This window comes from Lathyrus oleraceus, chromosome 5 (assembly GCF_024323335.1).
Source record: "Lathyrus oleraceus cultivar Zhongwan6 chromosome 5, CAAS_Psat_ZW6_1.0, whole genome shotgun sequence".
Lineage (NCBI taxonomy): Eukaryota > Viridiplantae > Streptophyta > Magnoliopsida > Fabales > Fabaceae > Lathyrus > Lathyrus oleraceus.
Window position 1 is genome coordinate 236,449,455 of NC_066583.1, and position 72,089 is coordinate 236,521,543.

At 39.6% G+C, this 72,089-nt stretch overlaps 1 long non-coding RNA gene and 1 other non-coding gene across 2 annotated transcripts; one reads left to right on the top strand and one right to left on the bottom strand.

The window, feature by feature from the left end:
* Positions 1–21,712: 21,712 nt before the first annotated feature.
* On the bottom strand, positions 21,713–21,819 carry LOC127088510 (small nucleolar RNA R71). Its single transcript, XR_007790343.1, has one exon. It is a non-coding gene; the product is annotated as a small nucleolar RNA R71 (small nucleolar RNA).
* A 21,836-nt stretch (positions 21,820–43,655) lies between these two features.
* LOC127083325 (uncharacterized) lies at positions 43,656–45,619 on the top strand. The gene is made up of 4 exons (XR_007788389.1): positions 43,656–44,145; positions 44,707–44,915; positions 45,081–45,159; positions 45,312–45,619. It is a non-coding gene; the product is annotated as an uncharacterized LOC127083325 (long non-coding RNA).
* The last annotated feature ends 26,470 nt before the right edge of the window (positions 45,620–72,089 follow it).

The window sequence follows — 72,089 nt, forward strand, 5'->3', positions numbered from 1 at the left end:
AAAGCAATGATATACACATGCAAAACACGCTTGGTGATCAAGAAATCACTCTCAAAAGACAACCCACCCACAGGGAAGGAAGCAAGGTGCACAATGATCCTTGAGGCAATGATATGATATGATATGATGCCATGAGGGATCTTAGGGACAAAATTGGGGTCTTACAGATGCCCCTATTTAAGGTCATTCTAGCCGGAGAAGTGAAGTTTAAAAATCTTCATCTCGACGCGGTAGAATGGGCTTAAATAACAGTAATGAGACAAATTTTGGTCCCTAAGAGACCTCATGATGCAGATGTATGCATGCAAAAGACACAAAACTCTGTGGGGATATGGTCCACACAGAAGAAAAAGCGCATCCATCGGAGTAATACACTCACCAGGAACAGAGACTCTAACAAGACTCTTGTGGGGACTCCTATTGGGGATAGAAAAGAAAAGAATGCGTGAGCAGGACACGACTTTGAATTGGGGAAAGAAAAAACTGACACAGCGTGAGCAAGACACAACTGGACTGGAGACCTCACTAGGAAGCAGAGACTCACACCGGGGATCAGAAGAATTCCAAAGGAAAACACATCCATTGGAAAGACTCAAACTATCCACGAAGGATACCTCGGATAAAAACTCCGGACTCGGACCGGGAAAAGATTCACAAAGAACCTTCCTGCCAGGGAAAAATGCATATACTGGAAAAACACCAATATAGCAAAGGGTAAAATCACAACAAGATTTCCACCGAGAAATGTCTAACAAAGAGACTCTCCTGGGGAAAAGCAACAAGGATGAGGTGTTACCGGTATAAGGGTAACAAGCTCAGGAAGAATGAATACCTAAGACCGGTATAAGGGTGAGATATATCAATCAACCAAACATCTGAGAAAGACCTGAAAAAAGTACATAAACTCAGGAAAATCTGACTCCACAGGGGACCAAGGTCATAATAGGGAGTAGAAAGGAAGGAACACCAGGGATACTGAGGTATATAATAGGTGACCGACCAAAGCGTGAATTGGTATATATGCCAAAACACTCATCATCCGAAAGGAGGGCTTGAAAAAGCAAATCGAGTTACAGGATGAACATTCGTATCCACAACGGGAAAACGAATCTTACTCAGCTGGGGACACAAACCCAAAGAGTGCATGAGATATAATATCCATTACCGTCAGAACGTGGATAGAATACTCGCATGAGATATATTATCTATTACCGTTAGAACGTAGATAATATACTCGCATGGAAGGAAACACCAAGGATACCGAGGTATATAATAGGTGACCTACCGAAAATGTGGATTGGTATATATGCCAAAACACACGTCATCCAAAACACAAACTGGTTAAAGGATGGATATTCGATTCTACAAAGAAAACGAATCTTACTCTACTGGGGAAAATCAACAAAGGACTCCAACCAAAGAGCGCATGAGACATATTATTCATTACCGTCAGAACGTGAATAATATACTCGAAAGGAAGAGACACCAGAGATACCGAAGTATATAATAGGTGACTAACCAAAAAGAGAGACAATCGATACCACGCATATGGGTAAACGAAAGACATCTCAAAGGATAAATTGCAAGCATCCGGCAATTATCCAACAACAAAGAATATTCGATTCCACGAAGGAAATAACGAATCTTACTCGACTGGGGAAACACAACAGGCTTCGACTGAAGAGTGCATGAGATATATTATCCATTACGGTCAGAACGTGAATAATATACTCGCATGGAAGATTATCCACAACCGGTTACTGGGCTAACAAAGGATAAATCGACCGCAAAGAAAGGCATCGGGATACCAAAACTAGGTATATAATGATGACCAATCAAAAGGGAGCAACAACCATCACCAACCAAAGGGTAAATGAAAGAAGACTCACTGGGGATGCATTGATACAAAATCAATGACCCAGGGATGAATTGCATAAACAGCAATTATCCACAAGGACTTGTGGGCGACTTCAAAAGGGATAACATTGCGAGCATCCGGCAATGATCCAGAAGACTTGCTGGGGATAAAATTGCTAGCAACCGGCAATTATCCAGAAGCAAGGAGGAATATCAACATCGAATATTGAATGAAGATAACCACAAAAAGTAACCATCATCGGTTAGGATGAACAACAAGGTTAACTCTGCAAAAGGGGAGCAATTAGGGTTTACAACTACCGAATACGGGGTAGAAAACCAAAAAATCTGGCTGAGGAAACAAGAGGTTTAACACTACCGACTACTAGGTAGAACCAAAGACTCAGCTGAGGATAAAATTGCTAGCAAACGGCAATTATCCACCTGTACCACAAGGTACAAACTCCGTTGGGGAGAAAAACACAGCAACATAGGATTTACAACTATCAAATACGGGGTAGAAGACCACAAACTCCACTGGGGATAGGGTGAATGAAGGCCAAATACTGAGCACTTATTCAACTTATTCCACAGGAAGACACATGCTCTTTTGGGGATAAAACCACAACAGCACAAAATCCACCATCAACCAGAACGAACCATAAAGGTTACCTCTGCTAGGGGAAGAGAGATAGGGCTTACAACTACCGAATACGGGGTAGTAGCCAAAAACTCTGATGAGGATAAAAAGGATTAGGGTTTACCTCCACCGAATACCGGGTAGCAAACCACAGACTCCACGTGGGGAATGAAAGGAATCACAAATCGCACGGGAAACAAAATAGGGTTTATAACAAACCACTAACTCTTGCCGAGGAATAAAAGGTATATAACCACCAATTCCGTCAAAAGGGCAAGGAAAATAGGACTTACAACTACCGGTATAAGGGTAGAGGCCCAAAACTCCGTTGGGGGATAAAAAGAATTATTGCCGGTTACTGGGCAATTCATTCATTTATTCCACAGGGAAACACAAGAAACAGTTGACAAATAGTCAAATCAGGATTGATCCGAAAAGACGGACTAAATCAAGACTCGTCCTATGGGGACATAACCCAATAAGAAACTCCATCCCAATATATGTGTTGGGAAGAAACGGAAGAAACCGTCATCCACGAGGATATATCTCAGTGGGGAACTGCAGAAGGAAAGACAGACACTTTCTGCTTATAGGGCTGACTCTATATGGAGAGATTAAACACCCGACATCTGCTTGGGAAGATCTATAAAGAGATCTATATCACCATAGCAGGAACAACAAACAAAAGGACATATGGCAAAAAATGCAATCATGAATATCTGAATGTTTATGAGTATGTATGAATATGCGTGATTTATGTTTGATGAATGCTGACAAAACAGACATATCTAACACAAACAGGTCCAGGAATCAAACGCCCGGTACTATACTTCCAGAGGAAACCAACTGGAAAGCCAATCTGCTGGAGATCCACATGCTAGAAAGCAAAGATCTGCGGGGAGGCAAAAGATCAACGATATCAGGAAACACAAAATCTCTGAGTGATGAATCATCAAACATCCCGACTAGGGCACAGAAAGTCACAACAGGCAAGAACAACCACAAAGACAAATCTGTTAGGGAAAAGGAGAAATCTCGAAGTTTCGGCAGGGGATCCCAGTATCAACTGGGAAACAAAAGTTCAACCACACCAGCGAGAACCGCTACGAGAACAGAACACCCACGTAGAATATGGTTGTACAAACAACTTCACTGGGGGACATTGCCAACCACTCTGTTGGGGATAAATCCACCGAGGGAGAAGATAGATCACACAAGTAGATTCTGCCACACAAGCCACTCTACTAGGGATCCAAAGCATCAGGATATCAAATCCCTGGATCATAGATCACCAACGAACTTACTGGGGAGAAACAGAGACTTCCACAGGCAGAAACTGCCACGACAACAACTCTGTCAAGGATACCTACTCAGGCGGGGACTCTGTAGGGAACTCATACAGATACAATCCACCATACCACACATCTACTGACGAATCCACTAGGGATTCCTCATGGAGGAAGAGGAAGACTGGGGACCAACCACCAAAAACTGGGTCTTCCAATAAGGCAACCAACAACCGCTGAGTAGGAAAATAAACACTGCTCTGCTGAAGAGAATAAGCACTCTGATGGAGAGAAAACAACTACTCCGCTGGCAACTGCACTGGGGAGAGTGACGAGGTACCGGGATGTCAACCCACCAACCACTGAATCTTCCAAAAAGGAAAGTATCCATGCTGAGGAGAGCCTACTGTTGGAGAAACTAAGTCTTCAATAAACACTCTGCTCCGGGAATCAAAATCTCAACAGAAGCTCTGCTTAGGGAACAACCCTAACAACAATCTCTGCTTGGGGAACAACCCCAACAGCAAAATGGAGAAAAGAATACAACCATGCCAGGAGTATGAACAAATGTCTTACCTGTTGGAAGTCATGCCACCCTTGGGAGAGCACTGAGAAGTTCTTAGGTATCCTTTCATCATTGTGAATGTTCACTTTGTTTAAAACAACCATTTTGAAATTCTTTGTTTTAAAACAATGACATTTTATCAATTAAAACATGCAAAACATTTGTTGAATTGAAACAAATAAGAGTGCAAATAATTGGATAAAAGCGCAAATTTATTTGATGGAATGGTAGCCTGCAAATGGCAAGACTCCATAGATCTGTACAAATTTGAAATCAGTGATATATATTGGAAGAGGGCTAAATTGAACATAATGATCCTTTCTCTACCAATTTGAATCTCAATGTATTCGAAGCTTCAGTTGACGATGAATCGAGAATCTCCGACAAACAGACAGCTATGGAACAGAAAGTCTTGTCAGGATGCAGTTACTTGCCAAATCCCTAATTTTCGCCTAGATTGCCGAAGGGTGAGGTACTCAATCTAGCGGGATATATATATTCTTTTTTTTTCAAGTCTCTAATTTTTGCCTGGATCACCCTTGCGAGTTCTCCACCGAGACGCTCATTTTTGCCTAAGCCGCCCTTTCGGGTTTTCAACTTAGCGAGCTATTCTGTTTTTCTATACTCTTTTTTTAGGCAAAGTATTTCTTGACTGCATCTGAATTCACAGGACGAGTGAAATCCTCCCCATCCATTGTTGTAAGCATCAAAGCACCGCCTGAAAAGGCTCTCTTAACAACATATGGACCCTCATAGTTTGGAGTCCACTTGCCCCTGGAATCGGGCACGAAAGACAAGACTTTCTTGAGCACGAGGTCACCTTCTCGGAACACACGAGGCTTGACCTTCTTATCGAATGCTTTCTTCATTCTCTGCTGATATAACTGACAATGGCACATGGCAGTTAATCGCTTTTCTTCTATCAAATTCAGCTGGTCATAACGACTCTGAACCCATTCAGCATTAGTAAACTTGGCTTCCATCAAGACTCGCATTGATGGGATCTCCACCTCTACTGGGAGAACAACCTCCATGCCGTAAACAAGAGAGAAAGGGGTTGCCCCTGTTGAAGTGCGTACAGATGTACGATATCCATGCAAAGCAAATGGCAGCATCTCATGCCAATCTTTGTACGTGACTGTCATCTTCTGGATAATCTTCTTGATGTTCTTATTAGTAGCTTCAACAGCCCCATTCATCTTAGGTCTGTAAGGAGAAGAATTATGGTGTGCAATCTTGAACTCAACGCACAACTCATCCATCATCTTATTATTCAGATTAGATCCATTATCAGTAATGATCTTATCTGGCACACCATAACGGCAAATCAGCTGGTTCTTGATAAACTTCACAACCACCTGTCTGGTCACATTTGCATACGATGCGGCTTCAACCCATATGGTGAAGTAATCAATTGCTACGAGAATAAACCTGTTCGTTGGACGCTTTCGGCTCAATCATGCCGATCATGTCAATTCCCCACATAGAGAAAGGCCATGGTGATGAAATCACATTCAGAAGTGTCAGAGGAATATGAATCTTATCCGCATAAATCTGACACTTGTGACATTTCTTCACATATTTGCAGCAGTCAGACTCCATTGTCAGTCAATAGTAGCTTGCTCTCAACATCTTCTTAGCTATGGCATGTCCATTGGAATGAGTACCAAATGAACCCTCATGGACCTCAGCCATCAACAGGTTTGCTTCGTGTCTATCCACGCATCTGAGCAAAACCATGTCAAAATTTCTCTTATACAACACTTCACCACTGAGGTAGAAACTGCCTGACAACCTTCTCAAAGTTTTCCTATCTTTCACAGATGCCCCAGGCGGGTAGACCTGGTTCTGGAGGAAATTCTTGATATCAAAATACCAAGGCTTGTCATCTTTTACTTCTTCAACTGCAAATACGTGAGCTGGTCTATCCAAGCGCATCACGGTAATATTGGGGACATCATTCCACCTTCTGACTACAATCATGGAAGCGAGCGTAGCAAGCGCATCTGCCATCCGATTATCCTCTCTAGGAATATGATGAAATTCAACTTCTGTAAAGAACGTTGAAATCCTTCTTGCATAATCTTTGTACGGAATGAGACCAGGCTGATTCGTCTCCCACTCACCCTTGATCTGATTAACAACGAGGGCCGAATCACTATACACATCAAGATGCTTGATTATCAAATCAATGCATTCTTCAAGTCCCATAATACAAGCCTCATACTCAGCCATATTATTCGTGCATTTGAAAGTTAGCCTTGCTGTAAATGGAATATGAGAACCTTGAGGAGTAATAATCACTGCCCCAATTCCATTTCCATACTGATTAACAGCGCCATCAAACACCATCGTCCATCTGGAACCAGGTTCCGGACCTTCATCAAGTGTAGGCTCATCACAATCTTTCATTTTCAAATACAGAATCTCCTCATCAGGGAAGTCATACTGAACAGACTGATGATCTTCAATCGGCTGGTGCGCTAAATGGTCAGCCAAGATACTACCTTTGATAGCTTTCTGAGCTCGATACTCGATATCATACTTAGACAACAACATCTGCCAACGGGCAATCCTCCCGGTTAAAGTAGGCTTCTCGAATATATACTTAATTGGATCCATTCTAGATATCAACCAAGTGGTATGATTTATCATGTACTGGCGCAAACGCTTAGCAGCCCAAGCCAAAGCACAGCACGTCTTCTCAAGCATAGAGTACCGAGACTCACAATCAGTAAATTTCTTACTGAGGTAGTAGATAGCAGATTCTTTCTTCCCTGATTCATCTTGTTGACCGAGTACACAACCCATAGAGTCTTCAAGAACAGTCAAATACATAATCAGAGGTCTTCCTTCTACAGGTGGAGACAAAATCGGAGGTTCGGACAGATACTCTTTGACACTGTCGAAAGCTTTCTGGCAATCCTCGGTCCAATCATGAGACTGATCTTTTCGAAGGAGCTTGAATATCGGCGCACATGTGGCAGTCATGTGGGATATAAATCTGGAAATGTAGTTCAAGCGGCCAAGAAAACCTCAGACTTGCTTCTCAGTTTTGGGTGCAGGCATCTCTTGTATTGCTTTGACCTTTGTAGGATCAACCTCAATACCTTTCTCGCTGACAACGAAACCCAACAACTTGCCAGAACGGACTCCAAAAGTACATTTGTTCGGATTCAGGCGAAGTCTAAACTTCCTCAGACGTTGAAAAAGCTTCAACAAATGCTCGATATGCTCAACTTCCGTTCGGGACTTAGCAATCATATCATCAACGTAGACCTCTATCTCCTTGTGCATCATATCATGAAACAAGGTACTCATAGCTCGTTGATACATGGCTCCGGCGTTCTTCAGACCAAAGGGCATCACTCGATAACAGAATGTTCCCCAAGGTGTGATGAATGTTGTCTTCTCCATATCTTCGGGTGCCATCTTGATTTGATTATATCCGGAAAATCCGTCCATAAAGGAAAAGACTTTGAATTTGGCTGTATTGTCTACCAACATATCAATGTGTGGTAGAGGAAAATCATCTTTCGGACTAGCTTTATTCAAATCTCTATAATCAACACACATACGGACTTTTCCGTCCTTCTTAGGCACAGGCACAATATTGGCCACCCATTGAGGATATGTAGAAGTCACCAGAAACCCCACATCAATTTGCTTCTGAACTTCCTCTTTGATCTTCACTGCCATATCAGGATGAGTTCTTCTGAGCTTCTGCTTCACAGGCACGCACCCAGGCTTCAAAGGCAGGAAATGTTGCACAATATCTGTATCTAGACCCGACATGTCTTCATACGACCAAGCGAAGATATCAGAATATTCTCGCAGCAAACTGATCAACTCCTTCTTGACAGACTCTTCAAGGAGTGCCCCAATCTTCACCATACGAACACAATCTTCAGACCCCAAGTTGACTGCTTCCAGATCTTCAAGATGCGGCTGAATGATCTTCTTTTCGTGCTCAAGAAGACGGGTAATCTCATCAGGAATCTCTTCAACATCGTCTTCCTCTGCCTCGAATACAGGGAATTCAAAATTGGGAGATGGCGTTGGATCATTATGTTCAATGGGTTTTAGAATCAACCTGCATAATGATTTTGGTTAATGAAAAACTTTAGAATTTAAACAAGCAAACCATTATGCAGATGAAAAAGGATTGCTTTTATTCTTGTTTTTATGGTTTTTTTTTGTGATCACTGATTTCATGCAAAAGCAAAAAGTGAAAACAAATGGAAAAACAAATGTTTAACAATGCATTAATTGAATGAAAACATCATTGTATATATGCTGCCAACAATGTCATCACTTCTCCTTTTGGCATGGGAGAAGGGTTTTAAACAAAATGAATCATTACTCTGATCTATGGATGACTGTAGGAACATCTACAGCGACCCAATTGTGGCAGACCCCACCAGGTATGATGAAGTTGCTCAGATCCTCTGCATCCTCTTCCAAGATAGCAGCAGCTTCTTCAGATTGCTCAGCATGGATGAATCCTCCACTCTTGAACAAACCTTGCTCGTTGAATGCCCCAGAACAATAGCCAATGCCAGCCCGGGATCTATTGTCTTCAAGCTCAATCATCTTCCCTAAACCAGCAACTGCACCACATTCAATGGCCAGTTTTGCATCACGATAGGAAGCAAATGAAGGAGGCTTCTTCTCGATTGGTTCATCAATAGATAAAGCTTGGAACGACGTTCCAACTTCATCCTCAGCGTCAATATACGAGAAAGAAGACAAGTGGCTAACCAGGAGAGCCTTTTCTCCCCCTACCACAACCAGTTTCTTATTCTTCACAAATTTCAGCTTCTGGTGTAGGGTGGATGTCACGGCGCCAGCCTCGTGAATCCATGGTCTACCAAGGAGACAGCTGTAAGATGGGTGGATATCCATAACCTGGAAGGTAACTTGGAAATCACTTGGTCCAATTTTGATTGGGAGATCAACTTCCCCAATCACGGTCTTACGCGACCCATCGAAAGCTTTCACAACAACACCACTCTGCCTCATGGGAGGCCCCTGATACGACAATCTGGAGAGAGTGGTCTTGGGCAATACATTTAATGATGATCCAGTGTCCAACAGCACGTTGGACATGGCATCAGACTTGCAATTCATAGATATATGTAAAGCCATGTTGTGGTCTCTTCCCTCCTCAGGGAGATCAGCGTCACTGAAACTCAAAGCGTTGCAAGCAGTGATGTTTACAACTATACTATCAAACTGTTCAATGGTGACGTCATGATCAACATAAGCCAGATCCAAAACTTTCTGTAGAGCCTCCCTATGGGGTTCTGAATTCAGCAGCAAAGATAGAACGGAAATCTTGGATGGCGTTTGTAGAAGCTGGTCTACAACATTGTACTCACTCTTTTTGATGAGCCTCAGCATCTCATCAGATTCTTCATTCACAGTGCCACTCGGGCCAACAGAAGAAGCAGGAATCTTTTGTACAGAGGAGGGTTTGGCAACAGCAAGTGCCGGATTCTGAACATTAACAGCCGTCCCAACCGGACGCCAAGCAGAATTAGAAGCAATATGAGCCTTCTGTGGTGGAGAAAACACACGACCACTACGGGTCAACCCGCTCACATCAGCAATATTAGTAACAGAAGTGGAAGGCAACGACACTTCTTTCCCATCTTGCACAGCAACTGGATTACATCTGAACAGAACAGCTTTGTCAGAAGAATAAGGCACAGGGCCTGCAGGCTTGATTACTAATGAAGGAGAGACCTTCGGCTTGCTACCATCATAACGGATGACAACAGGCTCAGGTAGCTTGAACACGGGTGAAATAACGTTCACTTCTGGTTCATCTTCATCGACATTACGGTTCTGAAGAATCTCAATGGTTCCTTCATCTAGCAATTCTTGAAGTTCTCTGTGCACTTGATTGCACCCCAGACGATTAACAGAACAGATGCGACATTTGTCATGGTCATGCTCCATATAGCTGTATTGACACAGCAAACGATGTAATTCGACCAATGACCATCTAATATGACTGACATATTTGACTTTGTACTGCCCAGGGCACCTCTGGACCATGTTAACTGACTTCCCATGCGCGGGCAACGGGTTCTTTGTAACATTCGGGCCTGAGTCCTCGAAGCTCAGAATACCACATCTCATAAGGTCTTGCACCTTAGTCTTCAGTGGATAGTAGTTCTCTATATTGTGTCCCGGAGCACCGGAATGATAGACACAATGCTGATCTGGCTTATACCACCACTGAGGATTCGCAGGCACAGCTGGAGGATCTTTGGGAGTAACCAGCTTCCTTTCCAACAAGGAAGGATACAATTCAGCGTATGACATAGGAATTGGATCGAAACTGATCTTCTTCCTATCATAATTCAAATTAGCCTGGTTGGTGGTACTGCCACGAGGCTGGTAAGCCTGTTGCTGTGGACGCTGTTGTTGCTGATACTGAGGTTATTGTTGCTGATGTTGATGATGCGGTTGCTGATATTGCTGAGCATTATCTCTGAAGACAGGTGCTATATGAGCCACCTGGTGCTGATTGCCGGTATGACGTACTGGCTTCCTCTGAACAGAGGGTCTTCTTGTTTTAGCATGGGACTGCACAGCATGTGCCTCCCCATCTTTCTTCTTAAACGCCCCATATCGTTTAGAAGAGCTCTCATCTTTAGCCAATCGTCCTTCACGGACTCCTTCCTCCAGTCGCATCCCCATGTTCACCATCTCGGTGAAATCAGAGGGAGCACTTGCTACCATCCGCTCATAATAGAATGAGCTAAGAGTCTTCAAAAAGATCTTAGTCATTTCTTTCTCTTCCAGCGGAGGAGTAATCTGAGTAGCCAACTCTCGCCACCTTTGGGCGTACTCCTTAAATGTCTCTTTATCCTTCTGAGACATAGCCCTGAGTTGATCACGGTCAGGCGCCATATCAACATTGTATTTATATTGCTTGACGAAGGCTTCGCCAAGATCATTGAAGGACCGAATGTTTGCACTATCAAGGCTCATATACCAGCGGAGAGCCGCACCAGACAAACTATCCTGGAAATAATGGATCAGCAGCTGATCATTATCTGTTTGCGTAGACATTTTCCTGGCATACATGACCAGGTGAGCAAGAGGGCAGGTGTTCCCCTTATACTTTTCAAAGTCAGGCACTTTGAATTTGATCGGAATCTTAACACCGGGAACAAGGCAAAGTTCAGCAGCAGACTTACCAAACAGGTCTTTCCCTCTGAGAGTTTTCAATTCCTTTCGCAGCTCGAGGAATTGATCATTCATTACCTCCATCTTCTCATTGACATCTGGGCCCTCAGACGGCTCAGAATGATAGATGATTTCGTCTACCCTAGGCATGGTATGCACGACAGGAGGAGCAGCAAGGACCGGGCTAGATGCCGGCATAGGCGCAAAGGTTGGAGCAGGAATATCTGGCATGAAACCCAGAGGCATACCCCAAGGAAACCCGGCTGGCATGGCATTGGGCATAAAATGGGCACTGGCAGCTGGCACAGTCGGAGCGACGACCTCTGAGATGACAGTCCTCTGGGGAGGAGTTGCAGGAGGTGGAGAAGGTTGATTCTGAGCAGACAGAAACTGCTCCATCAGAGCACTCAGGCGAGCGACCTCTTCCTTCAATTCTCTATTCTCTTGTTCCAACTGATCCATCACTCTTGCAGAATTGGCTCTGGTATAATACCGGTGAGTCAGCTTGTCTTCAAAATAAATGAAGAGCACAGAGTTAGGCCACAGACAAGAAGACCAGAACAAGATACCTGCTTATGCAAAATGATGCATGAAATGTTTGTGCAGATGCTTTATTTTTATTTCCAAGGAACATTTTAGGGTATTATTTGCAAATTTTGAATATTTAAGCATTTTTAATTTCATATGGAAAATATCTCATCAAATATATTCAAGCAAGGAAGTACAGCATTTTTGATCATTACAAAGAGAAAAGGAAAATAAACATCCTATGGATCCCTAGAAGCTCGGGATGCTGGAAGACGAGATGCACAAAGCTTCTTGATCTCTCTCTCATAGGCTGCTTCTATGTCTGCCTTCTCCTTTGCAAGTCGATCATACTTCCTCTTCCAGAACTTGGAAGACTGAGGAAGCAGAGAAGTCCAAGTATCATTCGGATCGTCGATCACCTGATGCTCGAGAAACTCAATCAGAGCGTCCTTCTCCTTAAGCTGCTGAAGCAACTCCTCTCTCTCACGGATCCAAGCACGTGAAAGGTCTTCTTCTCTCAACTCCTCTGCATCTTGGATAGGGAGGGTTGAAGGCCCAGCCACATCCAAAGGTGTAGGTCTCGGATGATCATATGGCATAAGGTACACGACAACTATCTGTCTGACCCAAGAGGTATATGGCTCCAAAGCAATGCAGTTCTTCGGACCCAATTCATTCCTACCCTTCTTATGAATACTGCACCAAGCGCGGACAAATCTGGCTTTCAAGCCTTGGGGATCTTTACCCTCCTGAAAGAACACACCTTTTAACAGAATGTTATGAGGTTTATCCTTTAGGGGGAACCCAAGCTGACGACGTGCTAGAATAGGGTTGTAGCTGATCCCACCACATGTACCAAGAAGAGGCACATTAGGGAATTCACCACAATAATCAACAATTTGCACAGTATCATACACGCGATCATACCAAGAGATATCATCATTAGTGAGAGACATGAGTCTCTGAGACCACCGTAGACATCCCTTGTTCTCCTTGAAAGCAACCGTTTGCAGCAAGTGAGAAATAAACCACTTATACAGCAAAGGTAAACAGCACACAATGACTCCTCCACCCTTTGCATTCCTCAGATGCAAAGAGACATAGGCATCACCCAACAGAGTCGGAACGGGATTAAGAACTGAGAAGATCCTAATGGCGTTCACGTCCACAAATTTGTCAAAGTTGGGAAATAATACCAATCCATAGATGAGCAGCACAAATAAAGCTTCAAAGGCATCCTCACTCCTGGCCTTTCCATAAAAGGTAGCTTGAGCAATGAGGAACTCGGAAGGAAAACCCTGAATTCCACCTTTGGTAGTCAGATTAGCTTTAATAAAGTCTTCATCTATGTGCAACAAGTTTGCAATCTCTCGAGCGGTCGGGATACTCTCTAAGCCACTGAACGACACCTGATCCAGAATAGGAATACCTAACAGATGAGAATATTCTTCCAAAGTAGGCAACAACTGGAAATCCGGAAAAGAGAAGCAGTGATACAGAGGATCATAGAACTGCGCCAGAGTACTCATCAGTCCCTCATCAACCTGAGTAGTCAACAGAGGTAGAAGCTTCCCATACCGAGATTTGAAACCCAAGGGATCTAATACATAAGATGTCAGATTCCTTAACTCCTTCACATCGGGTTGTCTAAAGCTGTACTTCTTTGTATGCCTTTTTGGTCTTTCCATGTCTGAAAATTTTGCAAATAAACCCTTTTAAGTTCCTTGAAAATTTTCTTTTTCTGATGACATGAATGCGGATGAATGCATGAATGCATGAATGCAACAATCACACTCAAGGATCAAGCAAAGCACACCAGACAAAGGTCATGGGAAAGCTCATAGTATCCCTAATATCAATCACCATTTTGGTGGATTTAGGTTTTCACCTTATCGACACCCAAGTTCCATTGATATTAACGGTACATGAACCGGCTCAATCATCCTTAATATCAACCATCCGTTTTGGTGGATTTAGGTTTTCACCTTATCAACACCCAGGTTCCATTGATATTAAGGTTGGCTGAACGACTCAACCATGAATCACGGGTTTGCTGAGAGTCACGAGCATGGAGTCTCGGTTAAGAACCACCCAAAGGGAGTGTACTAGGGTTTAAACCTGCCAGACATGTTCTACCAGAGGTTCCCATAATCATCGTCCCATCTTTCAGATATTATCGGAGGAACGAATACTCGTATTCCAAAAATATTCTAAAGAGAGACTCTTATGAACGAATACATCTGAACGACCTCCGCACTACGTCCTAAAAAATAGGCCAGGATGGGCTTGGTAAACTAAGGTCCTTGGCTTCTACGGCACATGATTGAAAGAATAATGCCTAACCACAAATAACTTGCGTGACATTATTAATCCAACATGACCTCCACCAAGTGAATGGACTCGCAAGTTAACTGGATAAGGAATACTCCACACCAGTCAACAAGACTATGCCATTCTCCAATCCTAAGGTGCACTCGAGTTCGGGTATAGAACTCATCTCACAGAGATCACCAAGCCAACAACAATTGTATATCAAGCAATTCAAACATTACAATCAATACAGTTATCCCAAATTGTACAAAAATATGTAATATAACAGATAACGATATCAAACAACAAAGGTGAAAAGTAGGCAATACCACCAAGGACAGCCATCCCCAGCAGAGTCGCCACTTTTCTGTAGCGGTGTATTCGTCACTTTATGGTCTATTGATCAAACCAAAAGCAAAGTATACAAAGAATCGAGTCGCCACCGCACTTTTATTTATCCAAAGGACTGGCTAAAAAGCGAACAAAAGCCTAAGAAGTTTTACACATAGAAAACTAATGAAAAGATCAGAGATCGGGGTAAGGGGTAAATTACGCAATGGGAAGGTGTTAGGCACCCAAAATGTCCTAGGTACTCCTAGGGAGCCCTTTTCACACTTGTTGAATGAAAATATTATTGGTTATGAAATATTTATTGTGCAAACATGAATGGGATGATGAGAAAAGAATATACAAGTTATTATTTTTGTGTTTGAACGGATGAACCCATTGCCTACGTACCTTTCCATGAAAAGGTAAAGGATCAAAACGCCGTAGTTCGGATAAAAACTTCCAAAAGTTAGTGAATTCATTTTAAAACACAAGCCCTAAGGTTTTTCATTACCAAGGGGAGAAAACTCAACCTGAATCAACAATCCACCATGCGAGGACAGCTTCAACATACTAGTGAGGGGTTAGCCCTATAATAAGTATGGAAGACTTACAATCAACTCACTAAGGATGCGGTGATATTTACATCAACCACTATGATAATTGAAACCTATGGCTAATGTATGAAAACTTAACAAGAATGGACAAAGCCACAAAACAATTGAATGGGTGAAGTTAATTGATTAGGAGTATTCACAAAAGGATGGTCAAAGTATGATTAAGGTCAATTCAAAAGAAGTATTAACAAAAGTGAAGTTTGAAAAAATCAAGGACTTAAGGTCCAGGTTTCTAAGTTGAAAAAACATGAAGATGTTTGCACAATGTTTATCTCAATTTTAAAAGCAATGTGTGAAAAGGGTCTAGGACAAAAAGGGTGAATGGATAATGGAGTGTAAAACTTCTCAGAAGGGTTCACCTCTTGAAATCATATAGAAGATGATTCAAGTGTGTCCTTTGGAATTAGGCAAATGAGCAATAACACATGAACAAGGTAACAGAAGAAAGTCAACAAAAGCAGATATCGGATTCCAATCACTGGACTTATACCAATCTCCTAAAACAAAACTGGATATCAGATGCCACTCTATGGACTTATACCAATCTCCTCAACACAAAATAAAACATGGATGTCAGATGCCAATCTATCTGGACTTATACTAACCTCCAACAGAACACAACAAAACATGAATGTCAGATGCCAATCTATCTGGACTTATACTAACCTCCAACAGATAATCATGGGAGACAAATGCCAACAACATGGACTTACAATTGAATCCTCACATACAGCAAATAAACACAAGCAATAAGCAAAGAGGACATGAGTGGCCAATGAAATGGTCTTATACTCAATCCCTTCCACATCATAGGAATAATGGCCAATGAATGGACTTACAATTGCTTCCTCAATGGACAACCAAAGATGTGTCACAAAGATATGAAATGATGATCATGCACTAATGAGCAATGAATGATGATAAATGCACAAAGGCAAACTCAAGCAAACATGCACAGATGAGTCAAGTAATCAAACCAACAAGACAAATAGCACACACTATACACAAGCAATTAGGCTCACACAAGGTTAGGCATTGAAGCCAACTGGAATGGGGTATGTGTTGCTCTTAACCTTAACATTGAGAGTTAAGGTGAAGCAGATGAAAAGGATATGAGGGGTGTGCCTCATTGCTCTTATCCCTGGTCAGGGAGCGCTTCAAATGAAAGAAGGTGTGGGAGTTCAGAAAGTTGGAACTCTCTCCACAAGTGAAGACTCTATAGATCTTGGGTTAATATCCACAATGCATCAACATGTAATGTGAGCAAAGGGATGACACACATCCTAACAGGAGATGGATTACACATCTCTTTTATCTGTCAATTGCCTTATCAAAGGACTTTTCCTGCTTGGGGACAAAAGTAAATAATCACAAGCATTGCCTCTTAAGGAGGACTTCAGACAGTTGCCTGACCAAATAACAGGACAGGTCTTCCAGACTACATGAAGAAGAGGATGTTATACCTAGGTTAAACAACCGAGCAAAAGCAAGCTCAAAGTGAACTTAAGCAACTAATGTACCTCTTGTAGAACAGTTTGCAATTCCACGAGTTCTATGGCCTTGTAGTGATCGAATCTTCCTTCAACAAGCTTATGGAGTGTATTGGAGGAGTTATTGGTGCTCAATTGGTCACGAATCAACAGTTTGAAGAATCCACCATTGTTGATGTTTTTGCTTTGAACAGCTTCAAGATGCACGAATTCACCTGGATCTGGCTTGAATGTTGCTCAGTGATGATGTTAGATGAAGAATCAAGCAAGAATTTGTGAATTGATATGAAGAAATGAGAGAAAAATTTGAGAGAAAATTAAGAGCAAAAATTTTTAGATCTGAATTTGTGAAGTGTGGTTATGGAATTCTGTTAGGATTTGAGTTTATATACCCCTAATTAGTCATGCTTAATCATGTTTAACCAAAATGCTAATGAATGATTAACTTTGGAGGTGTTTTGCACACTTTGCTATTTTCACCTTTGCATGGAAATGGCTAATGAATAGTGGACGAATTTTTCATGATTTTCACTTAAAAACACATTTTAGAACCATTGGCAATTGTAAAAATATCCAAATTATGCACCAAATTCAAATTGTGAAAATTCCCTCCAAAAATCAAGCTTTTTGCAAATGATCATGAAATGAGAAATGATGCAATGTAATGCAAGCTTGTGAAATTATAGGTCATGACAAGAAGTTAGCAAAAAGAGCCACATGATTTGGAGCAATGGTTTGAAAGTTATGCCCTTTTGAAGTTCCATCCACATTTGGCCATGTTTTGATCATATCTTTCCAACCACAAATGAGAAATTCATGTTCTTGGACTTTTTGGAAAGGTGAGAGCAAGATATTCAACTTGCATGTTGGATAAAATTTCATTTGAAGTTTTCTTGATGATTTAATCTTGAGGAGAAAACCTTTCCATTTTTGGCAATTCCAAATTACAGGTCAATTACTATTTTTGGAAAGTTTTCATCTGACTTCAAATTCTTCAATGTTGATGTTTGAAATGTCAAATGAGACTTGTATGGACATGAATGAGGCTTTCTAACCATCTCCCACCTTCAAATCCATGATTGAATGCACAGTTGACTTGTGTTGACTTTTCTAAGGTTTCAGCTGACCTGAGGATGTTCTGATGAAATTCAAGCCTCTACCACTTGAGATCTTGATTCAAAATGATATCATGGTTCATATGAACTCTTGTGAATGATCAAGGTGCCCAAATTCTCAAGAATGGCCACCATCTATTGCTCAATGAATGCCTTTGACTGTCTTGACCTAGGATTGCTTCATCTGCAAGTAACAAGGTTAGATGACATATTTTTGTACTTTTGGTTAGTAAACAAATGAAAAGCAATGATATACACATGCAAAACACGCTTTCGAGTTTTCAATCCACCGAGACGCTCATTTTTGCCTAAGCCGCCCTTTCGGGTTTTCAACTTAGCGAGCTATTCTGTTTTTATTTTTAGGCGAAGTATTTCTTGACTGCATATGAATTCACAGGACGAGTGAAATCCTCCCCATCCATAGTTGTAAGCAACAAAACACCGCATGAAAAATCTCTCTTAACAACGTATAGACCTTCATAGTTTGGAGTCCACTTACCCCTGGAATCGGGCGCGAAAAGACAAAACTTTCTTGAGCACAAGGTCACCTTCTCGGAACACACGAGGCTTGACCTTCTTATCAAAGGCTTTCTTCATCCTTTCTTGATATAAATGACCATGGCACATGGCAGTTAATCTCTTCTCTTCAATTAAATTCAACTAGTCATAACGACTCTGAACCCATTCAACCTCAGTCAACTTGGCTTCCATTAAGACTCTCATTGATGGGATCTCAACCTCCACGGGGAGCACAACCTCCATGCCATACACAAGGGAGAAAGGGGTTGCCCCTGTTGAAGTGCGGACAGATGTACGATAGCCATGTAAAGAAAATGGCAACATCTCATGCCAATCTTTATACGTAACAACCATCTTCTGGATAATCTTCTTGATGTACTTGTTAGCAGCTTCAACAGCCCCATTCATCTGGGGTCTATAGGGAGAAGAATTATGATGTGCAATCTTGAACTCGCTACACAACTCTTTCATCATCTTATTGTTCAAGTTAGATCCATTATCTGTAATGATCTTGTCTGGCACACCATACCGACATATGAGTTGATTCTTGATAAACTTCACAACCACCTGCCTGGTCACATTTGCATACGATGCCGCTTCAACCCACTTGGTGAAGTAATCAATAGCTACGAGAATAAAATGATGACCGTTTGACGCCTTTGGTTCAATCATGCCAATCATGTCAATTCCCAACATGGAGAAAGGCCATGGTGAGGAAATAACACTTAGAAGCGTCGGGGGAATACGAATCTTATCCGCATAAATCTGACACTTGTGGCATTTCTTCACATACTTGCAGCAGTCAGACTCCATTTTCAGCCAATAGTACCCTGCTCTCAACATCTTTTTTGCCATGGCATGTCCATTGGAATGAGTACCAAATGAACCCTCATGGACTTCAATCATCAACAAGTATGCTTCGTGCCTACCCACGCATCTGAGCAGAACTATGTCAAAATTCATCTTGTATGCGACATCACCATTAAGGTAGAAAATGCCAGATAATCTCATCAAAGTCTTCTTGTCTTTAACAGATGCCCTAGACGGGTAAGTGATAACACTGAAATTTACCGTATTTTCGACTCCGATTTCACATGCATTCTAGTTGTTTTTATTATTATTTTGTTGTGTTATTGCTATGTTTTCCTTTGTTTTCAGGTTTTTACTTTAATCGGAGCCCCGGTCGTGAAAAGGAGTGAAAAAGAGCTAAAAACCCTAAAATTCAGCATTTTGTTCTTGTGGCCTACCCCATGAATGGCGCCATAGACCCTGCCATGACGTGTCCAAGCTCAACTTCCCTCAACTGCCACATTCTCCACTATTTCCTCTAAGGCGCCTCAATCTGGCCTTGTGGCGGGCGCCACAAGATGAAAATAGTTTCCCTCCCATTTTCAAGTTGAAGGGCATCCAAGTCATTTCCATCTTTTTACTTGCTTATAAATAGAAACTCGAATTCACTTTTACAATCATCCAAACTTAGAGCAGAGGCAAACTCAGAGCAACTTTGTTTCACTTAAGCATATATTCAGTATTATAAAGTGGAAATCGCTTCGCATTGGAGTGTTACCACAATTGTGTAATCGAGTCTGTAATAGAGTCTGTAATCGAGTTTGGAGCACTTTGGAAGGAAGTTAATCTTGCCGCCATTTTCATTTCCGCTTTGCAATTTATTCAACCCTCCGATTGGAGCAGGTTTTTATTACTTGTCTTTATCTTATTTATTTCCTCGCACTCGCTTTACTTTATTTATTTCCTCGCACTCGCTTTACTTTATTTATTTCCTCGCACTCGCTTTAAATTATTTATTTCCTCGCACTCGCTTTAAATTATTTATTTCCGCACTCGCACTACTTTTATTTACTTTCCGCGCTCGCACTACTTTTATTTATTTTAATGTACTTTTACTTTACCATGTCTAACTAAATTTATAAGGTTAGAATGTAAGGATCGTAATTGAACCGATAATCCGTACAGTTGTTCGTAGAAATACTTAAGGGCAATTTTAACTTTCAACTTAAGTTTTCCCGCACTTCAATTCCGTTGGGTAAGATCGAAAGCCGTCCAACGTCTTTTTAAACTTAATTGTTTTTAACTATTTCGAAAACAGCGAAAGCGCTTTGTTTAGTTCATTAAAAGATTTTAACATAAAGAAGAAAAGAGATTTTAAAACTATTTTCGGACGCGTTTATAAGTTTAGAGTCTGGTTCGTGAGAACCTCTTTTGGTTAAGAAATCCAGGTTATAATACTTTTCAACTTAGTCAAGATACTATATTTCTTAAAAATAAGTTTACTACTCTAACGCAATGCGCGCCTTTTTATAAGTGATAATAAGAGGGTTTGATTAGGGAGTACAACTCGGTTCTGAATACGCGAAAGCGACAGTTCCTGTTAAATTAGTTCTTTTCAAAGTAGGAAACATTGCCCATAAGTAGTTCTATTAGCAAGTACTTGGATTATTAATTGGTTACGTGAATTACATTCGACCCTGTCTTTATTAATTAGTCTTTATTCAACACTTTACTTTTCATTGCACACTCTAAAAACACCCATTTTGATTGCCTTTGATAAACACCATAACAATAGATAACGATAGATTGACACTTGGTCTCTGTGGATTCGACAATCTTTTATATTACTCTGACGCGTTCGTATACTTGCGAAAAGCACCGCATCAAGTTTTTGGCGCCGTTGCCGGGGACCAATTTCGTCAAATTTCATTTTCCTGTTGTTATATCGTTTAGATTTAGGCTATTTCCCGCCGGTCAATGCGAAGAACTCGCAGCACCGGAAGTTTAAGCTTAGTATACCCTCTGGCGGAACCTGAACGTTACGCTCGCGCACGTTTATTCTTTCATAGAATTAAGAGAGCTATGGCCGAAGATCAAAACCAAAGGCCTCTTAAGGATTTCGCTCAAGCATCTAATGAGGAACCTAGTTCTAGTATAGTAAACCCAACCATCCCAGCTAATAATTTTGAACTTAAACCATCCCTGTTGCAACAAGTGCAACAGAGACAATTCGCGGGTCTCACTACTTAGAACCCAAACCAACATTTAAAAATATTTCTTCAATTAGCAGACACTTTTAAAACCAATGGAGCTTCTCCTGAGGCAATACGTTTAAGATTATTTCCTTTTTCCCTCAGAGACAAAGCCCTATCATGGTTAGATTCCCTTCCACTCAATTCCATTACGACTTGGGATAACCTTAGAAGAGTTTTTCTTGCTAGATACTTTCCCCCGAGTAAAACCGCCGTTCTTCGAAACCATATAACTAGATTTACCCAAAACCAAGGAGAATCGTTGTTCGAAGCTTGGGAGAGATATAAAGAGTTGTTACGAGCATGCCCACATCATGGTTTAGAAAATTGGTTAATCATTCAAACCTTCTATAATGGATTTCATTACAACACAAAGATGACCATCGACGCTGCCGCAAGAGGTGCTCTGATGAACAAACCTTATCCTGAAGCTAGTGCCCTCATCAAAGATATGGCTCAAAACCATCAATCATGGGGAGTCGAACGAGCGACAGTTGAGAAGAAGGAAGCCCAAGGAGGAGTGCATGAACTAAGCTCTATAGACATGATGCAAGCTAAAATGGATGCATTAGCCCTTAAGGTCGAGCATATGGGCATAAACCCGAATACTGTAGCCGCAGTTTCATTGGATTATGAGATATGTGGAACCAAAGGACACCAATCTGCAAAATGCAGTCTATTAAACGAAACCCACTCTGAGCAAGTGAACTACACCCAAGGGAACCCATATTCGAATACCTATAAACCTGGATGGAGGAATCACCCGAACTTCTCCTATAAAAACAATAACCCTATTCAAAATAATATACCTCCGAGACCTAGTTATCAAGCCCCTAGATCAAATCAACCTAGGCAACCTGTACCACCAAAACCGAGCCTTGAGAAAATCATGGAAAATTTTATCACCGCTCAAACCCAACAAAACAAGGAGTTCATGAACCAAAACATTCATGTTAACGAATTGATTACTCAGTTAGGAACCAAGGTTGACCAAATAGTTACTCATACCAAGATGCTTGAAACCCAGATCTCTCAGGTAGCTTTAAACCAAGCCCCTCAGACTACACCTGGAGGACAATTCCCTGGACAACCTCAACAAAATCCGAGAGGACAAGCCAATGCCATTACCCTACGAAGTGGGAACGCTTATGATGAGCCACCAAACCCTAGATTGAGTGAACCCGAAACTTCTAAGGAATGTACCAAACCCACGGACGAAGTAAAGGAACCAGAGGAATCTGAAAACCAGGAAGGTCGAGAAAAAGGAGAAGAACCTAAAGATAAAACTTACGTACCACCCCCGCCATATAAACCACCTATACCATATCCACAAAGACTCAAACAAACCCAGATCAACAAACAATATCAAAAATTTATTAAAGTTATAGAAAAACTTCATGTAGAAATCCCTTTCACAGAAGCCATCACCCAAATACCTTCTTATGCAAAGTTTCTCAAAGACATCCTTACCAACAAACGTAGACTTGACGATCCGAAGCCTTTGGAATGTAATGCTATTTCCGAGGACAAATTAGCAAAGAAAGATAAAGATCCTGGAAATTTCTCCATTCCTTGCCTTTTGGGTAATCATGTCATCGAAAAAGCTTTTCTAGACTTAGGAGCTAGTGTGAGCCTAATGCCTTTAGCAGTTTGTGAGAGGTTAAACTTAGGAGAATTACAACCCACTAAGATGTCACTTCAGTTAGCCGATAGATCTGTTAAATATCCGATAGGCATTTTAGAAGATGTTCCTGTTAGGATAGGTCAGTTATTTATCCCTACTGATTTTGTTGTCATGGACATCAAAGAGGACAATGATATACCAATCCTTCTAGGTAGACCATTCTTATCGACTGCAGGAGCCATAATAGATGTCAAGAAAGGAAAGTTGACATTTGAGGTAGGTGACGAGAAAATAGAATTTATACTTTCGAAATTTCTTATGGCACCTGTGATGGGAGACTCGTGTTATGCCTTAGATATCATTGATGAATGTGTTAGAGATTAGAACAAAAGAAATTATAAAAACAATTAAGTTACCATCAACTCTCATAAGGGAAGATGATGACTTTAAGAAACCCTACATCGATGATAACCTTTACGAATGTTTATCCCTTACCCCAGATCCTATGCCATGCCCTAAGAAACCAACCTTAGAACTTAAGGAACTGCCTAAGAACCTGAGATATGAGTTCCTCGATGAAAAGATGAACCGTCCAGTTATAGTTAGTGCTACCTTGAGCCAAGAGGAAACGAACCAACTTTTAGACGTTTTACGAAGATATCCCTCAGCCTTAGGATATAATATCTCTGACCTGAAAGGTATAAGCCCATCCGTATGCATGCATCGGATTTCGCTCGAAGAAGATTCAAAACCCTCCAGGGAACATCAGAGAAGAATAAACCCTATAATGAGTGATGTTGTTAAGGAAGTTCTTAAGCTACTTGAGGCAGGTATAATCTATCAGATCTCGGATAGTAAGTGGGTGAGCCCTGTGCATGTAGTACCTAAAAAGGGAGGCATCACAGTCGTGCAAAACGATAAAGGCGAACATGTAGCAAAACGTTTAGAAGGAGGATGGCGGATGTGTATAGATTATAGAAAATTAAATAAAGCAACTAGGAAGGATCATTTCCCTTTACCATTTATAGACCAAATGTTGGAGCGTCTAGCCAGACACTCTTACTTCTGCTATCTAGATGGATACTCTGGATTCTTCCAAATACCTATCCACCCCGAAGATCAAGAAAAAACTACCTTTACATGCCCTTATGGAACTTTTGCCTACAGACGAATGTCGTTCGACCTCTGTAATGCCCCAACTACTTTCCAACGCTGCATGATGTCAATCTTTGCAGATTACCTAGATGGTATCATGGAAGTGTTTATGGATGATTTCTCGGTTTGCGGATTTGATTTCCACAATTGTCTTGCTAACCTTGAGAAAATCCTGGAGAGATGCGTGGAGGTGAACCTCGTGCTGAACTGGGAAAAATGTCATTTCATGGTAACCGAAGGAATAGTTTTAGGACATATAGTTTCCAAAAAAAGTATAGAGGTAGATAAAGCTAAAATAGAAGTTATAGAAAACCTAAAACCCCCAAAAACCATCCGAGAAGTTCGAAGCTTTCTTGGACACGCTGGATTCTACCGGCGTTTTATTAAGGACTTCTCCAAAATAACTAAACCTTTAACCGGACTTTTAATGAAAGATGCTGAATTCATTTTTGATGAAAAATGTAATGACGCATTTAATCTTTTAAAGCAAGCATTAGTATCTGCACCCATTATGAAACCACCTGATTGGTCAGAACCTTTTAAGATAATGTGCGATGCTAGTGATTACACAGTTGGAGCCGTTCTAGGACAAAGGAAAGATAAAAAATTACATGCCATTTATTATGCCAGTAGAACCCTAGATGCTGCCCAACTTAACTACGCAACAACTGAAAAAGAATTACTCGTTGTAGTATTCGCTATAGACAAATTTAGATCTTATCTAGTAGGAGCAAAAATTATAGTTTCCACCGATCATGTTGCCATTCGTTACCTATTAAGTAAAAAAGATGCCAAGCCCAGGTTACTCCGATGGATTCTATTACTACAAGAGTTTGATTTAGACAGAAGAGATAAAAAAAAGGCACTGAAAACGTAGTAGCTGATCACCTTTCTAGGTTAGAACATCTAAAACCTGAACTAATACCCATAAATGATGATTTCGCCTATGATAGACTGATCGCTAGAGTAGAAACCATTGAAGATAATAACCTAAGCCCTAATGAGCACCTCCAAAATTCTTTAGCAATAACTAACGTACCCTGGTATGCAGACTTCGTTAATTACCTAGCTGCTGATATAGTACCTCCTGATCTTGACTGCCACCGCAAGAAGAAATTCTTCCACGATGTGAGAAACTTCTATTGGGACGAACCGCTCCTTTTCAAAAGGGGTAAAGATGGCATTTTTCACCGTTGCATTCCAGAAGAAGAGGTAAATAGTATTATCGAGCATTGTCATTCTGCACCGTATGGTGGACATGCGAGCACCTCTAAGACATACGCCAAGATTCTTCAAGCTGGCCTATTCTGGCCTACCATGTGGCGTGATGTCTATGCTTGCATTATCAAGTGTGACAGATGCCAACACACTGGAAACATTTCAAGATGTGATGAAATGCCTCTAAGAAACATTCAGGAAGTAGAACTCTTTGACGTATGTGGTATAGATTTCATGGGACCTTTCCCACCATCCTTAGGTAACAGGTATATCTTAGTAGCTGTAGACTATGTGTCTAAGTGGATTGAAGCTATAGCTGCACCCACAAACGACACTAGGGTAGTAATCAAACTATTTAAAAACTATATATTCCCTAGATTTGGAACGCCACGTTTAGTCATAAGCGATGGAGGATCACACTTTATATCGAGAATATTTGATAAACTTTTAAGAAAATATGGAGTGAGGCATAGAGTAGCAACACCATACCATCCACAAACTAGTGGCCAAGTAGAAGTATCTAATAGGGAGATAAAACAAATCCTAGAGAAAACTGTTTCTATTTCTAGGAGAGACTGGTCTCAGAAGCTTCAAGAAGCACTATGGGCCTATAGAACCGCTTTCAAAACCCCTATAGGAACTACTCCTTATCAACTCGTTTATGGAAAATCCTGTCACTTACCATTCGAATTAGAGCATAAGGCCTATTGGGCCATTAAAACTTTGAATTTAGACTACTTAGCCGCTGGAGAAAAGCGTACCCTAGACATTCATAAACTAGAAGAACTTAGGCAATCTGCCTACGAGAATGCAAAAATATATAAAGAGAGGATAAAAGCCTATCACGACAAAAGAATAGTAAAGAAAAACTTCAATATAGGCGATCCTGTTCTCCTTTTTAACTCTAGGTTACGACTCTTCCCTGGAAAGCTACGTTCAAGATGGACTAGTCCTTTCGAAGTATCCAAGATTCTGAGATCCAGAGCCGTAGAAATCAAGAACGATACATGTAGTCCATTAATTGTAAATGGACAAAGACTGAAGCTCTACGAAGGAGGAGACATTCCAGCATACTACTTGAGCCACACCCTGATTGATCCACCGATTCCTACTACTACAGGTGTATAAATTCTAATCGTCAAGCTATTGACGTTAAACAAGCGATGCGTGGGAGGAAACCCATGGTTTTTCTTTCATTTTACTTTTTCGCATTTATTTAATTTTATTTTTATTTTATTTTATCATATTTTGCATTGAGACTAAGATTTGAATGGTTTGTATTTTCAAGATCACTTTCTTAACTTTTACAGGATGCAGGATTTCGATGACATGCATGTGGCCTATAGAGATAATGCTCAGAGGGAGCGCTACATCGCTTTGTATCAGCGCCCTATGGCACCCACACGTTATCTCGATCAGCACTGTATGGAGGCACTGGGTATTGAGCCGAGTATCCGATTCCTTAGCCACCAGCTTCACTATGACGAGTTTGCTGATGATTTGAGTAACACATATAGGAACGTAACCTTGGAGTTCCTGAGTTCATTTGACTGTGACCTATACTCTGGACCAGATGGGTATGCTGCTTTCAGGCTTTTCGGAGTTGAGTACTCCTTTAGCCAGAAAGAGTTCGGCGACTTATTGGGCTTCCAGACTACTCCTGATGCTATCCCGGAGACACCTATGGGATATTTTCTGGGCAAGGAGGTTGAGAAGTTTTTGAGTGATATCTCAGGTGGCGGAAGCCAGGATCCATCTATGCAGTTGTCTCATGTCATACATAACCCAGCCTTCAGATACTTTCAGATGATATTAGCACATTCCTTCCTGGGAAGGCCGGATGCAGAGACACTACTGAGTGAAGAGGAGATATTCCTATTATTTTGTGCATCCCAGTCTCGCCCAGTAGCATGTGGGAACTTTTTATTATGCATTCTCAGCGGTATCTCCAGATCTACCGAATGAGTCATCCATGTTGGCGGAATCATCACGCAGATTGCTGTCGCTTTAGGTCTGTCTCGCAAGCTGTCACATCTCCGGATCTACTATAGGTACACTACCATGGACATCGACTTCTGTTTGACCAGAGGATTGATGAGGAGAGCCTCTTTCCACCCATGTCATTTCCGACTGCTAGTCGACAGCGAGGCTATCCATTACTTCACATTACTAGATCCTATGATGACCAGTGTGCATGATCTAGCGAATTGGAGTTATGCTCTAGAGGGACAGGGAGAGACCGTTGAGGAACCAAGATCACCACCCATTGCTGAATACACACCTACACCACCATCTCCCAGAATCATTGTTTTTCTAATAATCTTTCATTACAGACACCCGACATCCGCACTCAGATTGTTGAGTATCGTAGAGAGATCGTAGCGCTTAACATCCCTACTACATGATCTTACCATTCCATTTTATTTTATCTCTCTTTTATATTTCTCGTATTTACATAACTCATTTTATATTATCGCATCTGGAATATTATATAAACTACATCTATACATTAGTATTTCTATTTTTATCTATATATGTTTTATGTTTATTTTATTTGCATTTTAATTTTTCAGTTATTTATTTATTTATATTTAATTTTTGTTTTTGTTTTTGTTTCATTTCTATTTTTTGTTTTTACCTTTATAAAATTATGCAAGTCAATGATGCTAGGAGAATCACAAGACAAATTCTATCCGGACCCCTCAAAGCCAAAAGACAAGAGAAGCCCAAACCAAAGGACCAAAATCCGGCCCAGCTAGATTTTGCCTTGTGGCGCCCGCCATAGACCCTGTGGCGCCCGTCACAGCGTCTGTAAAAGGTCGGGGCAGAACCCCTTTCTTCACCAGTTTTGCAACTTACAACCTTCCAAACCCATTTTTTCACCTTGGAAAAACATCCTTGAACCCACAAAAAGCTCATACTTTTCTAACCACCACACCACACAAATCATTATTCCAATTTCCATTTTCATTTTCGTCCGTCGGATTTCGTAAAAATCCAACCTTTTCACAAACCACTTCATCTTCTTCATCACTTTTCAAGAGCTTTCAAATGGAGTTTAACGGATTCATTCTTCGAGGAGGGAAACCGGGGGATAGACAAAGAAAAATTATTGAACGGTTGCAAAATCGGGAAATCCTCCCGACAAGGTATGTTGACGAAAACTGTCTCTACACTTTAGGTATCTATCATAGCATATTTCATTTATTAGACAATTTAGGTTTGCATAATTTATTTTCCAATAAAGAACCTACCTATGAGTGATTGACAATTGAATTTTTGAGTTCCTTAATTTATATCGTCAGCCCTAACACTGCTAGCACAGTTGGTACTGTCAAATTTAGAATGTTTGCTGTTGAATACCAATTCAGTACCGACGAACTAGCTAGCTTGTTAGGAATCCCTCATGGGGACGGTGCTATTTGTGAGGCCCCTTTGGATTCCGAATGGTCTGTTGAGGTATTTTCCTTCTGGGAGCGTTTATCAAACACTTCCATAAACTCGTTTGAAGGAGTTCTTGCCTCAACTATCCATAACCCGACCATCAAAGTTTTTAGATATCTGTTGGCATGCACTATTTTTGGTCGGGAGAATCCAAATAAGGTTAATGCTAGAGAGCTTCTATTTTTACAAGGAAGCCTCACAAATAAACGTATTAATTCGGTCCCGTTCATGCTTGCTCATATGATTTTAACTGTGAATAAAGCGGGACTGATTTCTTTTGGTGGATTGATTACATCTATTGCTCGGGCGCTTAACCTGAACGATGAGATAGCTACCCTAGACCCCTTACCTCCTCGCACAATTAACCTAAAATTTATGAGAGACATGAAATTGTGCCGCTCGAGGAGAGAAGGAGGCTATATGCTTATGGTTCATGGTGTAGCCATCCCGTCTGTTGTTTTACCGTGCACTAGATGTACAGATGTACGAGATGAAAGGAATTGGACCTACGCTTTAGATGCCCCACCTGTTTTGGGTCCTCTTCTTTCTAACATTCCTGATGAGGCGGGACATGACACTGATGATGAATATGATCGGAGAGAGAGATCTCCCGTACCCCATGTGTCCCCCATCATCCTTCACCGCCACACACCGCACCATCTTCTTCTTCTGCAGGTACCACTCCTGGCTTCTATATTATAGAGGAAATGTGGCGTGACCACATGGCTAGAGAGAAAAGGCGTGACGACCTACTCTCTACCATCCAGCAACAAATGGCGGATAACATGAACTTCATGCAAGAGTCGCAGCGGAGGTCAGACAGGTCCTATGACACTATTTTACAGTCTCTGCTTACGATTACCAATACACAAGCCCGTCAGCAACAATACCACCAGCAACACATTGCTCTCATAGAAAACACTCAGGGTACCATTTTAGGTCACCTTCGAGAAGTGAGGACCGCTCAGGATGCCCTGCAGGCGAGGATGGTTCAGAGAGATCGTCGTCGTACCCGATCCCGTCGTCCACCTCAGGATGGCGAGGGCACTAGTGGTCAGCAATAGGTTGCCAGGTAACTCTTCCCTTATCTTATTTCAAAACATTGGGGACAGTGTTCGATTTAAGTGTGGGAGGAGACTCTATCGTCTTTTCTTTATTGTCTTTCTTGTTTTTTCCTTTATCGCTTTTTCTTTGCTGTTTTTAGATAGTTTATTTCCTTGTGGTTGTTTAGTTTGCTTTTTAGTATAATGCATGAGTTTAACGAGTCACAAAATATAGTAGATATTTAGTACAATCCTACCTCCCCATACCTTTAGCCCCACCAAAAAAATTTTTTGCAAAAGAAAATAGTGTTATTCCGAAAGTTTTCAGGTTTTAAAGACATGTTTTGAGTAAGGATGCGGTGACTTGGGAGAACTTTGCGAAACATCAGTATCTGTTTTAGCACCATAAGCTTCGTAAATATAGGAATCATTCCCGAAACCCCATATATCATGGCCTTAATCATCATTTCCGTATAAGTCCTCAATAGTTTATCTCAACAGTCAGCTCCGGCCTACGCATCCTCTACGTAGGGGACCGATGCGAATAAGTGAATGATCCAGAAAAAAAAAGAAAAAAAAGCAAAAAGGCAACTCTGGTATAGGTGACCCTCACAAAGTCATTTAAACCAAAGAATTGTAAAAATTGCTACAAAAAGAAAAGAAAAAAGAAAAAGAAAAACTTACCCATTATTGGTTGGTTCAGAGGTATCTGGCACTGAACTCGGTAGGGCGGATTACGATCCGATCCCCCACAACTACAGTTGGGTCCAATAAAAGGGTTTACACATATTTATGTGCCAGAAACCCCATGCTCATATCATAATCACTAACAGGCCACTCTACTATGAAGCATGTACGGATAACAGGCTTAATGTGATTGCTCCTGAATGAAAAGGACACAAAAAGAGATGAAGAGGCAGGCCTAGGTATTGTGGGATAATATGGGTTGGTTAATATAGGAATGAAGTTTATGTCCGTATTTGCGGATTAGTGTCATCATGATACCCTTAGTTCACTCAGTTAGTACCTATCACTACATCTCGACTTGAACTTAGAATTTTTACCCGAAGCACTCGGTTACACAAATTTTCTTTTATGACCTTTTTAATGTTTTGCTTGAGGACAAGCAAAGGTTTAAGTGTGGGAGAGTTTGATAACACTAAAATTTACCGTATTTTCGACTCCGATTTCACATGCATTCTAGTCGTTTTATTGTTATTTTGTTGTGTTATTACTATGTTTTCCTTTGTTTTTAAGTTTTTACTTTAATCGGAGCCCCGATCGTGAAAAGGAGTGAAAAAGAGCTAAAAACCCTAAAATTCAGCATTTTGTTCTTGTGGCCTACCCCATGGCTGGCGCCATAGACCCTGCCATGACGTGTCCAAGCTCAACTTCCCTCAACTGCCACGTTCTCCACTACTTCCACTAAGGCGCCTCAATTTGGCCTTGTGGCGGGCGCCACAAGAGGAAAATAGTTTCCCTCCCTTTTTCAAGTTGAAGGGCATCCAAGTCATTTCCATCTTTTTACTTGCTTATAAATAGAAACTCGAATTCACTTTTACAATCATCCAAACTTAGAGCAGATGCAAACTCAGAGCAACTTTATTTTACTTAGGCATATATTCAGTATTATAAAGTGGTAATCGCTTCGCATTGGAGTGTTGCCACAATTGTGTAATCGAGTCTGTGATAGAGTCTGTAATCGAGTTTGGAGCACTTTGGAAGGAAGTTAATCCTGCCGCCATTTTCATTTCCGCTTTGCAATTTATTCAACCCTCCGATTGGAGCAGGTTTTTATTACTTGTCTTTATCTTATTTATTTCCTCGCACTCGCTTTACTTTATTTATTTCCTCGCACTCTCTTTACTTTATTTATTTCCTCGCACTCGCTTTAAATTATTTATTTCCTCGCACTCACTTTAAATTATTTATTTCCGCACTCGCACTACTTTTATTTACTTTCCGCACTCGCACTACTTTTATTTATTTTAATGTACTTTTACTTTACCATGTCTAACTAAATTTATAAGGTTAGAATATAAGGATCGTAATTGAACCGATAATCCGTACAGTTGTTCGTAGAAATACTTAAGGGCTATTTTAACTTTCAACTTAAGTTTTCCCGCACTTCAATTTCGTTGGGTAAGATTGAAAGCCGTCCAACGTCTTTTTAAACTTAATTGTTTTTAACTATTTCAAAAACAGCGAAAGCGCTTTGTTTAGTTCATTAGGAGATTTTAACATAAAGAAGAAAAGAGATTTTAAAACTATTTTCGGACGCGTTTATAAGTTTAGAGTCTGGTTCGTGAGAACCTCTTATGGTTAAGAAATCCAGGTTATAATACTTTTCAACTTAGTCAAGATACTATATTTCTTAAAAATAGGTTTACTACTCTAACTCAATGCGCGCCTTTTTATAAGTGACAATAAGAGGGTTTGATTAGGGAGTACAACTCGGTTCTGAATACGCGAAAGCGACAGTTCCTGTTAAATTAGTTCTTTTCAAAGTAGGAAACATTGCCCATAAGTAGTTCTATTAGCAAGTACTTGGATTACTAATTGGTTACGTGAATTACATTCGACCCTGTCTTTACTAATTAGTCTTTATTCAACACTTTACTTTTCATTGCACACTCTAAAAACACCCATTTTGATTGCCTTTGATAAACACCATAACAATAGATAACGATAGATTGACACTTGGTCTCTGTGGATTCGACAATCTTTTATATTACTCTGACGCGTTCGTATACTTGCGAAAAGCACCGCATCAGTAAGTCTGACTTTGGAGAAAGCACTTGATATCATAATACCATGGCTTATCATCTTTCACTTCTTCAACTGCAAACACATGAGCTGGTCTATCCAAGCGCATCACGGTAATATTGGGGACCTCATTCCAATATTTCACCACAATCATTGAAGCAAGCGTAGCAAGAGCGTCTGCCATCCGATCCTCATCTCGGGGAATATGATGGAAGTCAACCTTAGTAAAGAAAGTTGAAATCCTCCTCGCATAATCTTTATATGGGATGAGGCTAGGCTAATAAGTTTCCCATTCACCCTTAATCTGATTAACAACAAGGGCCGAATCACCATAAACATCGAGATGTTTGATCCTAAGATCAATACACTCTTCCAAACCCATAATACAGGCCTCATACTCCGCCATATCATTCGTGCATTTGAAAGTTAGCCTTGCTGTAAAAGGAAAATGTGTGCCCTGAGGAGTAATAATTATTTCTCCAATAGCATTTCCATATTGATTAACAGCACCATCGAACACCATGCCCCATCAGGAACTAGGCTCTGGCCCTTCATCGAGCGTAGGCTCATCACAATATTTCATCTTCAAATACAGAATCTCCTCATCAGGGAAGTCGTACTGAACATACTGATAATCCTCAATTGGTTGATGTGCCAAATGGTCAGCCAAGACACTACCTTTAATAGCTTTTTGAGCTTGATACTCAATATCATACTCAGATAACAACATCTGCCAATAGGAAATCCTCCCAGTTAAAGCAGGCTTCTCAAAGATATACTTGATTGGATCCATTTTGGATATCAACCAAGTCGTATGATTCAACATATACTGGCGTAAACGCTTAGCGGCCCAAGCCAAAACACATCATGTCTTCTCAAGCATTGAGTACCGAGACTCACAATCAGTGAACTTCTTACTCAAGTAATATATTGCACATTCTTTCTTCCCTGATTCATCTTGCTGACCCAGTACACATCCCATGGAGTCATCAAGCACAGTTAAGTACATAATCAATGGTCTCCCTTCAATAGGCGGAGACGGAATCAGAGGCTCAGATAAATACTCTTTGATACCGTCAAAGGCCTTCTGGAAATCCTCGGTCCAATCATGACACTGATCTTTTTGGGAGGAGCTTGAATATAGGCGCACATGTGCCAGTCATGTGGGATATAAATCTCAAAATGTAATTCAAGTGGCCAAGAAAACCTCGTACTTGCTTCTCATTTTTGGGCGCATGCATCTCTTGTATTGCTTTGACCTTGGCAAGATCAACTTCAATACCTCTCTCGCTGACAATAAAGCCCAATAACTTGCCGAAACGGACTCCAAATGTACACTTCTTCGGATTCAAGCGGAGTTTGTACTTCCTCAAATGCTGGAAAAGCTTCAACAAGTGTTTTACATGTTCAACTTCCATTTTCGACTTCGCAATCATATCATCAACATACACCTCAATCTTCTTGTGCATCTTATCATGAAACAAGGTAGTCATAGCGCGTTGATACGTGGCTCCGGCGTTCTTCAAACCGAAGGGCATCACTCGATAACAGAATATTCCCTAAGGTGTGATGAATGTTGTCTTCTCCATATCCTCAGGTGCCATTTTAATCTGATTATAACCGGAAAATCCGTCCATAAATGAGAAGACGTTGAATTTAGCTGTATTGTCTACCAACATATCAATGTGTGGTAGAGGAAAATCATCTTTCGGACTAGCTTTATTCAAGTCACGGTAATCCACACACATTCAGACTTTTCCATCTTTCTTAGGCACAGGCACAATATTGGCTACCCATTAAGGATATGTAGAAGTCACCAGAAACCCCACATCAATTTGCTTCTGAACTTCTTCGTTAATCTTCACTGCCATATCAGGATGAGTTCTTCTGAGCTTCTGCTTTACAGGCACACACTCAGGCTTCAACGACAAGAAATGTTGCACGATATCAGTATCTAGACCAGGCATGTCTTCATACGACCAGACAAAGATGTCGACATATTCTCGTAGCAACTCAATCAACCCCTTCTTCACAGACTCTTCAAGGAGTGCCCCTATCTTTACTTCACGAATGCAATCTTCAGACCCCAAGTTGACTGTTTCCAGATTCTCAAGATGTGGCTGAATGACCTTCTCCTCGTGCTCAAGCAGACGAGTAATCTCATCAGGAATCTCTTCAACATCATCTTCTTCTGCCTCAAATACAGGGAACTCAAAGTTGGGAGATGGTGTTGGATCATTATGTTCAATGGGTTTGATCAACCTGCATAATGATTTTGAGTATAAAAGAGATTTCAGAATTCAAACAAGGCAAATCATTATGCATATGAAAAGTTGATTTTATTCTCTTTTTAGGGTTTTATGGTGATCACCAATATCATGCCAAAGCAAAAAGGAAAAATAATTTGGAAAAAATAAACATTTAACATGTGATTATTGAATGAATATCATTGTATTAATCAAATTTGCCAACAATGTCATCACTTCTCCTTTTGGAATGGGAGAAGGGTTTTCAAACAAAATGAACATATTACGTTGACTTATGGATAACTGTTGGAACATCAACAACGACCCAATTATTGCAGATTCCACCAGGTATGACAAATTTGCCAAGGTCTTCCTTTTCATCCTCTTCAACAATGGCAGCAACTTCCTGATCTTCCACCGTGTGGATGAAACCTCCACTCTGGAACAACCCACGCTCATTGGAAATACCAGAAGAATACCTTATGCTAGCTCGGGATTTGTTATCTTCCAACCTGATTATTTGCCCCAAACAAGTAGTTGCACCATGCTTAATGGCCAACTTTGCATCGTTGTAGGAGACAAATGAAGAAAGTCCTTTCCTTGAAGGCTCAGCAATAGACAAGGCTTGGAACGGAGTCCCAACCTCATCCTTAACATCAATATAGGAAAAGGAAGATAAATGACTGACCAAGAGAGCCTTCTCTCTCCCTATCACCACCAACTTCTTGTTCTTTACAAACTTCAATTTTTGGTGTAGGGTGGATGTCACGGCGCCTGCCTCGTGAATCCATGGTCTGCCAAGCAAACAAATGTAAGACGGATGGATATCCATGACCTGGAAAGTGATCTAGAAATCACTAGGTCCAATCTTGATCGAGAGTTCTAATTCACCGATCACAGTTTTGCGTGATCCATCAAACGCCTTCACAACCACTCCACTCTACCTCATGGGAGGCCTTTGGTAAAAAAGTTTTGCCATAGTGGATTTTGGCAACACATTAAGTAATGATCATGTGTCCACCAACACATTGGACAAGGCATCATCCTTACAATTCATATAAATGTGTAAAGCCAAATTATGGTCTTTTCCCTCCTCGGGAAGATCAGCATCACAGAAGCTCAAGTTGTTGCAAGCGATTATATTTGCAACAATGCTATCAAACTGCTCGATTGTGACATTGTGGTCCACGTATGCCACTTCCAACACCCTCTGCAAAGCTTTGTGGTGTGGCTCTGAATTCATCAACAAAGATAAGACATATATCTTTGATGGAGTTTGTAGCAGTTGATCAACAACATTGTATTCACTCCTCTTGATAAGCCTCAGCATCTCATCACAGTCCTCTCTCGAAGTGCCAGACTGGCCAACCAGGACAGGAGTACTATTATTCTTCACAACAACAGGGTCAACCCCCTTCACAACAGGAGCCTGATTATTAGAAGAAGAAGTCCCCACGGGACCGGCAGGATTAACAACAGCTCTCTTCACAACATCTTCGTGGGGTTTCGGCTGCACCGAGAAAACACGACCACTACAGGTCACACCACTGACGTCTGAGATGCTCATAACAGAGGTTGAGGGCAACGACACCTCCTTCCCATCTTCTAGGATCACAACGTTATATCTGTAGGGAATATCTTTGTCTGATGAATATGGGATAGGACCCGCTGACTTAATTACAAGGGCTGGTGATACCTTCTTCTTGCTGCCATCATACTTGACGACAACAGGCTCAGGAATTCTAAATACAGGGGAAAAAACATCAACTTTGTCCTTATTACGATTCTGAAGTATTTCAATCATTCCCTGATCCAACATCTCTTGAATGTCCTTTCTAACTTGTCGGTATCCTCTTTTGTTGATAGTGCATACTTGGCACCTATCATGGTCATACTCATAATGACTGTGTTCACACAACAACTTGTGCATCTCGACCAAAGATTGCCTTATGTCATTAACATACAGGACATTGTATTTTCCAGGGTATCCCTGGACCATGTTAACAACAGCTTTCCCATGCTCAGGCAATGGGTTCTTCTTAACATTAGGACCTACATCCTCGAAAAACAAAATACCACTGCTCACAAGGTCTTGCACCTTGGTCTTCAACGGGTAACAGTTTTCCACGTCATGTCCGGGAGCACCAGAATGATATACACAATATAGTCCAGGCTTATACCACCACTGAGGGTCGGTCGGTACAGCGGGAGGGTCTCGTGGAGTGATCAACTTCCTATCAATCAAGGAAGGATGCAGTTCAGCATAAGTCATCGGAATTGGGTCAAAAGTTACCCTCTTCCTCTCATAGTTGTTGGTGCTGGTGTTATTGTTGTTTCGAGGCTGGTAGGCATGTTGTTGTTGACGATGTTGTTGTTGTTGTTGATGATGGTGAACTTCTCGAAAAGCAGGTGCTATATGAGCCACCTGGTGTTGGTTGACGGCAGGACGCACATCCTTCCTTCTTACAGAGGGTCTTCTTTTAACATGAGAGGACACAACATGTGTCTCTCCCTCTTTCTTCTTAGCAAAGCCCCTGTACCTCTTTGCTGAGGAACCATCATCCCTAGACAAACGTCCTTCACGGACCCCCTCTTCCAATCTCATCCCCATATTCACCATTTCGGTGAAGTCTGAGGGAGCACTGGCGATCATCCTTTCATAATAGAAAGAGCTCAAAGTCTTCAAGAAGATCTTTGTCATATCCTTCTTATCTAGGGGTGGCGCTATCTGATCTACCAACTCTCTCCATCTCTGGGCGTACTCCTTGAAGGTCTCCTTGTCCTTCTGGGACATCGCCCTCAACTAGTCCCTATCAGGAGCCATATCCACATTATATTTATATTGCTTAACGAAGGCCTCGCCAAGATCATTGAAAGAGCGAATGTTCGCATTCTCCAACCCCATATACCATCGGAGCGCGGCACCCGATAGGCTATCTTGAAAGTAGTGGATAAGAAGTTGGTCATTTCGGTCTGAGTTGACATCTTGCGAGCATACATCACAAGATGGCTGAGTGGGCATGTTTTCCCCTTGTATTTCTCAAATCCAGGTACTTTGAATTTAATAGGGATCTTCTTGTTGGGCACTAGGCACAACTCAGCAGCACTTTTACCAAAAAGGTCCTTACCCCTCATAGTCTTCAGTTCCTTGCGCAGCTCAAGGAATTGGTCTTTCATTTCATCCATCTTTTCATAAACATCCGGACCCTCAGACGACTCGGAATGATAGATGGTGTCTTCAACTCGAGGTAAGGTGTGCACAACGGGAGGTGGCACAGATAGGACCGAGCTAGATGCCGGTAAAGAAGCGAGAGTAGGAGCAAAACCCTCGGGTACAAAGTTAGCAGGCATCCCCCACGGGAACCCGGCTGGCAAAGACGGAGCGAAATGGGTTGTTGCAGTAGGAATAGTCGAGGTAGCAACCTCAGAAATAACCGTCCTCGCGGGAGGAGTTGCAGGAGTTGGTGAAGCTTGACTATGGGCTGCTAGCATTGACTCCATCATGGCAGTCAGCCTAGCGACCTCTTCCTTCGATTCTCGGTTCTCTTGCTCTAAGTGCTCCATTATCCTTGGATGATTAGCTCTGGTGTTATACCGGTGCGTCAGTTTGTCTTCAAAATAAATGAAGAGCAAAGAGTTAGACCACTTGATCAAGAGCTCAAAATAAAACCTACTTATGCATATGATGCATACAATGTTTGTGCATATGATTTGTTTTTTATTAGAGGAACTTTATAGAGATCTATTTGCAAATATTTGAAAATATTAATCTTTTAAGACATATATGGAATACACATAGCAATAATATTTGGAAAATTTTTACACCAAAGAAGTAATACAGTTTTGGTAACCAAATATAATACAAGAGAAAAGGAGAATAAACATCCTATGGAGCCCTAGAAACAATCATCCAAAGCTCTCGAGATCGGACGATAAACTGCACGAAGCCTCTTAACCTCTCTCTCATAAGTTGCTTCCATGTCGACCTTCTCCTTAGCAAGCCGATCATACTTCCTCTTTCAGAACCTGGATGACTGAGGAAGAAGAGAAGTAACCACATCATCAGGCTCATCAATAACCCGATGCTCTAAAAATTCTATCACTGCATCCTTATCTTTGAGCTGCTGAAGAAGTTCTTCTCGCTCACGAATCCAAGCACGCGACCGGTCTTCATCTCTCAACTCCTCTACTCCTTGGTTAGGGAGGGTTAAAGGCCCAACCATAACCATAAGGGTAGGTCTCGGATAATCATAAGGCATGCAGTACTCAAAAGCTCTCTTCCTCACCCAAGCGGTGTAGGGTTCTAAAGCAATGCAATTCTTCGGGCCAAGCTCCTTCCTTCCCTTCCTATGAACTTTGCGCCAGGCGCGGACCATCCTGCCCTTCAAGTTCTGGGGATCTTTACCCTCTTGAAATAATAGGTCTTCCAACAAAACATTGTTAGGTTTATCCTTTAAGGGGAACCCAAGCTGACGGCGAGCCAAAATAGGGTTGTAGTTAATTCCACCACATGTACCAAGAAGAGGCACATTGGAGAATTCACCACAAGAATCAATAATCTGAACGCCATCATAAACATGATTATACCAAGAGATATCATCATTAGTGAGAGACATAAGTCTCGTAGACCACCGTAGATATCCCTTGTTCTCCTTGAAAGCGAGCGTCTGAGGCAAGTGCGAAATAAACCACTTGTACAATAGAGGCAGACATCACACAATGACACCACCACCCTTTGCATTCCTCATATGCAAAGAGAAATAAGTGCCACCCAACAGAGTCGGAACAAGATTAAGAGAAGAGAAAATCCTAATAGCATTCACATCCACAAAGTTGTCGATGTTGGGAAATAACACTAGCCCATAGATGAGAAGTACAAATATGGCTTTAAAGGCGTCCTCACTCATGGCCTTCCCAAACAAAGTAGCTTAGGCAATGAGAAAATCAGATGGGAGACCTTGAATTCCACCTTTGGTAGTCATATGAGTAACAATGTCAGATACATCTACATGAAGCATATCAACAATCTCTTGAGAAGAAGGAACCCTCTCCAAACCACTGAACGACAACTTATCCAAGATAGGTATACCCACATTATAGGCATACTCCTCAAGTGTAGGCAAAATCTGGAAATCCGGAAAAGTGAAACACCGATACAGAGGATCGTAGAACTGCACCAACACACTCATCATACCTTCATCCAGCTTGGTAGAAATAATAGACAGAAGCTTCCCATGGCGAGCTTTGAACTCCAAAGGCTCTAATACATAAGATGTCCAACTCCTTAACTCTTTCAAGTCGGGTTGTCTGAAACTGTACTTCTTCGTATTCCTTCTTTGCTTATCCATGTCTGCAAATTTGCAAATAGACCTCTTAAATTCCTTGAAAACTCTTTATTGTTGATGATATGGATGCAAATGAATGCATGAATGCATGGATGCAACATTCACACTCAAGGATCAAGCAAGTCACACCACACAAAGGTCACGGGATGGCTCAAGTCATCGTCAATATCAATTATCCATTTTGGTGGATCATGGTTTACACCTAATCAACACCCAAGTTCCATTGATATTGAGGATATACGAGAACGAATCAACCGCGAATCAAGGGTTTGTTGTAAGTCACGAGCATGGAGTCCCGGTTAAGAACCACCCAAAGGGAGTGTACTATGGTTAAACCTGACAATCATGTTCTAAAAGAGGTCCCCATAGTTATCATCTCATCTTTTGGATATTATCGGATAAAACGACTACTCGTATTCCAAAAATATTTTCAAGAGAGACTCTTATAAGTGTAGTATCACGTAACAATCGTATCAAATCTTACACTTGAACGACCTTCGCACTACGTCCTAAAATAGGCCAAGATGGGCTAGGTATCTAAGGTCCTTGGCTTCTAAGGTTTATATTGGAAAGAGTAATGCCTAACCACGACTACTCGTGTGACATTATTGATCCCAACAAGACCTCCACCAATTGAATGGGCTTGCAAGTCAACTTGCTAAGGAATAACTCCACACAAGTCAACAAGACCATGTCATTCTCCTATGAACCAAAGAGTAAAGCAGGCATATTTGCTAAAAATAAAAGGAAAGGAAATGTTTGTCTATACAAGACAAAAAGCTCTTGGTTCAAAGGTGGGCGTTGGTTATTGGCCCAAAAGTATATATAGAATCCACAAAAATATGGTACTTGGTCCCAAGAAGACAATATATCATTGATGAGAAATGAGGATGATGTTGCACAAGAATTGACAGTCATTTGACTTGAACGACACTAAAGTCTGTGAGTAAAGATGAATACTCTAAGTAACTGGGTTATTCGTCCCTTACCCAAAGATATTCATAATTAGGATAGGAATGCTCCTTCTCACCCCTTCTTTACTACTTAAGGGCCATTGCATGTGATCCTCATCATAGTTGACAAGTTACTAAAGAAGACTCTCCTTGTTCCTCCTTATTGTTGGTTCTAAGTGTTGGCAGCAATTTTGGTAAAACAAAGAGTGTTTACAAGATGTTGTATGTGATGTCTTAACATAATATATCTGTGTACCTGCTGGAGTTTAAATGGAAAACATAATTATGCAGGATTGTTTCAGAATGTCATACACCATGCCATGGCATCTGATATTATGTACCTGCTGGAATTTAAGAAACATAATTATGCAGGATTGTTTCAGAATGTCATACCCAATGTCATGGCATCTGATGTGGTATGTACCTGCTGGAAATTATAAATGGAATTATGCCGGATTGTTCCAGGATGTCCGACCCGATGTCATGACATCCTGTACACAGAATATTCAAGAAGAATGTTATGTTTTTTGTGATTGTGCATTTAATGGAAATCTATGTATGATTGAAGATCTGATTTGCAGGCGCATTCAATCATTAATTACAACCTGATTTACTTATTTTCCAAGGAGATCTAACTAGCTGTCATGAGAAGATTTAATTGGAAAATAGTTTAGGGTTTTCAAGATGTCCAAGCCCAGCTGAAAGCTTCTATAAAAAGGGACTCGAAAAACCTGATTTTACACACAACCAATATTGAGCGAAATACTGAGAGAGAGCTAGGGTTTGTGTCTTGTTTAGTCGTGAAACTTGTAATCCATTCAAGTCATCCTTAGATGATTAAATTGGTCTGATTTGTGGTTGTAATTTGTCACTCAAAGCTTGTAAGCAAGAGTGTGTGTCTACTTGATCAAAGTTGTTAAGCAAGATCAAGTGTGTGTCTTCTTGATCAAAGCTGTTAAGCAAGATTAAGAGTGTGTCTACTTGATTGAAACTGTGAAGTAAAATCAAGTGTGTGTTATTGAAAAGTGTTTTCTTTTTTCAAGGGATTGTTGTTTAAAATCACAAGTGTGATTGTAGGGAAGTGAGTGAGTTCTCATATCTAAGAGTGCTTAGGTAGAAATTGCACGGGTAGAGATTAGGTGAGAAAGACTGTAACTTGTTGAAGTGTACGAAGAGTCTTTGAACTGATTCTATTTTAGTGGATTTCCTTCCTGGCTTGGTAGCCCCCAGATGTAGATGAGTTGGACCGAACTGGGTTAACAATTGCTTGTGTCTCTTGCATTACTATTCTCTATCTTTATCCTGTTTGCATTACTCAGATATTAGTGTCGTGACATTACCTTCGGCATCTCATATCTGATACCAGAATTTCACTTATGATGAAATATTGTTTGTGAAGAAAGAGACTTCACAATCATTTAATTCAAATTATACTAAAGTCTATGAATAAAGTTGAATACTATGAGCAACTGGGTCATTCGTCCCGTACCCAAAGATATTCAGAATAAAGATAGGAATGCTTCCTCTTACCCCTTCTCTACCACTTAAGGCTTATGGAACATAAATAAAATCATGATTGACAAGTGTTGATACACCTTGGTTGTGCTTGAGTAATAATCCAGTCTGTCTGCAGTGTATGACTTGTACTGACTTGAAGTTTGAAGTCTCGATCTTGAGTTGAAGTCTTGAGATCTAGTGCAACTTCATTACAAGGGGAATAGCCTTATCATGTGATCAATGGTCTTTTGATCACTTGAACAAACTAAGGGAATTAGAACATGTCAAAGGATTTGGTTGTTCAAAGTGAACTTTGATCAACTCAATCAATGGGGATGAAATCAATTATGAATTATGTAGAATGGGTTGATGATCTAAAACCTAATAAATTAATCAAATCATATGCTAATCTTGATTCTAAAAATCAACCTAACACTATGTGAACATGTTAATGATACACAGACTATCAATTAACTACATGCATTAAACCTGAAAAGAATTAAAATTCTAATTAACATGGTAAATGTGATTATATTCAATTAAAAAAACAAGAAAACAAATATCATTCATTCTAACACTAATATTATGTATCATTAATTCTAAAATAGGCATCAAAACAATTATTTATTTTCCCATTATTTTTATCAAGATATAAAATGCTAAAAAAACATAAAAAAATAATTAAAAATCACAGAGATAGAAGAAATATAAACAGGGGTTTGCTAGAAAAAATAGAGAGTGCAGGGAGCAAGGGCGCATGGCCCAACATAAGGCCCATTTGCCACTTTCAGCTTTGAATCAGGGGGTATAGAAGAGTTTAGGGTGCAAACAGCAAGAAAGGTTAGGTCTAGGGAGTCATTGGCCCATTCTGGAATTGAGAGGGAAGGAAACTCATATCAAACAAAGAGCATATGTTCCACATGTTAATCGTTTTCCACAAGCTCAGACTGAGTCAAAAATCACTAATGTCTCCTTCTCCATTAAGCCGGAGCTCACCACCAGCGGTGGTGGAGCAACAATCATCAAAATAAAAAATGCCAGACCACTCTAAATTCCATTCTATATTCGAATCACCACCTAATTTCATCTGAAACAACCTAAATCTATCAAATCGTGCAAAATCTATCAAAAACCCTAACCACTAAAATCAAAATTAAATGATTGATTGGAGGAATCAAAGTCCCTGGTGTTAGGGATTTGTTTCCTTGGCCCCTAAGCTACATATGTGTAACAAGGATGAAAGGAATCAAGAAGGAAAAAATCAAGAAGGAAAAAATTATCTCCAGAGCAGAGATTTGCTCCGATGAGTTGTTGCGGTGAGGACGAAGCTTGCACTGAGGAATCACTTGAAGTCAGGTACATTTTTGCTCCTATCTTCTTCTTCTTTCTTCTGATTCTTTTCTTCTTCTTCCACTTTCTAAATGTGAGTTTCGAAGATGTTGTAGAGAGTGGATCATGAGGATGAATCTGCTCTGAGGTTGTGGTAGAGCTTTGATGGAGTATTTCGAAGGAGCTTTGTATGAGGGTGGGGAGAGAGGTTCTAAGATTGAAAGGGAGAACAAGATTGAGATTTCTGAGAAAAAATGAAAGGGTCGATGAAAATTGCAGAGTGAGGTCAATTTATAGATGGAGAGATTTAACATATGAAACTCTGTTAATTTAATCACAATGGAAAGTTAGTTAGAAATCCTAACTCTGTTAGACCTTGAGATTCTGATTTCTGTTAGGATGACTATTCAGTTAGGCTAGAAATGCAGTTAGTTACAAAGTGTTTTTGTTAGTTGAGAATTCCACTGTTAGAGGAGGTGTTAGTTAGTGAACTGAATCATGATCTATTGTGGCTGGTAGTTATGTTTGAAAGCTTGGTAGAAATGTATGTTGGATGACTTGCTTAACCAGTTTGGCCTCGAGCTGCAGGTTGAAATGTTTTGTCATTGCATGTGCTTGAAAATTGTGGTTGTGACTCAATTGCAAAGTACTTGGACACTTTTGGACAAACTTAGCAGGTTTCGATGCAAGGCATGGCTTGTTTGGAAATTGCAAGTTACAGGTGACCTGCTGGATTTGGTGAAATCAAGTTTCTTCACTTTTTCCTGCATGAGAATTATTGTTACATGTTGGTGCAGGTATTTATTATGATGCATACTTTTCTAATCGCAATCCATTTTCTGTTGAACCCATGTCTGCTTAGGTTATGACTATTATGAGATATTTCTAATGTGGTTAAAATAAGGTCTTATAAAAATATGGCTACGACATTGATTTTGTGTATTGAATTATGTTGATAACAGTTGGTGCAATCTTTGCTAAAGTAAATGCATTGCCGTCTCAATGTTTGATCCAATGAAACTTGTATTGCCTTATTGACAGGTCAGCTACTAGTGTAGGAAAGTTATTTGCCTTTCCTTTAGATTGATGGCCATTAGTGAATGATGCTAATGATGCATGGCTTGTTTAATGAATGGCCATACTTCATAATGTATGCTTGTCTGAATGATGTATGTATGTATTCTTGAATGCAGGGTTGTTGACTTGGCAATTGGACATTTAAGGCATGGCAAAAAGACATACTTGGTGCAAAAGTGAGGTTTTCTTACTCATGAAGAAATTGATCATGGAATCACATGGAAAGGTGAAAGAATGAAGATACAATGTGCATTAGGGTTTAGGAGATGAAAAATAGGTCAGTTGACTTTGGTCAACTGGTTGACCAAAAAGTCAATTGTTGACCAAAAGTCGACTTTTGACAAAAAATGTATTTTTTATATTTCTTTTGTATGGACAATGTAAAGTGACAATTGTATGAATGAATGGACATTTTTTTTGAATATACATGGTTTAAAGAACAATGCTTTATTTTCCATGTTTGAATCCACCTTGAAATGAATCATGAATGACCTAATGGATTAAACACATTAAGGAACTATGAATACACATGGACCAATGGACTAGGAAAAAGCCCCTTGAATCAAATATTTATGGACTATGAATACATAATGAACCATGAGATAAATGGACTAGAATGCACTATGAAATGATGAAATCAATGACCTAAGAGATCATGAACCATGAAGCATGGACCAATGACTTTGATATGCCTAGGATCAAATGGTCTTGAATGGAAAATAGAATGCATATGATATGCCTAGGATCAAATGGTCTTGAATGGAAAATAGAATGCATATTACATGGATGAAAGCTGGAACAAAGCCTTGGATCAAATGAATCACCAAGAATATAGGTATGTAGATCAAATGATCAACTTGATGGATGATTCTTAAGAACAAATCAACCTTGATGATTGATAATGCATTATATAATGATCAAGAATCATACCTCCAATGAATTAGGGTATTGATGCATATGTGAATATCATGATTGCAATCTTCATGAACCAAGGTCCTAAGCACAAGAAATTAGGGTTTCACCCTTTGATTATAAATTATAAGCATCACCACAATCTTGGGGATTGATCCTCAAGCAAACCCTAGCTTTTGTTAGGTATAAATAACAAAAAACTTTGAATCTATAATGATTATTAGAAAGTTCTAATGTGAATGAATGATGCACGTGTATTGGGTATGAATGAGTGAATATGAATCTCAAACTAAAGGTCATATGAAAAGTAAAAAGGGGAGGAAAATTTTGGGGTATGACAATTGCCCGTATTTAATCATGTTAAATCTGAATGCGCAAATTGCGACATCTTTTCAGGTATTCAATGTAAAAGAGGATTAAATACTAAAATATCCAAAAAAATCCCGTTGAGGAACGATTGTAATGTGAGAAAGATAAGTGTATTTGGAATATGGAATGGCAGGTAGACTTTCATAACTTCGTCTGTTGAGGGTTGTTTAAACTACTCTGTGGGGAAATATGTTAGTTGCAAAGGAAAAGCATGATATGCATGCTATATGCAATGTATGTTTGATTTTTTATGATGCATAAAGCCACATATGCTATGTAGCAATGTGGATAGATATAGACTTCGGCTCTGGTATGGAAGTGAATTGAGTCAAGGAGCCCATAAGTTAAACAAGATGGTTTCATAATGCCCTTGTAGCTGGAGATTTCAATTGAATTCTTTATGACAGGGATGTCAATGGTTGGAAATGAATTACCAACACAAAGGTTGGAAACAAGGTGATTATCAACCAAGAAGGCTGGAAACAAGATCATTAACCATGAAGGTTGGAAACAATATTATCAAACATGAAGGTTGGAAACAAAGATCATCAACAATGAAGGTTGTAAACAAGATCATCAACCATGAACGTTGGAAACAAGATCATAACCATAAAGGTTGGAAACAAAAGGATCACAAACCATGAAGGTTGGAAACAAAAGGATCATTAACCATGAAGGTTGGAAACAAAGATCATCAAACATGAAGGTCAAAAACAAAGATCATCAACCATACAGGTTGGAAACAAATATCATCAACAATGAAGGTTGGAAACAAAAAGTTCATCAATTGTGAAGGTTTGAAAAGGGGATAATCAACCATGGCGGTTGGAAAAAAATATTGCCAACCATGAATATTGGAAACAAGGATCATCAACCGTGAAGGTTGGAAACAAAAAATCGTCAACCATGAAGGCTGGAAACACAGGATCGTCAACCATGAAGGTTCGAAATAAAAGGCCATCAACCATGAAGGTTGGAAACAAAGGGATCATCAACCATGAAGGTTGGAAACAAAGATCATCAACCATGAAGGTTGGAAACAAAGGATCATCAACCATGAAGGTTGATAAAAAAGGATCAGCAACCATAAAGGTTGGAAAAAATATTAACAACCATGTATGTTGGAAACAAGGATACCAAGCAAACTAGGCTTTAAAAGATGCCAAGCAGGTTGGGTTTTAAGAGAGGTGCCAAACAAGACTAGGTTTTGAAAGGTACCAAGCAGGTTTGGAAGTGCCAATAAATAATGGGATTTAGCTTCTCTAGTTGGTATGACAAGGCTTCACGTTATGCTAGATGAACAATATTGTAATACCACAATTTTGACTCTAAGATCCCTCATATTATCTCATCATATGCATTGGCTTTGGGATCACACCTTGGCATCCTCCTTACCCCTCATTCATTGGGTTTGCATTGGGAGAGATCACCAAGCATATTTGATTGTATAATACTTTATTTTTCATTATTTACTAACCAAAATACCAAAAATATGTCAATATATAGTTTATTTCTTTTGTAGGTAGTGTGTGTGTGTTCACCTATGCCTCATCAAGCTCATATCTAGGGTTTGAGCCCCTCAATGCAAGGAGACTAATCAAGAGATGGTTAACATTGACTCTATACATCACATATGGATCCTCATGGTCTTCATTTATCATTTTAATCAAGAATTGACCAAGAGTTTGAAGCTTGTTTGCCTTGGAAACCCTAATTCATCTAGGTATCTTATGTGACTTCCTCATCCAGTTTCTTCATCATTTGATCAAATAATTCAAGGGATACTTCATTATACATCATATTATACATATATGATCCTCCATGAGTCCAAGAGGTCAAGAGAAATTCAAGTTTGCAAGGTGGTTCATGGTGGTTGACCAGAGAAAGTCAACTGGTCAAAACTACGGTTCCCTAGACCCAATCTCATACAATTTTTGGCATATGAAAATGATTCCAAGAGAAAAGTTACTCCTTAGTACATTACAAACAAGTTTCATGTTTAAGTTAAGAGATATTTTTTCTTGGAAAGTCATTTTTTATGGTGAAAGATTATATGTCATTTTGTATGTGCCCTAGTTAGAAGGTTAACTTCCAAAGACCATAACTTGCTCAATTTTTTTTATATGAAGGCCATTAAAGTTTCAATATAAAATACTAGATATCCTATCCAACTTTTATTCTTGTAAGAAATTCAAATTCAACTTGCAAATGCATGTGCCAAGAGGAAACATTATAGGTCATTTTGGGCCACTACCATTGAACAAGTGATTTTCCTCAACTTCTAAAATGCATAACTCCTTCATGTAAAATATAAATGAGGTCAAACTTATGACCAAATTGAAGAGGTTTTAAATAGATACAACTTTTATGAAATAACTTTTTCCATTTGAAACCCATAACAAAAGTTATTCAAGGTGGAAGAAGTGAACATTTGACTTGGGACTTAGAAAATTTCCAAATATGTTTGATTTCCCAAACTTCCACCTCAATATTCATCATGATCTAAGATTCAAATGGAAAAGTATTCAACATGAAAGTTGTTCCCCTTGATCTCATCTTTCCAAAAAGTCCAACATCATCTCATTTGGCCAAGAAATGGAGGACTTGCGCATGGGTTCTTCACAAAGCTTCATTTGGATGAATTTCATGTTCACTTTCCAATTTTCATTGCATAATCACATGACACACTTTCAACATTGCACATGATAAAATTTGGACCTGATTACATCATTTCATGGGCCTATTACACTCCCATGCAACCATGCAAGGGTGAATTGCTATTTTTGGAGTTTTGATGGAAGGGTGTGAAAACCAATTACATTGCCTATAAATGAGACCCTTCATGCTCAGAATTAAGGACACCTTGCCCAAGCTTTGAACCTACAATCCTAACCCTCGCCATTAGAGGAAAATCTTGAAGGTTTTCAATTGAAAATAGAGTTTCAATTTCACTTCAGTTTTAAAGTTGAAACTCCAAGAATCCAAGTCTTTCCTTGTTCCATTTCAACTTCTGCAAGCTTCTGAAGTCAAGCCAAGGCAATTGGAAGCAAGATCAAGCAAGTTTCAAGTTCCCTCGAAGGTGATTTTCAAGATTTTTCATCTCTTTGATTCTCTCTCAATTCTTCACCATTCTTTATGATTTTTGGTTGGCTGAAGTCCTACCAATGTAGGCAACAAGATTGAGTTGCTTTGAGGTCAAATCAAAGCAACTCAGTCCATGATCCTCAAAGTTCAAATCCACATATCTTTTTATATACTTGGAAATGGAGAAAATTAAGGCCAGCTTCGTGATCCTGAGCATTTTCTCTTTGAAATAGTGTTCTTATTTTTCATTTTCCATTGAGATGAAGTTGGACCAGTGTTGATTGTAAATATTAGTGTCGGGTTTTTGTTATCGTATCCACAGGGATTGTAAGATATCACCGCCGTTCGATGGTTGTATTAATCTTAGCTTAATGTATCAATAGGGTTTTGGTTGTTTGTCACGTTATCTTGCATAAAAAGGTATTAAAAAGCGGTAAGAGTTTTGGTTTGAATAAATGAGAAATATTGCCAAAGTTAGGTTTCAATGATCACTTTGCATGTATTTGCTCGGTCAACAATCTTATAAACTCCTTTAGATGATAAATCATTTCACAAAGTCCTCTCAATATGTTTCTCTCGAACACACGTTGTGAGTTTTGCCATTTTGATCCATTGTTTCTCTCGAACACAATCTATCAAAATGACAACTTTTTGGTTCAACCTTATGGTGAACAAAATCATTCATTACTATCTCTAGCTAACAAACAAGTTTGGATGAAAACCTAGGTCAAGAGTCGGTAAACATCTCTCGATCATAAACCAACACAAAGAGTTTTAAATAGAAACAAAGTTTTCATCATATATTCACCATTAAAGAGTTTACACAATGAAGATCCTTACATTTACACACAAAGCTAATAATCACCTACATCTAACCTTGACAAATGGATGACTTAGCTACTCATTTTCATGGTAGCTTGGTCGGCAAGTAAGGAAAGAAGGTTGATCAACATCCAAGTCGGATAATCGAAGTTGGATGGGAATCCACCTTCTTTTTGTAGAAGATGGTTCTAAGATGAAGAGAAATGAAAACTAGGGCATAAAAGCTCCCAAGAACAATGCTGTAAAATATCTAGAGGAAAGTACAAAAGTGGAAAAAGTTGGTAAAATAAGGTATGGCACTCAAAAGTGGCACCTGCTACTTATAGAGTAGTACTGGACTGTCATGCTCGCTAGGCGAGCAGAATGGCTTGCCTAGCGAGGGTCCAAATGTGGCACCAGAGACACCTGTGCCCAGAGAAAACAGGGTATCACAGACTGTCATGTTCGCCTAGCGAACAAACCTTCGCCTAGCGAAGGGCACGCCTCAACCCTCGCTCCAGCGAGGTTGAGAGGTTTGGCTACTGGAATCCTCGCTGGGAGCTCGCTAATGGCTCACCTAGCGAGTGAGTGCTGGCTGCGCTTTTCCACAAGTCTGGACGCATTCGCTGCAACGTTCGCTGGGGCTCGCCTAGCGAGCCCTTCGCTACAGCCCTCGCCTAGCGAGTAAGCTGATGAAAGCAACTTCTCTTTGGTTCCTTTGCCCTTTTGTTGTGTGTTCCTTTTCAATTGTTTCATGCCATTTTCCTACACAATAACACACAAATCAAAGGTACCAAGATCGTTTATCAATGTATTGCATTTCATCTTAAAACAAAGGTGGTTTTGACAAATTAGCAAGGAAATTGAGTGAAAGATACCCACATATGATAGCTCAAATAAGCACTTTTGGGTATCTAACAACTCTCCCCAACTAGATTCTTGCTTGTCCTCAAGCAAAGTATGCCTCTTGAAGGACAAGAGGATTTGCTTTAAGAAAATGGTTTCTCCGAAGTTGGATAAACGGCTCAAACACAAGCGAATCAGCATATACAAGTTTCCAACGGTTCGAATAAAATAATACACAAGAACTAAAACTTAAATAGCAATGCAAAATATTTATCTATCTATAACAATACTATTCTGAATGAATCACCCTATCTCTCTTCTTCGAATAAGGAATGAAGAATTTACGCGTTTGCAACCGCGGGAATAATCTCACTCTCTAACAAACAATGAAGAAATCAAATAGATTCATACAATGTCTAACAATTATAAATGGTACTGTGGAAGCATAAAGATCACTAAGGGCTTTTCGGTTGAAGCTTGGTCGGGTTAACAAACAAGGGACATTTCTAAGGCCATTGAAACGAAAGTGCCGATGCAAAAGAGACATTCACAGTATATTATTCACACATCTCGACTTTGTTTCATTTGTTTCTTATTTGAAACCCTCACAACTCATATTCCACAACTCAATTTTTTTTTTTATTTTTCACTATTTTTCTTCCAAGCAAGCATTCATTTTCATTCTTTCTATTTTTGTTCTTTTCTTTCACATCCCATAATTACAAAACAAATGTTTCTTTTCTATATTTTCTATACATATATTTTTTTATGCTTGCTCGGTTTTTCTTAGAGTTGTGGTACTTACCGATTCTCCCCAACTTATGTCTTACTCACCCTAAGTGAATGCTCTTAACTTTTTATGGTAAAAGAACAATAATCAAGATTTTCCGGGTTGTAAAAAAAAAGATTTTTGAAATCTCGCTCTATTTCAAGCAGAGATTCAACTGTTTAAGCTCAAAGGGGTTAACAAATACTCTCTCTGCTCACAGGTAAGTTGTTTTTGGATGTAGTTGTGCTCGAAAGAAAACAAGTGCCTTGATCATTTCTAATTGCTTCCACATTTTCACAATAATAAAAGACAAAGCATGAATCAAATGAATCAACAAAACTTGTTAGAATCCAGCATTTAAGTGTACAATGGAGGTTTCCTCACAATTTGTGGTTTTAAGTTCTAGATGAAACATTCATTCAATTATGTTGCAAAAAGACAATATTCAATTTACCAAAAAGAGTAAAGTTCCTAATGCATTCTAAAATTCTAGCCGAAGGTAACCATGTACCTTAGCCTCATCACTTGTTTATTCTTATCATTGCCATCCAAGCTCGGATGCGCCTTCATTGGTACTTCTTGAGGAGCAACCAATCTAGAAGGTTTGCCACTTAATCACCCAAAAATTTATTAAACAAACAAAATTAAAAACATAAATAAATAACATTAACTGAAAATATAAATTTGTTCATGGGGGACAAAACACCCCAATAGTACAACACCAAAGTCAAAATACATAATCCGAAAATACAAATAGAAATAAACATAAAAACTGAAAAATACAAAAACTTAACCCTCAAAGGGCTCAGAACTCCTCCTCGCTACCGGCTTCAGAACCGGTAGCCTCATCATCAACATCATCATCATCATCATCATCATTAGCTGCACCAGCGCCCGCCCCCTCACCATACACAGGCCTGTCCACAGGCCAATTGGCGTTAAGCAGAAACTGCTCACGCGTCATCAAAGCATGAGCACCACTTCCCTGCAGCTGTAACCGCTGCATAGAGTCGTGCATATCAATCATGGCCCTCTGGGATGCCGCCATCCATTCAAAACTGTAGTTGCACACCGCCTGTAAATAGGGATTTGGTCCAGGAGTAGAGGTACCAGGACCATCAGAAGCCCGGGTACTTCCTGTAGCAGCACTTCCTCTAGCACTCTTGGCTCTACAATATTTGGCCACATAGTGGTCATCTATCGGCGACGGGATCCTTACCTGACCCCGAGACGGAAGTCTCACTCTTGCCTGAATGCACAAACTCATGATCAAGCACGGGAAAGCAAGGGGACAATTCACACGAGCCCCCGACTTCAGCCCGCTCTCGATCACGGACTTAAGCTCATTTGCGATGATCCTCGCCACATCGATCTGGACGTTGGTGAGGATAGAATGGACCAAATGTGCCACTGGGATCGGCACTGTAGAGGTGTGGGACTTAGGCTGGATGTTGGTCAAAACCAAGAGCAGTATCAGTTGAGCCATGGGAGTCATGTCCTCCCGGTGATACCTCATTGGAACCCCAGATGGGTTCAGCTCAACAGATTTCCCGCTTAATAGCAGGACGGCAGAAATGGCTGGAACATCTCGGTGAAGCCGCAGGTCAGTGTGGTATTGGTCTCTCTCTTCAGCTCCCAGCTGGAGCGGTTCCCCAAGGACTCGGTTGATGGCATCCCGATGAAATGCAACTGGACGCCCGACCACTCTAGATACCCAAGTAAAGGGCTCTTCGTCATCAGGAAGTGCGTTTGTATAAAATTCCCGCACTGTTGCAATGTCATAATGTTCCAGGGGATTAATCAACCGATCCCATTTCTTCGCATCAATCAACCCGGCAAAATTTCTGTTCGTGCCCTGAGGGTTGATTAGGAACCGCTTCTCTGGAAGAATTTTCCGCTTCTCCAGAGCGATGTACCTTGCAGCCTGTTTTGGACCGACAAACTTGTCGGTATCGAATTGGATAGGTACGGACCGTGAAGTATTTGCTCCCTTCCTTTTCTTAGATGCTCCAGACCTAGATTCCGTCTGCAAAGTATACAAGGAAACAACACACACCAAACAAGCAGATTAGACATCAAAGCATAATTTAAAAGACTGCCATGCTCGCTGCTGCTTCGCCTAGCGAAGTGGCAGCGAACGCTCGCCCCAGGTTCGCCTAGCGAGTGCTAGCGAACCTTACGGGTTATGGGGTTTTTCAGCATGTTTAGAGATTCTTCCCCAAAACCCTTACTCAAATGGTTCCCACATCAGAACCTAATGATTTATCAAATAAGTAATCGTTCTATGCTATTGGGGATTACCTATTTGCATGCAAAACCTAAAAATCCCCAATTCCAAAACCTAAAATCCCAATTTGCAAAACCTAAATTACCACATGCAAACCTAATGTTTCCCATACCACACTCATCCTAATTGCCATTCAAATTGGAAATTTAGAGTTCAAACAAAAAGAACAATGTAGTAGGGCAAACCTTAGTTACACGGATTCAGAAATGTGAAGAGAGTAGAGTTTGCAAATGACCGAATAGAGCAAGTGTTGGTGATAGAGATGCAAATGAGAGAGTGTGAAGAGCTTAGCAAAAATTCCTCAGCAGAGCCGTACTTCAGAAATTTTTTGAGTTTGGGGCAAAATGGTGCTCCTGCTGAGATTTAAATAAAAACTGTCATGCAGCGCTCGCTGCTGCCTCGCCTAGCGAGCAGCTAGCAAGCCTGCTCGCTACTGCCTCGCCTAGCGAGCAGCTAGCGAGCATGACAGCAAGTGCTTTGGCAAATGCAGCACTTGCAAGTTCATCCAGAATGGTTTTAGCACAAGGTAACCCAACACAACACAACACAAAAAACAGTAAATACTTACAATGTTGGGGTGCCTCCCAACTAGCGCTTGTTTAACGTCGGCTAAGCTCGACGGTGTGATGCTCACAGAGGAGCATCAAGCGGTAGAGCACAGCTCTCGCGATCCACATGACCGCCGAGATAAACTTTCAACCGTTGGCCGTTCACGGTCCAACTATCTTTCTTGTCTATGTCTTCGATGACAATAGCCCCGTAATCCTTCACCTCTTTCACCCGAAATGGCCCGGAACATTTTGATTTCAACTTCCCGGGAAACAATTTCAACCGGGAGTTGAACAATAGGACCAATTATCCGGGCACAAATTCTTTGCTTCGGAGCTTCTTGTCGTGGTACTTTTTTGCCTTTTCTTTGTACAACCAACTTGAGTGGTATGCGGCATTGCGCATCTCTTCCAACTGAAGTAGTTGCACCTTCCTTTTGTCACCGGCCAACTCATTTTCAAAATTTAAAAATTTTAGGGCCCACAAGGCCTTGTGCTCCAATTCAACTGGCAAATGGCAAGTTTTACCAAACACCAATTGAAAGGGAGTTAGGCCAATTGGAGCTTTAAAGGCCGTACGGTAGGCCCATAATGCTTCATCCAATTTTTGGGACCACTCCTTTTTTGAATTAGACACGGTTTTTTCGAGGATTCTCTTAATCTCACGATTAGAGACCTCAGCTTGCCCATTAGCCTGTGGGTGATATGGAGTCGTCACCCTATGCGATACACCATAATGTTTTAAAATAGTTTCCAAAGGTGCATTACAAAAGTGTGACCCTCCGTCACTTATCAACACTCGGGGGGTTCCGAAACGGGAAAATATGTTTTTCTTCAAAAAATTTATCACCGTTTTGGCATCCGCCCGAGGTGAGGCAATCGCCTCAACCCACTTAGAGACATAATCGACAGCGACAAGCATGTACTCATTCCCATAAGAGGGTGGGAAAGGTCCTACGAAATCTATGCCCCAACAATCGAATACTTCCACTTCTTGGATATTTTGGAGAGGCATCTCATCTCTCTTACCTATCCCACCGCTTCTTTGGCAACTGTCACAACTTTGCGCATGGGTATGTGCGTCTTTGAAAATAGTGGGCCAATAAAATCCCGATTGAAGAATTTTAGTGGCCGTTCTAACCCCATTATAGTGACCGCCGTAAGGCGAGTTGTGACAATGCCAAAGGATGCTCTGGGCTTCATCACCAGTTACGCATCTCCTTAATAGGTTATCACTACCCAACTTAAACAAGTATGGGTCATCCCAAACATAATACTTCGCATCCGAAAGGAACTTCCTTTTTTGGTTCGAAGTTAGGTCGGCAGGCACAAAACCACTAGCCTTGTGGTTCGCAAAGTCTGCAAACCACGGCCTAACTTGAACTTTAAACAATTTTTCATCAGGAAATTCTTCCCGGATTTCCTTTTCAGACGCGGTAACCTCGACATTCACTAAGCGGGATAAATGATCCGCTACCAAGTTTTCCGACCCCTTCTTGTCTTTGATTTCAACATCAAATTCTTGTAACAAGAGGATCCAACGGATGAGCCTTTGCTTCGAATCCGGTTTGGTTAGCAAATATTTAATCGCCGCGTGGTCGGTATACACAACGACTTTAGACCCTATAAGATAAGACCGAAACTTTTCTAGCGCATACACTATTGCAAGTAGTTCTTTTTCCGTGGTGGCATAGTTAATTTGAGCCTCGTTAAGAACCTTACTCGCATAATGTATCGCATGAAAATTTTTGTCTTTTCTTTGGCCAAGTACCGCTCCAACTGCGTAGTCGCTCGCATCGCACATTAGTTCAAAATTTTCATTCCAATTGGGAGCGACTATAATTGGAGCGGTCACCAATTTTTCTTTCAAAGTTTCGAAAGCTTGCAAACAATCATCGGTTAAGAGAAATACCTGGTCCTTAGCGAGCAAATTGCTCAAAGGCTTAGCCACCTTTGAGAAGTCCTTGATAAAGCGCCGGTAGAATCCGGCGTGCCCCAAAAAGCTTCGGATGCCCTTCACATTCACCGGAGGGGGTAACTTTTCTATCACTTCAACCTTAGCTCTATCCACTTCGAGCCCCCTTGAAGAGACTTTGTGGCCTAGCACGATCCCCTCGGTCACCATGAAGTGACACTTCTCCCAATTAAGCACTAAATTGGTCTTCACACATCTTTCCAACACCGTTTTCAAGTTCGCCAAGCATAGACTAAAGGTACCACCAAATACCGAGAAGTCATCCATGAAGACTTCCATTGTTTTCTCTATTAGATCGGCAAAAATGGCTTGCACACATCGTTGGAAGGTCGCCGGTGCATTGCACAGCCCAAAAGGCATTTTTCGGTATGCGAACACTCCAAACGGACACGTGAAAGCCGTCTTCTCATGATCAACCGGGTCAACCGCAATTTGGTTATATCCGGAGTAGCCGTCTAAGAAACAGTAGTATTGTTGGCCCGAGAGTCTTTCGAGCATTTGATCCATAAATGGGAGTGGAAAATGGTCCTTTCGAGTCGCGGTATTCAACCGCCTATAATCAATACACATTCTCCACCCCGTTGCAACTTTAGTCGGGATCAATTCATCCTTGTCATTCCGGATCACGGTCATCCCCCCCTTCTTCGGAACCACGTGCACGGGACTAACCCATGGACTATCCGAGATCGGGTAAATCATCCCCGCATCCAATAGCTTTACAACTTCCTTTCGAACAACCTCCTTCATGGTAGGATTTAAGCGGCGTTGAGGTTGAGCTACCGGCTTGAAATCCTCCTCCATCAAAATCTTGTGCATACAATAGGATGGACTAATTCCTTTTAGATCGGAAAGAGTCCAACCCATGGCTTCTTGATTTGTTTTTAGCACAATGATTAGACGAGCTTCTTCTTCATTTGTCAAAAGGTTGCTTATGATGACCGGCTTTGCCTCGGTCTCATCTAGGAATACATACTTCAAAGTAGACGGTAACACTTTCAATTCAATTGGCGTTTTTTCGTCAATTACCTCCTTCTTCAAGTTTTCTTCCTCTACTTCCCACGGTTGTAGGTCGTCTAAACTATCAAGTTCCTTTAAGCATTCCTCAAGAGCTAGCTCTTCTTCAACGGTGAAAACCTCCAATGAGTCGTCAAGAGCTAACTCCATGGGAGATATCTCATGAATATGCTTTGAAACCTCCAAAATAGCGTCTTCGATCACATCGATGCGAAAGCTATCATTTCTATCTTTTGAATGCTTCATTGCCTCGAATAGATCGAATGTGACTTCCTCATTTTGAACTCTCACCTTCATTAGACCATCATCAACATCTATCATCATTCTCGCGGTCTTCATGAATGGTCGGCCCAAGATGAGCGGAGCATCATCATCTTCCTCCATATCAATTACAATAAAATCGACCGGGAAAAAGAATTTGTCGACCTTCACCAAAACATCTTGGGCTACGCCATGAGGATGGGTCGTCGACTTATCCGCCAATTGCAACGTCATTCGGATGGACTTAATCTCAATGTTGCCAAGCCTCTTGATAATTGACAAAGGTATAAGATTAATGCTCGACCCCAAGTCAATAAGTCCCTTCCCGACATAAACGTCACCAATTTTAACCGGCAATGTAACTCTTCCCGGATCAACCTCTTTCTTAGGAAGCGTCCTTTAAATAATGGCACTACAGCTCGCATCAAGGACGATGGTCTCCGGTTCCGTATACCTCCGCTTTTTTGTTAGTATGTCCTTCATGAATTTGGCATACTTGGGCATTTGCTCCAAGGCTTCGGCAAACGGAATGTTGATTTGCAATTGTTTAAAGATATCCATGAACCGGGCGTAATGCCGTTCATTCTCCCTTTTGGACGGGGCATGAGGATAAGGAAGGTTTTGGATAGGAGTAGCGCTCACTACCTCCTTTCCCTTTGCAATTCTAGCACTCTTCCATCTAGGCTTTTTCACTATCTCACTTATTACCTCATCACTTGTATTTTCCTCAATTTCCACACTTTTTTTCTTTTCAACTTCACCATTATTTTTATTCTTTTTAACTACTTCCTCATCACTCCACTCTCCTACTTCACCATCAACATTTTCCTCCAATATTTCCTCCTCAATTTCTTTCTTTCTCTTTTTGTTCACTCTCAACTCTTTTTTTATTCTCACTACCCAACTCCCTCCCACTTCTCGTCATGATCGCCTTACAATGCTCCTTAGGATTTGTTTGCGTATTTGCCGAAAAGGAAGGACCGGTTTGTTGTTCCGCGAGTTGCTTGGCAAGTTGCCCAACTTGAGTCTCGAGATTTTTTATAGCCGCGTCATTGCTCTTTTGGTTGGCCATCGACATTTGCATGAATTGCGTCAATGTCTCTTCCAATTTAGAATTGACAACCGGCGGTTGTTGAGATTGATACGGATTTTGTGGAGGGTTTTGACGGCTAGAAGAACCACCTCCATAACCTTAGTTATGATAATAGTTACTTCTAGGTTGGAACCCTTGGTTCCCTTGGAATTGTTGTTGTTGATTTTGAGGGTGCGGTTGATAAGGTTGTTGTTGTTGTTGTTGTTGTCTCGGTTGATAGTCCCGTTGATTGGCCATGTAGTTTACTTCGTCAAAACCGGGAGGTGGACAAAATCCGGTGTCATGTTCACCTTTACAAAGTTCACAACAAGCTATTTGTTTAGCTTTTGACGGTTCTCTTAACTCTTTGATTTGTTGCGTTAAGAGTTCCACTTGTTGTGAGATGAGCTTGTTTTGGGCAAGGATGGCATCATTCGTCCCTAGCTCAAGCACTCCCGATTTCTTCAAAGAGTTTCCACGACTTTAACTCTGAAGATCATTTAAAGCCATTCGATTTATAATGTTTGTGGCTTCTTCGGCACTTTTGGACATCAAAGAGCCACCCGAGGTGGCATCCAACAACGTCTTGCAGTTTGGTTGAAGTCCATTTCTGAAGATATGGATTTGAGTCAATTCATCAAATCCATGCCCTTTACATTTCCTAAGCATGGACTTGAATCTCTCCCACGCTTCATTTAATGATTCACTGGTTCCTTGTGAAAACACCGAGATGGCCGTCTTTGATTCCATGAATCGGTTATGTGAGAAAAATCTTTCGATGAATTTCTCTTCTAACACGTTCCAGTCTGTCATTACGGCTGGTGTTTGATCGAGGTACCAATCCTTTGCTTTACCGAGCAAAGCGTGGGGAAATAATTGTCTGAACAACGGAAGCTCCTGAGCCTGATCCACTCCGGCAGCCAATGCTATCTCATAAAATTTTGTGAGAAAAGCAAATGGGTCTTCATGGTCCATTCCGGTGAATGGACTCCCATATAATAAATTCAGAGTTCCCGTTTTCATCTCAGCTTGCCTTCCTGTGTGGTTGGCAAACTGAGCGGTGTTCCTTGGACTATTGATGCATGGAGTAGAAATAGGTGGTGGTGGTGGTGGCTCCATGTTTGGTATGAATGGTGGTGGATTTGTGGTCGAAGAACTTTCTCCTTGCTCTTGGCATTGTCTAGCATGTTGCCTCCTACGTCTCGTTTTGCTATTGAGCCTCCTTGCGGTTCTCTCGATCTCAGGATCAAAAAGAAGTTCGTCCACAGGGATTTGCCCTCGCATAAAACGTAAGCTGCACACTAAACCAAACAAATTACAAGCACAAGTCAAAAATTCACAAGCTAAAACTTAAACAACCATTGCGATGCTCACAATATCAATTTACAATCCCCGGCAACGGCGCCATTTTGTTGATTGTAAATATTAGTGTCGGGTTTTTGTTATCGTATCCACAGGGATTGTAAGATATCACCGTCGTTCGATGGTTGTATTAATCTTAGCTTAATGTATCAATAGGGTTTTGGTTGTTTGTCACGTTATCTTGCATAAAAAGGTATTAAAAAGCGGTAAGAGTTTTGGTTTGAATAAATGAGAAATATTGCCAAAGTTAGGTTTCAATGATCACTTTGCATGTATTTGCTCGGTCAACAATCTTATAAACTCCTTTAGATGATAAATCATTTCACAAAGTCCTCTCAATATGTTTCTCTCGAACACACGTTGTGAGTTTTGCCATTTTGATCCATTGTTTCTCTCGAACACAATCTATCAAAATGACAACTTTTTGGTTCAACCTTATGGTGAACAAAATCATTCATTACTATCTCTAGCTAACAAACAAGTTTGGATGAAAACCTAGGTCAAGAGTCGGTAAACATCTCTCGATCATAAACCAACACAAAGAGTTTTAAATAGAAACAAAGTTTTCATCATATATTCACCATTAAAGAGTTTACACAATGAAGATCCTTACATTTACACACAAAGCTAATAATCACCTACATCTAACCTTGACAAATGGATGACTTAGCTACTCATTTTCATGGTAGCTTGGTCGGCAAGTAAGGAAAGAAGGTTGATCAACATCCAAGTCGGATAATCGAAGTTGGATGGGAATCCACCTTCTTTTTGTAGAAGATGGTTCTAAGATGAAGAGAAATGAAAACTAGGGCATAAAAGCTCCCAAGAACAATGCTGTAAAATATCTAGAGGAAAGTACAAAAGTGGAAAAAGTTGGTAAAATAAGGTATGGCACTCAAAAGTGGCACCTGCTACTTATAGAGTAGTACTGGACTGTCATGCTCGCTAGGCGAGCAGAATGGCTCGCCTAGCGAGGGTCCAAATGTGGCACCAGAGGCACCTGTGCCCAGAGAAAACAGGGTATCACAGACTGTCATGTTCGCCTAGCGAACAAACCTTCGCCTAGCGAAGGGCACGCCTCAACCCTCGCTCCAGCGAGGTTGAGAGGTTTGGCTACTGGAATCCTCGCTGGGAGCTCGCTAATGGATCGCCTAGCGAGTGAGTGCTGGCTGTGCTTTTCCACAAGTCTGGACGCATTCGCTGCAACGCTCGCTGGGGCTCGCTAGGCGAGCCCTTCGCTACAGCCCTCGCCTAGCGAGTAAGCTGATGAAAGCAACTTCTCTTTGGTTCCTTTGCCCTTTTGTTGTGTCTTCGTTTTCAATTGTTTCATGCCATTTTCCTGCACAATAACACACAAATCAAAGGTACCAAGATCGTTTATCAATGTATTGCATTTCATCTTAAAACAAAGGTGGTTTTGACAAATTAGCAAGGAAATTGAGTGAAAGATACCCACATATGATAGCTCAAATAAGCACTTTTGGGTATCTAACAACCAGTCCGGTGGAGGTCACCAGAGAAGATGATCGGAGCCCTAGTTACGGTGGTGTGCTGGCCCACCTCTTGTCCATCTGATCATGTTTGGATGATCTAATCTACACCTTTGGTTTGGATTACCACGAATACATCTCTTTGACTAAAGACTACCATGGAACACGCGTGTGTGGCCATCAGATCTGCCACATCAATTAATGAGGGAGATCTGATGACCCTTTTTTTCTTATTTTATTTTAATTTCTGATTTTATGTTTAATCCTTTTATTTTATTTAATTCATATTAATTTCATTTTTAATCCAAAAAATATTGGACTTTCACCAAAATTCTTTAAATATTTTTCTCTTTCGTATTCTGAATTAAATTTATTTTTTGGAATAATTTTGATATTTTTTCATGAATTAAATATTTTTGTGCATATTTTTAATTGTTTAAAAATACTTCTGACTTTTCAAAAATCATGAAATTTTTTGTCTAAGGTCATTTGACCTTGTTTGACCTAGGATAAATCTCTTGGCCACTTATTTAGTCTTTTGAAGAGATTTTAGGTTTTGACCAAATTAAAATGTATTTTAATTCACTTTTAATTTGATTTTTTTATTGATTAAATGCTTAAAAATTATGTTGAGCCATTTTTATGGTCTTGTGATATTTGACTTTCTGTTTGGGCCTTGGTCAAGATTGATTTGAATCTTGTTGGATCAAAACCATTGAATTTAGGGGATTGATGAAATGTACATTTCATCTCCCAAAATGAACGAATGGTTTTGATTTGATGAAATTCCTCCCATGACCAATTTGTATTTCTATCTTCCCATCCCTCTTTATCTTCATCCCTATTCTTTCCCATTCCCTCATTTGACTAATGAAATCTCTAATGTCTTAAGGCTAATTGGTTCATCAATGACCTTGTGTCAGATGAATCAATACAAGTATGACTGAGATATGTCATTTCCTCTTGACCTTTTCTTTTAATGTGTGGTATGTTTTAGGAGTTTGGTTCTTCATACCAAATCTCTAACATGCATTAACACCTAAATTTTTATTGTCCCGCCTCAGATAGTTTTGGCTTCTATATAAGTCTAATTATGATTGCTTAACATAGAGCTAAATTTGACCCTCAAGGCATAACATTCTAGTAAGTAGGATTGTAAGCCTCCTCTTCTTCATGGTATTGTTTGGAGACTTGACCTTTTTTTCCTTTCATGGGAGCTAGTGGCATACTTGTGAATTATCCAAGTTGGAGCTCTTCTCATGGAATATGTCTTGGTTCAAGGATTTATACTTGGGAATGAAGGGTTAAGTGTTCTCCAAATAATGACTTAAACAATTAAAAATCACCATTACACTTGACTAACCTTTGACTAACATTTGACTAACTCTTGATAATATTTCTTTACTTTCAAGTCATTTACTTTATGCAATTTAAATTTCAGTCATTTATCATTCATTGCCATTTACATCTCATTTAAATTTTTTATGTTTATGTTATTTTCACTTTGCTTGTTTGAGCCATATCTTGTGATTGTATATATTGCTTGTGTGTTTCTGACTTTTTTGTGTGGTCTTAGGACCTTAAAATACTTAATAACAACAAAAACCCTAAAAAACGTTTGGTGGACTGTTGGTCTTGATCTGAACTTTTGGACTTAGGATTAGGAAACACTCCCTATGAAAAAAGGACTTGGCCAATGCCAACATTCTGAGGCTGAGTTATTGTGAACTGAGCCTTCATTTGATGCAAACCTTGGGATTTGTTTGCATTCATCTGCTACTCTCTCTTTGTGCTTAACTGTTATTTTTGTCTTGTGTCTGATGCTTTGCTCCGAGTTGATTAAGGAATAATTCATCTGATACATGGGAAGACAAAGAAGATTGTTAGCTATGGGAATTACTTGCTTGGATATGGCTATCTTAATTTGATGCCTTAATCTTCATGATTTTTGGATATTGCTAATTGTTTATTGATTATTGGTTGATTCAAAGTCCAAAGGGAAAATGGGTTTCCTATATGAAATTTTTGTCTATTGGATTGCATCCCATTTGTCAGATCTCTTCAACTCTGAACTTTTAAATTTGTGCTTAGGATAACCTCTTCGTCTTCTCCCACTTCTTAAATTTCAAAATCTCTTTCCCTTTTCAAAAAAATTCTTAGATTGTGATTTCAAACTTAGACATTGTTTAAGATATAAACTTTGGCCTTATGCCAATGAATTTTCAAACTCTTTCTTAAATCAAAATTATAAATAAACTTAATTATATTGATCTAAATTTCAAAAGACAAAAAGAACTAACAACTTCATTCAAACTTTTGGCCCTTTAGACCTTTATTATTAAACTTTTGATTAAAAAGAAATTCACCAACTTTGAAATTTTCACCATGAACTACGAGGTTCTGATCCCTCATTTTTATGTTGGTATGTAGGCGCAAGTCCGAAGGTCTTGTCAAACATAAAAATATAATCAATGAATTCTTTTCTCATCCCCACACTCTATTTTTTTCTCAAACATCTTTTATACGAAACATATATGCACACATAAAAAAAGGCTCCCTAGGAGTACTTAGGACACTTTGGATGCAAACACCTTCTCTCTGTGTAACCAACCCCCTTACCTGTGATCTCTAACATTTTATTAGTTTTAATTTGAAAACTTTTTATCCTTGGGTTTTGTTCGTACTTTTTCCTTTTCCTTTGGAAACAATAAAAGCGCGGTGGCGACTCTGGTTTTATTGACGTCAAGCTTATCTATAGCTTGACGGTCATGAATTTACCGCTACAGAAATTAAGTGACGACTCTGTTGGGGAGTAGTCCTCAGTGGGGTTAGCCTCCTTTTTATGTGTATATACTTGTATATTTGATGTTTGTATACTTGTTTGTGTGATATAATTTGTCTGTTGTGCTTGGTGATCTCTGAGTGGTGAGATAAGTTCTAACCCGAACTTAAGTGAAATTAAGATAGGAGGATGGTATAGTCATGTTCAACTTGTGTGGAGTAGTCCTTCACCAGTTGGCTTGAGACCCATCTACTCAGTGGAGACCCTTTTGGAGTTACTGATATCACACAAGTTATTTGTGGATAGGCACTACTTTCTCTGATTTGGGGTCTGATCCATTGTTGCACATAGGTAAAAAATGAGTAATAATATATAGTAAATGGAAAGCGACACCTCGAGTATCGTATCACAAGGACTCTTGAATGTTATAACCAAACGAATGAAAGGAAGGGGGTCTTTAAGGTTCAAAACTTAAATCGAAGATGATTAAAGGTAAAAGCAAAATTGATAAATAAGCTAATCTATTGTATCGATTTTCGACTTATCACGATTCTTATAATTTCAATTCCCTAGCGAATTCAATCCCATTCGAGTACAATACCCACTATCAAGCGTAAATTGGTATTATAGGATGTATGTTCCTAATTTCCGAATTAAGCAAACGGATTTAAGTAGACGCAAATTAAGCAAACACGACTTAATCAAACACGATAACGAAAAAGTTACGCTAACGTCATTATAGTTAAGGATCATACAAACAATCAAATTTAATCAACTCTATCCTATAAGAAACAATCGAATTAAGCAAACTAAAATAATCGAATTAAGCAAACGAGTTTATAGAAAGAATTGAAAAGAAATTGAAATTAAATTGAAATTAATAAAAACCTCAAAGTGGAATTCGAATACAATAGATCAACTCTTTGGGAATTAGCTCTCCATGAAATCTTCTAAGCAATATTGTATCATTAAAATTCAGAAATTCAGATTACTATAGTAGTGAAAGACCTAATATAATAAAAGGCAAATTCGGGTCCTTATAGGATCCGGCCCGAAAATTACAAAAACTGACCCAAACTAACTATTTAAATTTAGTCTGTAACTTCAATGAATTATTTGGCCATTCTTCACTCCTAATCTGATTTTGACTTCAATATGAAACTTTTAGCTTTTCTTCTTAGCTTTCCAACGCATATCAGAACGCGTTAATCCGACTTCTATAGCTCAAATTATGATCTGCATAGTGATAAGGTATCAAATAATTATTTATGCTGAAAATAAAGTACAAAAATAAAATAAAGCAAAAAATAAACTTAAATCTAAAAACATAATAAAATAGTAAAATAAGTAAAATAAATTAAGGAAATGCCTAAGTACAATTCTAGAAGAATGTACATCAAAATGCACTGATCAAATTCCCCCACACTTGAACTTTTGCACTCTGAGCAAAATTATAAATTCAAAACTCAAAACAGAAAAACAAGTACAAACAAAACATACAATTCCAAAGGTTATCAAGATATAAGATGCAAGCAAAGTTCTAAGTCTAAGCTTCAAGAATATGGTGTTAGTAAGTAACTTTTTGTGACATTCAAAGCAGATAGGAAAACAACTTACCAAAGAGTACATCAATAGCAGTAAGATTCTCACTGGATATTATTCACTCAACTCTCAAGTGTTTAGATTAACTGTTTACACTCAAAGCACAACATAAAAGTTCGTACTACCATAAGCTTGAAAAGACTCTAACATCCATAATTGAAATACATGCACACAAAGATCAAAATGACTTTTATTTGGTTGTAACATGACCAAGGTAAGGGTGAGATAAATCCTAAGGGGGTACTAGGCTAAAATTTAAAGAGACAAAAGAGACATAAAAGAAACTGCAGGAGTTGAATTTACAAAATATGTCATTCACTTGAACAAATCTATAGCAATTGTTTTTTCTTCTCCTTCCTCTTTTTATTCATTTTCATATATTTTTTAGAAGGAGTATGTATTGACATGTATTGACATTCTTCTATTTTTTTCATTCATTTTTTTCTTTTCTATTTTTTTTTTCTTTTTCTGTCAACTTCTGAAATATTACAAACATAATTATTCAATCTCACACAACTCCAAACAAGACTCTTTCAACCATTTGAATAGGGTGATAACATTATTTTTCACGTCTCAGTTTGTAATGAGTTTTAAACAAAAAAAGGATAATAGGCTCAAGGGGGTTTCAAACAAGGGATGATATTATTTCAGGGCTGTCTTTTGGGCTAACTGGCTAAAAAACAAAAAATAAAAATGCATTTATCATGTCAGTGTGCACAAGTAAACAACAACATCAACAAGAGTCAATTCAAGTTCTAGAGACTAACAGACATGAGTGAATCACACAAGAAAGAAAGAGATGGATTTTGGTATGTTATCCATATAAGACTCAAAATCTCACCAGGGTTAATGATCTACTGCTAAAGATATACAACTTAGAGTTTAGTCCTACCTATCATACTAAAAATGCACAGTAAATTTTTCACATCACACCACAAGACTTTAGTCAAGAGAACTAAAAAAAATACTCATAATTGTAACTCAAAAACCAAAGGAAAAAACATGCAATTTTTTTTTTAAATTTTAACGAAACACAGAGAAAAACTGAAAACAAAACAAATAAATGGTTCCCTCTCCCACACTTAAAACATACATTATCCTCAATGAAAGAGTATAAATATAAAATAAGAGTGAGAGAAAGGAAAGAGCACACCCGAGGAGTCAAGACAGATAAATGATTGCACAAGCAGCCTTTCCCAAAGAGAGCTTTTCTATAATCTCTTCTTCCAAAGTCGGGTTCTCATGGAGTAACTTTGGGTAATGTCCATTGACCTTAAAATTTTGATTAGTGAATTTGTCTTATATTCCAGGATCAAAGGAGAATCTTCGATAAGTAAAAGTGTTGAATGGACACGTGAAAGTGTTATCCTTCTTCACAACATCAAGAATCAAAGGATTACGGGGCTGTCTCACTACTTTTGTTTTATCTTTAAGTGAGATCCTATGCATACATATGGATGGGCTAATATCACGAGTGTCATCCAAGGTCCATTCAATTTCCTTCTTATGTTTCTTCTTAAGTTGAAGCTTTGATGAGTAATATGAATCCTCAGGAAGTGATTTAGGCTCTACAAAATATGGTTGTTCAATGGATGATATGTTTGGGGCAGCCGGAATGTCAAGAGCTTCAGCTACATAAACAACTTCATTTACATTGTTACCCTGCAAGGCAACATCAATCTCAGCACAAACAACACAAAGGTTAGTGTTAATATAATCATCACATGAGTAAATATCATCAAAACCAGATAAAGTTGGAAAATCAGCTGAAAACAAATCAGAATAAGCTTCATCGACAACTTCAGAAAACAACTCTATTTGAAAAACAGAATGCTCTTCCTCGTCAATCTTCTTATTTTTCAGTACTCCTTGTGGGAAAGGGATTGGTGATACATCCTTTTTTTCAACCTCAACAACAATAGAAGGTCCAGGTTTATTTTCAGGTGTTACACTAACAATTTTTTTATTTTTTTCTAGGGCTGGTTTTGTAACGTTTTTGGATCTCAAGGAAATTGCACTCACATTAGAGCCTTTTGGATTAACTACTGTTTGGGCATGTAGTTGGTTTGATCCTCGAGCTTGTTGCATGGTATTCATTGAAGTGACAAGTTGTCCAATTTGTGTTTGCAAAGTCTGAATACTAGAATTTGTTCGTTATTGAAACTGAAGATTATTTACAGCCATTTGCTTGACAAGTTCCTCTAGTGAAGGTTTAGAAAGTGAATAGGTGGTTACTTGTAGAGGGTCATATGATATTGGTAGTGGTGGTATGGACAACATCAATTGTTTCACTAAAGAGGTAAGTTCATCAATTCTGGTTTCTAGAGCTTTGTTGGAAAAAGAAACCTGAATCTCATTCACACCTTTTGCTTGGACCACAAAACTATCTTATGTTGTGAACTGTTGGGAGTTAAGTGACATCTTCTCAATCAAGGATTTGGCAGCAATAGGATACTCAATACACAAAACATTATAATCAATATCAGGGGCAACAAGTTCTCTCAGAATTCTTTGGTCAGCCATGTTAAACTCAATAGAAAGGAAAAAAATCAATAAACAATGAGAAAACAAAACTAATTCAGCAATGCAACAACAAATAGGAAAATACTGATAATGTCCATATTAAGTAAAAACAATTGAAATACAAAAAAAAAACAATTAAAATAAAATACAAAAAATACAAAAACACAAAAATTAATCTAATAACGTCAATGGAGAATTTTTGCGGAATTTTTTGAAACTACCAAAACAGAAAATAAATCATAAAAAGTAGAAAAATAGGGAATTTCGATTTTTTAGGGAGGATTCCACTATTTAGTTTCTAAATAGAGGCTTTCGATCCTTGATTTTTTCCTAATGAATCGACAAAGAATAGAAATAATCTTAGACGATTTTCTTTAAAACAATTTTTTTTATCCTAAACCGCAAAAAGACCAGGACGCAAGAAAGTTAGGGCAAAAAATGCTAAAACACAACACCTATGACTATAATAATGGTTAAAATCTACAAGAGTCCCCAACAACGACGCCAATTTGATCCGCTGTCGCACATAGGTCAAAAATGAGTAATAATATATAGTAAACGGAAAGCGACACCTCGAGTATCGTATCACAATAACTCTTGGATGTTATAACCAAACGAATGAAAGGAAGAGGGTTTTTAAGGTTCAAAACTTAAAGGTAAAAGCAAAATTGATAAATAAGCTAATTTATTGTATCGATTTCCGACTTATCATCGATTCTTATAATTCTAATTCCCTAGCAGATTCAATCACATTCGATTACAATACCCACTGACAAGCGCAAATTGGTATTATATGATGTATGTTCCTAATTTCCGAATTAAACAAACATATTTAAGTAGACGCGAATTAAGCAAACGCGACTTAATCAAACACGATAACGAAAAAGCTACGCTAACGTGATTATAGTTAAAGATCATACAAACAATCAAATTTAATCAATTCTATCCTATAAGAAACAATCGAATTAAGCAAACGAAAGTAATCGAATTAAGCAAACGAGTATATAGGAAGAATTGAAATTAAATTGAAATTAATAAAAACCTCAAAGTGGAATTCGAATACAATAGATCAACTCTTTGGGAATTAGCTCTCCATGAAATCTTCTAAGCAATGTTGTATCATCAAAATTCAGAAGTTCGGATTACTATAGTAGTGAAAGACCTAATATAATAAAAGGCAAATTCGGGCCCTTATAGGATCCGGCCCGAAAATTACAAAAACTGGCCCAAACTAACTATTTTAATTAAGTCTGGAACTTCAACGAATTATTTGGCCATTCTTCACTCCGAATCTGATTTTGACTTTAACATGAAACTTTTATCTTTTCTTCTTATCTTTCCAACGCATATCAGAACGCGTTAATCCAACTTCTATAGCTCAAGTTATTATCTGCATAGTGATAAGGTATCAAATAATTGTTTATGCTGAAAATAAAGTACGAAAATAAAATAAAGCAAAAAATAAACTTAAATCTAAAAACATAATAAAATAGTAAAATAAGTAAAATAAACTAAGGAAATGCCTAAGTACAATTATAGAAGAATGTGCATCAAAATGCACTGATCAGGGTCCGAGAAGTTGAGGTCTGTAGAACATTTAACCCAACTTGGCCTACTTAGGATGTAGTGCGGAGACTGTTCAGGTGTGTACCTGATAGCAGTTGTTATGCGATACTACACTCAGACAAGTTTCTCTTGAGAATATTATAGGTTGATGAGCCAGTCATCCTAACCTATAATATTTGATAGATGGGATTAAGACTCTAGGAACTTCTTAGAACATGATCTACAGGTTTTTATCCTTAATACACTCCTTTAGGATGGTTCTTAACCTGACTCCATGCTCGAGACTCAGACCAAACCCTTTGATTCTGTGTTGACCCAATCAAGTCTTGTCAATATCAATGGAACTTGGGTGTTGATAAGGTGAAAACCATAATCCACCAAAATGGATGATTGATCTTGATAATGACTTGGTTTATCCCTTGACCTTTATTTGTATTTGCCTTGTGTGTGATCCCTTAGGTGTGATTGTTGCATTCATGCATACATGCGCATCACGACATTCATCACAGAAAATAAATTTCAAGGAACTAAGGTCTTATTTGCAAATATTTTCAGACCATGGATTATGGACGAAGGAACACTAAGAAGTCCGGTTTCAGATGTCCTGATATGAAAGAGCTAAGGAAGTTATCATCCTTTGTATTAGATCCCTTGGACTTTAAGCAACGTCATGGGAATCTTTTGTCTATATTATCTGTTGTTGTGGTTGAAGGACTCCTGAGTGTTTTGGTTCAGTTCTATGATGCTCTCTACCGTTGCTTCACTTTTCCCAATTATCAGCTTGTACCTATGTAAGAGGAGTATTCCCATCTCTTGGGTATACCTGTATCTGAAAAAAGGCCTTTTAGTGGATTGGAGGAGATTCCCAGATCTCATATCATAACTGAAGCTCTTCATCTGAAGAAACCTGAGATTGATTCTCATTTGGTGAAGAAAGGAGGTATTATTGGGTTGACTTCTGAGTTTCTCATCTAAAGAAATCTGAGATTGATGCTCATTTGCTCAAGCCGATAGTTTTTATGCTTTTGAAGCCATCTTTGTATTGCTCATATATGGTTTGGTTTTGTTCCCTAACATTGACGGTTTTGTTGATGTTAATACCATTAGAATATTCTTGATTGGGAATCATGTTCCTACTCTTTTGGGTGATATGTATTTCGCTTTGCATTTAAGGAATTCTAAAGGTGATGGGACTATTGTGTGTTGTGTTCCTCTTCTGTACAAGTGGTTTATTTCGCACTTGCCTCAGACGCCTGCTTTCATGGAGAACCGACAATGTCTATGATGATCTCAGAGACTTATGTCTCTCATTAATGATGATATTGTTTGGTTTGATTATGCATTAAATATCTTGGAAATTATTGATAGTTGTGGTGAATTCTCTAATGTGCCTCTCATTGGTACACAAAGAGGAATCAACTACAACCCTGCTTTGGTTCGTCGTCAACTTGGGTTCCCCTTGAGAGATAAACCTAATAACACTCAGTTAGAAGGTCTTTTCTATCAAGAGGGTAAAGATCCCCAACATTTGAAGCAGGGGATGATATGTTCTTGGCATAATGTGCATAGGAAAGGAAGATCCGAGCTTGGTCCACGCAACTGTGTAGCTTTGGAAGTTGTCACTATTTGGG